Genomic DNA, 71,612 nt, shown 5'->3' with positions numbered 1-71,612 from the left:
TTTGTTGAGCCGCTATAAATCCTCGGCCACAGGTATCATCTATCGCCAACTACTAGCCTCACCCGCCTCACAGGGTGTCTGTTGTGGGGAGAGGAAAGAGAAGGCGAATGTAAGCCGCTTTGAGACTCCTTCAGGTAGAGAAAAAGCAGCATATAAGAACCAACTCTTTGAGCCTCCTTTGGGTAGAGAAAAGCGGCATATAAAAACACCAATTCTTTTTCTTCTTCTTCTTCTTCTTCTTCTTCTTCTTCTTCTTCTTCTTCTTCTTCTTCTTCTTCTTCTTCTTCTTCTTCTTCTTCTTCTTCTTCTGTGTCATTCCCTCTGCTTTATTTGAAAGGAGACACAGGGACAGGCTCAACCCCCATCCAGTCGGCCAGATTCAAATGGGATATATCCGTGCACCTGGTGCCTGAAGATTCTTTGAGATCACATAGAGTCCAGTGAGACTGGGAAGGGCACTCCCCTCCAATCCTCAACATTTAGGACATGCACAAAACTCTTCTTCGAGCTCATTGCATACGGATAATACGGGTGACCAGCAGGGGGCTACAAACGCTCCGCTCTCAACCCAATACCCTTTTTAAAGATATAGCAGAACGTTTTAATCCCCAGACATATACAGGAGCTTATACAAATCCTTTTGGAAAGGAAAGACTTCCACTGTTTTGTGCCTGTCATCTCCTAGCGCTGGTAACTGTTTAAACAGCTCCAAGGCTAAGTGGGTTCAAACGTGCACACAAGTTGTCATTCCCAAGCTTGTCAGCAGAGCACGTGGCCTTCCTTGGCATTGTTTTTGCATCGGAGGTGACGTAACAGGACGAGAAAGTCCGGCCTACGTTGTGTAATATAACGGTGGTCCCTTTCGTTAGGTCCAGTTCTGTTCCTATAGGCCAGCCTTTCTCAACTGTTTTAGAATCACAGAATCCTAGAGTTGGAAGGGACCTCATGGGTCATCTAGTCCAACCCCCTGCACTATGCAGGACACTCACAACCCTGTTGCTCATCCACTGTAACCTGCCACCCCCTTGAGCCTTCACAGAATCTCAACAGAATTTACTGTTGAGAAACCTTCTTCAGGCTTTGAGAAACCCCAGAAGTGGCATCGTCGTGCAGAATACAGTTGGGAAGCAAAGCTGAGTCCATTCCCACCCCTTCCAGGCCTATCACTGGCCATTTTTGTCTGTGTGTTTGTGTGTGTGTGTGTGTGGGGGGGTTGACATGGCCCTATATGTCCACATCACCCAGAAATGTTGAACAAATGTTAAGAAACACATCAAAAATGAATTCACTCCCTCCCTTTCAGGAAACTCTTCCAGGGTCATCAAGAAACCCCAGGGTTTCACAAAAATCTGGCTGAGGAAGCCTGGTATAAGCCATGAAGAAACCGAGTCTCAATTTGAGATTCTGTGCTTAGTGCTTGGTGCTGCTGCACCCAAGGGTGCCAAAGCCAAACAGGGCACCCGATGGCTGCCACCAATGGGCCAGAAATGATCTCATGTCAGCATGGCACCTAACCATGTGCTGATTTAATGTCAACGATTGCTTTAAAAGATCACACAGAGCTGAGCAAGGGAGGAAAGACAAGGAGAAAACTTGCTGTCCCTTTTCCCTCTCCTACATCCTGCCCTTCTAGTGATGCTAGCATTATGTTAAGTTGCAGTCCTTTAGAGTTCATTCTGACTTTAGGTTTCCTGTTGAGACTTCTCCGCATTATCCCTTGCTGCTGTATGGACAAAATGGACCCCCAGGTTTCAGGTAGACATGCATGGCATGTGGTTCTGTGTTCAGAAGCAGAGAGAGAGAGAGAGAGAGAGAGAGAGAGAGAGAGAGATTGTTCTTCATGTCCAAAGCTTTCTATAATCGATTTAAGGAGTCCATCCAACCCAGGCGAAATGCTGATCCTGCGAACTTAGGCCGATTGTGAGTGAGTGGCACGACAGAAGGGGTTGTGTCAGTGCTTGGCTTTTATGGCCCTTTCTTGCAGGCACAGGGAATTGCCGATCACCACTTTGGGGTCGGGAGGCGAATTTCCTCCCGGCCGGACTGGCCAGGGACTCTGATTCTGGGAAGGGTATTGTCTGGGTATGGAATTGGGGTCTCTGTGGGTGGGCAGGTAGTTGCTAACTTAGAGCCTTTTGCAGGGGGTTGGACTAGATGACTAGATGACCCTGGTGCGGTTTTCAAGGCAAGAGACATTCAGAGATGATTTATCCTTCTGCCAAATGACCCTGGCAGTCCTTGTTGGTCTCCCACCCAAATACTGACCAGGGCTGGCCTTGCTTAGCTTGCAAGAGATGACGAGATAGGCTAGCCTGGGCTATTTGAGCCATGTGGCATATTTGTGGCTACACAACCATCATACCCACACAGATTTCTTTGTTTGAACTTGGTGGGGACTGACATGTCCACAACCTTTTGCTTTTGTAACTAAAAATCTGGGGCGACAGATGCCAACGCCATTCCAGAGAATGGGAATAGATGTCCCTGCCAAGGCTTTCAAGTTTGCTCAATGTGGACTTGGTTGCAAAACTACCAGGGCACGTGGCTCATGTGGCTCGCTGTCCGTTTCGGGGAGTTGAGCGCCTTCCTCCCGGCCCTTTGGAAGCCCGAATGTTTTTGATCGCGAGCGAGACTCGTTCCCCTTTGTGTGTTTTTGCCTATGACACAGATCTCTTGATAAGGGGGCAAAGGAGGACTTGCGTCAGGAGGAAACAAAAAGTAGCCGAAAGTAACCCGTGTGAGATATTGAACTGTATGAAGGACCCCTGCCCCGCTCTGGCTTTGGCCGGGATGTGGCAACAGAGTCTGACAGCAGGGTGCCAGGAAGTTCACTGGATGATGTGTGTGTTCAAATCCCATTAGAGTCTAATATAGGACAGACTGTTGTAGCTGTTCTAGAAGGTCTTCTCTGAAATAAAGTGCACTGAGCTGCACACATTTATTAATTATTATTATTATTATTATTATTATTATTTTATTTTATTTTATTTTATTTTATTTTATTTATTTTATTTTATTTTATTTTTTTAGTTATATACCGCCCTTCCCGGGGGACTCTATTATCATTATCATTATCATTATCATTATCATTATCATTATCATTATCATTATCATTATCATTATCATTATCATTATCATTGGATTTCTAGCCCACCACTCCCCTGAGGCTCGTGGCGGGTAACAACATGTAAAAACCCCATAAAACCCCTAATACATAAAAGACCTAAAACCAATCCCCAGCCTACCCAACCCACCCCACCTGATGGTGGGGAAACTATCCGGGAAACCAGGGGTCACTGCTGATGTAGATGTAGAGGGGGGGGGGGCGATCTAAAAAGGGGAGGTGCCGGCCTCAACCATAAGCCTGGTGGAAGAGCTCCATTTAGCAGGCCCTGCGAAAGGATGGCAAATCCCGCACAACAACACCGGAGAGGGACAGATAAGCATTTTTTAGAAGAATTCCCTCTTGAATGGTTCCTTTTGGCTAATTCTATAGAAAAGACAACACAGAAATGGTTAGGAGGGTGTTCTTGTAAAGATGCCAACGCTGCAGTGTCACATAAGAGGCAATAAGTCTGCTGCAATGTTGATAGCACATCCTTTTACTGTGGTTCAAAGTTTCCCTATGTTTGTAGCCCTGCCTAGCTGACCTTGTCAGATCTCAGAAGCTAAGCAGGGTTGGTCCTGGTCAGTGGTTGGATGGGTTATTAAAGGGAAACCAGGATCGCTAAGTAGAAGCAAGCAATGCTTAAACCAACTCTGGTGAGAGCCAGGGGTGTGTGTGGTTAAGAGTGCTGGCCTCTAATCTGGCAAGTGGGTTTGATTCCTGGCTCCTTCACATGCAGCCAGCTGGGTGACCTTGGGCTCCTCACAGTCTTGTTAGTGCTGTTCTCACAGAGCAGTTCTGTCAGGGTTCTCTCAGCCCCACCTAACTCACAGGGTGTCTGTTGCGGGGAGAGGAATGGGAAGGCAACTGTAAGCCGCTTTGAGCCTCCTTTGGGGTGGCAAAGTGGGGCATAAAAAATCAACTCTTCTTCTTCTAAACAGTATAATGTATAAACCACTCCCCCACAGTACAGAATCTCAAGACAGCTAAGTTGCCTTCAACCTAGTCCTTTGCCTACATTGACTTTTTTCTTGGCAGAGCTACTGTTTTGCTTCTGTTGGTTTCCAGCTCTTCAGGATTTCTCCTAGCTCCATTGCATTGGCTCGTCCATCAGACCTCTTGGTTGCTGATTGTCTTTAATCAGAATGCGTAAGCCGCCAGATGTTTGATTAGATGATTTCTTATCATATTTTGTCATCTCTGAGTGGCAGCAGTGGGGGGGGGGGGGAAATAGCCAGTTCCTAACTGTTTGCCTTTCCACCCTCACTGCTGCCTCACACTGATCAAGCATTTTCATTGAGCTATCTTGATTTGCCAGTTCAAGACCCATCAGCATACATCAGTGAAGACTAAGAGGCTGCTGTCAGCCTATATTAGCATGAGGTTGTAGACCTGAGTTGTGGACCTGCTCCTTCTGATGAAGCCCTTGGACAGCCTGAATGAACCCTTGGCCCGCTGGACTGAGTTAAGACGTTCATTGCATTCTGTCTGTCCCATGGTATCCTGTTTTTGAAATACTGATTCTCTCTGCCTTCCTGTGTCAGGTCATCCGTGCTTCTTTCCAGCAGATAGCTGAAACCTGAGACCAAATCAGGAGGCAAAGGAAACAGCTGGCTTTCCTCCCTTACCTGGGGGAGATGGAGAGTAGGAAGAGGCTGAGAATGGGGCAACTTACCAGCAGCAGGGCCTTTCAGAGAGGCCTGCACCTCTTCCACTCAGCAATCAGCAGGAAGAGTAAGAGGAGGACAGATATGCCCCATGATTGGCCCTAATTGGGAGAGTGCTCTCTCCCTATTGGTGGCACACCCCCAGGTAGGGCCAATCAGGCAGGGAGTGTGTTGTCTGCATGCAATTTGAACTTATTAGCCCTCATTGGGAAAGTGCTCTCTCCCTATCTGCATGCAATTTTACCTGATTAGCTCTCATTGGGACAGTGCTGTTTCCCTATCTCAATGCAATTTGAACAGATTGGCCCTCATTGGGACAGTGCTCTCTCCCTATTGGCAGCACACCCCCAAGGAGGGCCAATCTGGTAAGGAGCGAGTTGTCAACTTGTCAGCTTTATTATGTATAGTGATAGTGATAGGTGATAATAGCCCCCATCAAGTCACAATTGATTTATGGTGACTCTGTGCTGGTTTTCCAGGGAAGAGCCAAACAGAGATGGCTGGCTTGCCATTGCCTGCCTCTGCTTCACAGCCTGGGAGTACAGCCTCAAGGTGGAGGCTCTTCCTCCCATTCCATCGTCTCCCAGTACCTTGGTCATTACAAAACAGAAAGTCAAGCTACCCCTACACTCCCTCCAGCGGTCTTCCATCACCCCTTAGTTTGTCCCAAGGCCTTTCAACCATGGAGGAGCTCCTGAAATAATTTTTTCAGGCTTCGAGGAGACCTAGAAGTGATATCAACTGGCCACACCTCCCAGCCACACCCCTCCAGAAGTGATATGTCATTGGAAGTGACATCATCACCCATGCTACCTGGCAGGCTTGAGAAGGACTGAGGGGGAAGAGACAGGAGGCCATTTAAGGTAGGTGCTGCCTGCTGGTGCTGCCCTCTCCGAGGCACACAAACCACAAGAGAACTGACTCATGATTGGGAGGGGGAGCAATGGAAGTGACCGATTCCATTAAGACAGGAAAGAATGTGGACCACCTATGGAGCTCCCACAGATCCCCAGAGGTCCATGGTCCCCTGGTTGGGAATCCCTGGCCTAAGGTGTCCAGGGACAACCCCTAAGAGCTGTCTGGGAATAGCAGGGTGTCTTAACCCAAGCCTGGGGACGAGAGACACCAAAACAAAAGGCACTGGGTTGGTAGTTCCTGGAATGCATTTAAGAATCAGACACAGGTTTTTAAAATTAATTCGTATTTATTTAAAGTGCATAAGACAAATTATACTAGTGAGAAAATAATAAAGGTTTTTAATATATCCGGCTACAATACTCAATACTCATGAGCAGGAGGATTTGGAATCAATAATCAAGAGACCCTAGAGAACAAACACAAGAAGTCTGACCCACAGAGAATCTGGTGTCCAGGAAGGTCAGGCATAGCACAGAATGCTCAAATTACACACGCAAAACAAGGGTAAGAAGAAAAGGGAATACTTGTGGATAATTTCCTACGTGAGGTCCAACAAAACATCCAATCCAATGTTATATTAATTTTGCTGAAACCAATCAACTCCCTGGTAACAAGATGGCATGTCATTTTTTAATACCCAATCAGGGATCAGGGTTCAGGGGCTAGCAATGTGACATCACTTGACCTCCAGTAATGGGAAGGTCAGGCTCTCACGGTGTTAGTTGGGAAAACTTCTTATCTTCAGACCTTCATTCCAGAGACAGGCTGAGCTGTGCTCACAGTGCAGGTGCACTCCAAGCACAAACCGATATCACATTAATTGGAAGGCATAGTTTTAAAGGCACATCAGAAAATAGAATCATAGAGTCATAGAATAATAGAGTTGGAAGGGACCTCATGGGCCATCTAGTCCAACCCCCTGCACTGTGCAGGACACTCACATCCCTATCGCTCATCTACTGTAACCTGCCACCCCCTTGAACCTTTACGGAATTAGCCTCTCCGTCAGATGGCTATCCAGCCTGTTTAAAAATCTCCAAAGATGGAGAACCCACCACCTCCCAAGGAAGCCTGTTCCACTGAGGAACCAGTCTAACTGTCAGGAACTTCTTCTGGAGGTTTAGATGAAATTGCTTTTGCATTAATATCATCCTATTGGTTCTGGTCTGTCCCTCCGGAGAGAGAACAATTCTGCTCCATCCTCGATATGGTACCCTTTTAAATACTTGAAGATGGCTATCAGATCTCCTCTCCTCTCCTCTCCTCTCCTCTCCTCTCCTCTCCTCTCCTCTCCTCTCCTCTCCTCTCCTCTCCTCTCCTCTCCTCTCCCTCTCCCTCTCCCCCTCCCCCTCCCTCTCCTCTTCGTCGTCTCCAGGCTAAACAGACCAAGCTCCCCCAACCCAACCATTGTTCATACGTCTTGGTCCCCAAACCCCTCACCACCTTTGTTGCCCAGCCAATCACTTTCCATCCCACACCCTGACGGCTCCCTCCTCTTCCACTTCCCTCTGAGGCTTGGAGGCTGCAGTGAGAGCTGCCCCTGCCAGTGAATTCCCTTCCCAGGGCCCTCCAACCTTCAGCCTTTCCAGGCCTCCCCACCCACAATCTAGCACCCGTTGTATTCCTGAATGCAATGGGCTTGGCCCCTAGTAAATACATACATTTCTGCTCAGCCCTTTTATTTCTCCCCACACTTATTTGATTTAAAATATTTAAAAACAATTTTTTAGACCTACAAAGCATGTCCTATAAATGACATAGAAATGGATGTCACATTAATACTAAAAATAATGTTAAAAAGCAGTTTTTCCTTTCAAACTACATTTGTATGTCAAAGCAAAAATCTGATGAAACAGGGTAATAGCAATCTCCTTTCCACTAGGCAGCAGACCCCCTTACCAAATGTTTCTGTGCGAACCACAATAAGGTGCTAAACGGCTGTCTGCATCCAACCATCAGGAGAACAGAACAGTCTGTTTCTCCCAAAGACATATTCTGCACCCAGAAGACAAAGATGTGGCTTTTTCAAACCCTTTATGGAAAGGTCAAGATGATGTTTCTGGTTTAGAGAGACACAGCTGTCCAGAAAAAAACCCTTTGAGATTGCAAGTTCTAGAGTTCCTTTTGTGATCAGACCGTCAAGAGAAATGGGCACCTCTGTATAAATCAGGCCAAGACGAAAAGCCTGAAATGACACATATGTCCAAGAGGGAAGAAATGGTAGTTTGGGAAATATATTATTTCCTACTATGGCGGTGGGACGTGCTGTCCAGTCACAGCTGATTTATGGCGATGCCTGGCGAGGTTTCCAAGGCAAGAGATGTTCAGAGATGCCACTCTGCTGCCTTCTTGCATGTTACAACTTTCCTTTTCCTTGGGGGTCCCCCATCCAAATACTGGCCAGGGCCAACCCAGTTGAGCTTCCGAAATCTGATTAAATTGAGTTAATCTGGGCTGTCCAAATCAGGACATTTCCTTTATTCCGTAAACCCATCTTTCTTTTTTCTCCATTTTAATTTCTGGTCCAACAGGTTGGGCAGGTTTTGGAAAGAATACAATTGGCACTAAGAAAGAGGACAGAGAGAGACCCCCCCCACTCCAATATTAGCACTTAACAGATTTAATTTTAGGGTGGATTCAAAAGATCTTGAATTTATGTCTCCGATTTCTTTCTTTCTTTCTTTCTTTCTTTCTTTCTTTCTTTCTTTCTTTCTTTCTTTCTTTCTTTCTTTCTTTCTTTCTTTCTTCCTTCCTTCCTTCCTTCCTTCCTTCCTTCCTTTCCTTTCCTTTCCTTTCCTTTCCTTTCCTTCCTTCCTTCCTTCTCTTTCTCCCTCTCCCTCCCCCTTTTCTTTCTTTCTTTCTTTCTTTCTTTCTTTCTTTCTTTCTTTCTTTCTTTCTTTCTTTCTTTCTTTCTTTCCCTCCCTCCCTCCCTCCCTCCCTCCCTCCCTCTCTCTCTCTCTCTCTCTCTCTCTCTCTCTCTCTCTCTCTCTTAGTGGTCCCTCTAATTCCTTCTGGCTTGAGGATGAACTTCCCTTCTTTTCTCCAACCACAAACTGGTCTCATAAAAGATGTCTTTTTAACCTCCTCTAGAACATTTGTGGTCCACTGATGTTTTGAAATTATTCCTCCATTTTTTTTCCACCCTGAAAGCAAATGGAGCACTACCCCCTAATTATGTTTGAGGAGGCTTGCCACAAAATATTGTTTGTACAAAATGATTGCAAGGTATTTGGGGAGTGAGACATATTTCAGAGGTGACAGATCATAAACTGCCCTGCATGTTATAGGGCTTAACCGCAAAATCTATTTTCCCCCCTTCCAGAAATTCAGGAACATCACTTCTTTCTAAAAGAGGGACATACAGTCATTGGGGAAGGGGATCCGAGCAAGCTCTGCTGTGAGGCAAACTGAGGCACCCCGTCCAAACAGTGGAATTTGGTGCCACCAAGAGATCAGGAGACAAGCAAGACAATGAATTAGACACAATCCATTTACCATAGAAACTTGTGCTAAAATTGATCAGTAGGAGGATCATTAGGAACATAAGGGGACCTGTGTTGGATCAGACCAGTGGTCCATCTAGTGCAGCACTCTGTATCACAGAATGACTAACCAGTTCTCCTGGAGGGCCACCAACAGGGCACAGAGGCTGAGGCCCTCATTAAAATGTAAGAAGAGCCCTGCTGGATCTGAACAATGGTACATCTAGTGCAGCACCCTGTTGCACACAGTTGCCAGTCAGTTCCTCTGGAATGCCGACAACAGGACATAGAAGATGAGGCCTTCCCCAGATGTTGCCCCTTGGCTCTGGGATTCAGAAATTGATTGCCTCTGAGTATGGAGGTTCCCTTAAGTACTACTATGGCTATTAGCCACTGATAGACCTTTCCTCCTATTTGCAAAGCTATCCTAATTCAATTTTAAAGCAGTCTATGAAATGAAATGAATGAAATCCACAAGCCATGCTTGTGGACTCTCTTCCATTTACCCCCCCCCCCATTAAGTTCTCTAAAGGCATGCCCCCAGCTTGGTTCCCACAAGGTGCTACACAAATAATGCAAAAAAAAAACTTTTGGTTCGCCAATACGATAATGGGGAACCTTGGGCCTAATCCGGAAATTGTGTATTGTGTAATTTATATCGTTTTTAAGAGGAATTTTATTGGCGTTTTTATATGTTGTAACCCACCACGAGCCTTTCGGGAGTGGAGGGCTAAACATTGAATAAATAAATAAAAAATAAACAAATAAGAGAAGTTTGATCCATGCTGGTGTTTGGCAGACATTGTGTATGGTCACTGTATGATCCAGCTCTGAATCTTCATTTCCCATCAGTGCTGCTGTTTGCAAAAATCAGAACGCTATTGACTACAGTCCCTCTGTGTGATATTTATTTTATTTTGGTTTGCAAATATTTATATCCCACTGTTAGTGCCCTCACAACGGCCTCTAAAATCACATTTTTAAACCACTAAAATCAGCCTCTCTCTCTCTCTCTCTCAAAAAAAAAAGCATACACATTGTTAAAACAAAAACAGAGCTAAAATAAAACAGCATGAAAACAGCAGTCAAAGCTTTGGTCATTTGTCTAGTTTGATGGAAGAAGGGCATTATGGGAGAGAGGTAAGAGCCACACTTTGCCAAATGTCTTGGGCAAGAAGAAACACAAGGCGGGAAATGGTTGAGATGACTTACTGGAAAGGCTACTGCCGATGGCATTCTTGTGTTTCGGCTTGGCCAGAGATCTTCCATGGGATCCAATTAGCCCTACCAAGAGAAATTCTTTTAAATTCCTCTTTACCCCATTTCTCTCTGAAACAGAACAACTGGTTTCTTCTTTTGGAGTCTGTTTTGATCACAAGAGAAATTTGAAGAGAGGAGGACAATTTCACTCTGCAGATGCTCAGAGGCACAATGTCTTTGCAAACGTTCCTAGCTCTCCACTAGTGCACCACTTTTGAACCAGTTTGGTGTAGTGGTTAGGAGTGCGGACTTCTAATCTGGCATGCCGGGTTCGATTCTGCACTCCCCCACATGCAGCCAGCTGGGTGACCTTGGGCTCGCCACAGCACTGATAAAGCTGTTCTGACCGAGCAGGAATATCAGGGCTCTCTCAGCATCACTCACCTCACAGGGTGTCTGTTGTGGGGAGAGGAATGGGAAGGCGACTGGAAGCCGCTTTGAGCCTCCTTCGGGTAGAGAAAAGTGGCATGTAAGAACCAACTCTTTTTCTTCTTCTTCTTCTTCTTCTTCTTCTTCTTCTTCTTCTTCTTCTTCTTCTTCTTCTTCTTCTTCTTCTTCTTCTACTGTGCAAAATTAAGAACAAAACAAAAAACCTGGGCTGAGTTTACAAGAAGGGTGCATAAAGGTATGATTGAAAACTATCAAGGGAACTCAGAAATTAGAGAAGAAGAAGAATTGTTTATATGCCACTTTTCTCTACCTCAAAGCGGCTTACAGTTGCCTTCCCTTCCTCTCCTCACAACAGACACTCTGTGAGGTAGGTGAGGCTGAGAGAGTGAATTCTGGGAAATGTAATTCCACTCCCCCTAACGATGCTAGATTCAAACCCTTATGTTTATGGTTTATGATCAAGATTCCCACGACCCAAACATGGGTTCTGAAATCTTTGAAAGTGAGCCTTGGCCTTTTGCCATTTTATTGATTTGTACACAATGACTTTCCTTAGTGGGTCGCATGAAGACATGATGCTGAAAGTCTATAAAGGTCAATGCTTTCCCCTCAGACTGTCCATAGCTCTCCAGGGAATTGCCACATCCCATTATTGGGTACAAAGAATAATAATAAAACCCAGTTATATTCGAAGCAGCATGGAACAACATAGTGTTGAAAATAGTAATGTGATACCAATTGTTTGATTTATCATTAGATACCTGACCAAAATTTTCTTTTAATAAGTAGTTTGTAATTTGTGTAGAAGAAGGAACACAAGTCCTTTGTCAGAGCCAAAAACAGGTCATAAGAAGGCTTCTAAGGGGCAAAGAGACAATTACTCAAGATGTAAAGTAGAGTCATGAGGCAATTGGATTATTTAGCAAAAGAAGAAAATATACTGTAAGAATATCTGTATACCTGTTCTACTTGTATAATTAATTTGATATTTGCCATTCCATTGTGGGGAGCTTATTTATTTCTTGTTCCTGTTCCTGTTCCTGTTCCTTTTGTTACATCCCTTTATTAGCTTTATTAGTGTCCTGACCTGGATGGTCCAAGATTTTGGAAGAACTGTCCCTGCTTAGCCTTTGGATGGGAGACCCCCAAGGGTTGCTGGACAGACGCAAACCACCTCTGAATGTCTCTTGCCTTGACAATCCTATAGGGTTTCCATTTTGCCTGGATGGCAAAATGTGTCCCCTTTCTGTGTCCACTTACAGATCCTGTTTTTAAAGGGAAGATGCTGGTGATTGAACTCTCTCTATGCCAAGCAATGGCCTTATCTTTGACCCACAGCGCCAGGCCATTTTGGACATGGGCCATCGTCCCCCAAAGGTTGCCTATCCAGAAAGTGAATTGTAGGCTTACTTTAATTCAGTCTACAAACTGTACCTAGATTCCTACCCTGGCTTGGCTGCACTGAGATGAACAGTCTGGGCCCATGTTCTCATTACATTTCGATTCCTTCTCGTTATATTTTGGTTCCTGCAACAGTGATGCTTAATACTGAGTGGGACTAGAAGGAATGTGACCCAGTTATCGGGGTGGGAGGTGGGGAATCCAGAACCTTCAGCTCCCTCAACCCCATCTACCTCTGAGGGTGTTTGTTGTGGGGAGAGGAAGGGAAGGGGATTGGAAGCTGCTTTGAGACTTCTTTGAGAAGTAAAAAGCAGAGTATAAAAACCAACTCTCCTTCTTTTTCCTCCCTAATAATGATATGTGATTTGTTGTGCAGTTCTTCCTTTTCTTTTGTGACCCTTTTATATTAATATCTTGTTATTTAAATATATACAATATATTAAAAAGAGACTTTCAGGGCATAAGCTCTGTTCCTCAGCCATGGGTAGAATTCTTTTTTTAAATCCCTGCTGAAAGGTGGGAGGGGTGTTGCAAAGTCAGGACTCAGGATGCTAGGGCACCATGCCTAGTGTTGTCAGCTTGACTGGAGCAGAGGGGCAATGCTTGGGGGAGAACATTAGCACCTCTGGTAAAGAAAAGTCTCCTGTGCCCCTCTTCAGCCTGGGTTGGGGGTTTCCATTGTTCTGAACTTTGTACTCTCTGAAATCTGTTGCTTCCAAATAATCCTTTAACACAGGGCAGGCAGTGAAAGTTTTAAACCAAATGTGCCTTCTAGCCAACAGGGACGATGGATGGATGGATAGATGCACAAAGAGATGTCATGGGAATTAATTGGTTTTGTGTTTGAATAGACCTGATGGACAGGTGTCAACAGCTCTTTGATCTGGGGAGGGGGAATGGCAGAGGTTTTGAACAGGTCCAGGCAGCTATTGGGAGTCAGGATGTGGGTGGGGCCAGGGCTCAGATCATTCATCCAGTCCCAAAGCTCTTTGAGGTGGCCTTGGGCCAATCACTCCGCCTATCCTACCTCGCGGGACTGTTGTGACTCTAAATCGCTGCTCTGGGACCCCTCGAGGGAGGATGCGAAGTGCCTTGCTTTCCGGAGCGACTCTCTGGGTCCCTTTTCCTGCTCGGGGATCGCAGGGATGCTTTGGAAAACATCCCGTCGGCCTTTGCGAGTGGCGGCCGCGGGACTCCCGTACAGGTTCCTTTGACAACCTGGCTGGGCCGGGCAGTGAGGAGCTGCAGAGGGGAGCGGAGAGGGCCAAAGCCCCTGCGTGGACACGAAGCGGAGGTCTCGGAGACTGTCCTTTGGTCCCCGCCAGAAAGCGGGAGGGAAAGGCAGCCAATCTCGGAGATGGCACCGAGCAAACGGCTTGCACGTAGGCAAAACAGTGCGCAAAGGTTTGGGTTTTTTTTTTGGGGGGGGGGGGTTGCGGGGGTGAACCCCCGAACGATTAAATCAAAGAAATAGCACAAACAGCTGAAAAAGTAGGAAAGGACTAATCGAGAAGTTCCACGAAGGTTCTGGAACGGATTGCAAATCTCCCCTCCCCCTTTGAAACTCCTGGGCCGGGTCTGGAGGCAGGACCTGAGAGGAAGAAGATTTCTAGGACCCTCTTCAGCCCTGGGGGGTGGGGTGGGGGTGGGTGAGGCCCGCTCCGTTGCTCAGCTTGTGCACTCTTACAGGGGTAGTCAAACTGCAGCAGATGTCCATGAACATCTGGAGGGCTGCAGTTTGACTATCCCTGCATGATGTTCCTGTTTCGCGCAGGGCAACCCAGCTGGGCCCAGTCTGCACACACTGGATAATGCACTTTCGATGTGCTTCTGCTTCTGCATCTGGATTGTCCTGTGCAGAACAGGAAAATCTATTCTAAAGTGCATTGAAAGTGCACCATCTAATGTGTGTGGAATGGGCCCAGGGCCGATTCTGTACACGTTGGATAATGCACTTTCAATATCCTTTCCCAGGTGGACTTTCCTCTGCTTCTAAAGAAGAAGCAGAGGAAAGAGCAGAGGAAAGAGGAAAGAAGAAGAAGAGCTGGTTCTTATATGCCGCTTTTCTCCACCCGAAGGAGGCTCAAAGCGGCTTACAGTCGCCTTCCCTTTTCTCTCCCCACAACAGACACCCTATGAGGTGGGTGAGGCTGAGAGAGCCCTGATATCACTGCCCGGTCAGAACAGTTTTAACAGTGCCGTGGTGAGCCCAGGGTCACCCAGCTGGCTGCATGTGGGGAAGTGCAGAATCGAACCCGGCATGCCAGGTTAGAAGTCCGCACTCCTAACCACTACACAAAACTGGCTCTCAGTTTGGTGTACTGAAAGTGTAGTGAAAGTGCATTATCTCACGTGTGTGGAGTGGGCGATGCACCAGCACATTAAAGGAGCACTAGCAGAGGCAGGTGGAATTGGAAGCTCCTTCTGGTTCCACCTGGCGTCAGGGGCATGTCCGGTTGATTGTGCACAAAAGATGGATTTTTTTTTAAAGGGGGGGGGGATGTCCTTTCTGCCTGCAGAAACAAAGTCTGGGCTCCCTCCAAACCCGACTCCACTTTTCACAGGAGCCCTTGGCTCTTCCCTCCGTTTGCACTCGGGCGCTTTCTTCAGAAGGAGGTCTCCGCCCCGATCCGCCCTCTCTAGACCACCGGCGCGGAGCGAGGCGCAGAGAAACTCCCCACGGGGCAGGGGGGGGGGAGATCCAGAACTCTGGGGGGCACCAAGGACCCCCCCCCAGCCAAATGGGCCCCGAAAGCTCTCTCCAGTCGCGCGCCCTTCCTCCACCGAGGTTCGAAATCCGAACGCGGGCAGGCTTCCATCGAACCCCGGCCATTGGCTGCGGGCGGATCCCCGCCTCGCCATTGGCCCGCTTTCTTTCTGGGTTCGCTGCGCGGTGCTCCGGCGTTAATCAGCCCGGGGGAAATGCGCAGCGGCGCTTTCCAGACGAGCAGGGCTTGCGGATAGTCTCCGGGGCTCGAACGCGTAACAAAGTTGTTCGTCTGCAAGGGGCCACTGGACTCCCGGCTTAGCTTTGCCGCGGTAGACGGCGGCGCCCCGGGTATTCACTTTCTCGTGGATCCTGCCGCCCCCGCCCCGTCCGACTTACTTCTTCCTGGCCTGCAACCCCCCCCCCCCCCCCAGGCTGCCATCATCGCTGTCCTTGAACTGGGGGCGGGAAAGGGGGATCTGAAGGCTTGCAGGAAGAGCCGCCTGCCCCCAGCCACCGGGGAAGCGCGGGGATCCTTCCTCTTGGACCGACGGCTTTTGCTCACCGGGGGCCAGGGGTTCCTGCCGTCTAACTTCGTTATCTCTGTTTTTCAACAAACTAAAGGCTCACTGTTAAAAAAATAAAAAGCCCTCCACCAAAACAAGGAAACCTGTCCGGGAACAGTCATGCCAAAGGTACCCGTATCCCCCCCCCCCATAGGCAGAAGAGGAAAGGGTCCCTCTCCGATCCATTCAAACGACCCGCTTCCGAAACCCCCTTTTCTAAAGGAGGAAAGTAACCGGCCAGGGAACGTCGCCTAGGGACCCTGACTGCGACTCCCGTCCCCCTCGTCTCAATTCGTTCCGGTCCGTTGTCCTGGTTTTGTTCCCCCGGCTCGCTAGAATCCCGCGCCTGTTTCAGATCCCGCCAGAACATCCGTTTCGAACTGGAAGGCCGTCGGGGCAAGTCCATGGGGTGATCTGCCGCCTGTCCCCCCCCCCCCGCAGGATTCCCTTTCATTTCTCGCTGCCTCCCCCTGCCCCCTCCTTTCCTCCCATCCCTCCCCACGACTTCCCCCGAGTTCTAGTCGGTGGCCTGGCTGGGGGGGGGGGGGGGTAGGCGTTTGGGTGAATCGGAGCGCCGTGGAGCAGGCGGGAGTCGGGGCCGCAAGATAAGGCAGCGATGCCCGCTGACTCAGACGCCTTGGAAAAGGGATCGAGGCACAGCCAAGCAGGATGAGACCTGCAGGACTCATGGACGCTTCAATGGAACCTCCATGTACAAAGGCAGTATACCTCCATGGCGGTTATGGAGGGGGCGCACGCAAAAGGGTTGCTTTCTCGCCTGCTTGCTGGTGGGGCGGCGGCGGGGGGGGGGGAGAGATATTGAGCTGCCCGCTGTGGGGGACGGGATGCTTAGACCGAAGGTCTCTGGTCTAGCAGAGCTCTCCTCCTGGAGCCATCACACCACTCGAATGATCCCAGATCCCCCCCTCCCCCCCACACACACACAAACAATGCTCGCGCCGGTGCTGTTAGCTGCTCAGCCTTCTGAATCAGATTGACTTTGATAAAAGCGATCAAGGCGTCGTGGGGGGAGGGGAGGGAGAACGGGCGAATGCCAACGGGGCTCTTGGCGCTGCCCCTAAGGTGGGTCTCCTCTGGACCAGGCGTCGAGTTCTAGGGCCGCTCATTCGGTCTTTGCCGAAGTGACCCTCGCAACAGAACGGACACCGTTACAGACGTGTGGACGGGAAAGGAGCCATTTCGATGGCCCGCTGCAAGCGTCGGGCAAGATGATGGGAGCGGGCGGAGGAGAGGTCATCCTCTGCGGCCCAGGGCTCAGTCGGTTCCGAGGTCCCACCCTGGCTCCTTGATATTTTCCCCGGAGTTAGGCCCTTGGGTGGGTGAGGGGGGGAGCGTAATTGGAATCGGGGGCGCCTCCTTGATGGACCAGGGACCCAGTCCCGGATGTTTGTTGGAGGGTCCCCTTGGGGTGTGCCTCAGTGATTCCGTGGACCCCTTGGGCTCGCGAGCGTTCGCCCGTTTTCCAGCTAGACAGATCTCTTCGGACCTCGACAGGGATGGCGAGAGGAAACTAGCGGCCGAATTCCCTTCCCCTCCCTGGGACCCGTTCCTCCCCAAAGAGCTCGAAGAAGAGTTCGGGGCAGACGCGGTTCCAGAAAAGGCATCGTTAAGGACCTTCCACACACGTCGGATAAGGCGCTTCCAATGCACTTTAGGGGGAGAGTATTCCTGTTTAAACCAGCTGCAAAAGCACGGGGGAAGTGCCTTATCCGTTGTGTGAAGAACAGCACGCGGGGCTCCGGGGAAAAGCGAACCCAGGGTCACCCGCCCACTTCCTCGGGGCCTCCGGGTTCTGCAACCGTCCCGGCCCAAGTCCGCTTTCCCAGAGAAGCCGTTGAGGGGTTGGGCCACACGGTCATGCTTCGGAGCCGATCCCCCCCTCGCCCAAATTTCCATTCAAACGCCAGGGGGTTGCGCTGAGAAGGGCGACGGGGAAGGCCAACAGAACCAAAGGCGGCGCCCAGCTGTGTCCCCTACCTGCCTGCCTGCCTGCCCCAAAACCCATTTTATGAAATCTCGCCTTGAGCATTGTGGCACCCAGAAACAAGGGGGGGGGGTAACGAAAGGACCGCGATAACCTTCGCAGAGAGGACGGGGCTTCCAAAGGAAGGCAGCCACGAACCCGACTCAGGTTTTACTAGTTTTACAGCAGTTTAAAATAAGGTCCTCTTAATGCAGGGGTAGTCAACCTGTTGTCCTACACATGTTCATGGACTACCATTGCCATGAGCCCCTGCCAGCGTTTGCTGGCAGGGGCTCATGGGAATTGTAGTCCATCTACATCTGGAGGACCACAGGTTGACTACCCCTGCAATCCCGGCCCACGGATCCCCGGACTGCCCACTCCACTTTAACAAGGACCCCCGGCCCCCCACCGAGACGATTTGGCAGCCAAGGCGACCAAGCGCCGCTGCCGCCCGTGTCCCGGGCAGGAGTTCAACCGGAGCAGCCCTGCCGGTCTCGGGCGCGCTGCCAAGGGAGCCGATCCCGTGGCCCGGGGGACAGCATCGGGCCGCTCGGGGGCAAACGGGAAATCCTCCAGGAACGCGCTTGGCATCCCGGGGACAGGTCGAGAGGGCAGATCCGCAAGTGCTGGGCGTTCTCTTCCCAATAACCCACCAGAATGCCTTCGATCCGGCCGCATCCTGGCTCAACGGAGTGCGGGAGTGCCTCTCCCCACTCCCCTCCCCAATGACCCGATCTGAAGAAGGTGAACCCTCAGACGGGGAGGGGGCTCGTCTGCGCAGGAGAACCGGACGGGGGCGACGGGGAAAGGGGAGCGGTGCGTCCCGTTCTCCCTGCGACGTCCACGCAGGGACTGGGAGCCTAGAGCTCTGTTGGCTGCGGGGGGGGGGGAAGGGCTGGTGGCCAGGTGTGTGTGGGGGGGTGAGGTCCCTCCACCCACCCGCCGCTCCTCGCCTTCAGCGAGACGCATCGAGAACCAGAAAAGGGGCGCTGAGCCCCGGAGAAGCGCGAGAGGCGCGGCCAGCGGGCGGAGGCGGGAGCGGCGGCGGCGGAGTCATCCGAGGACACGGGCGCGAACAATCCCGGCAGGCTGCGATCGCTCCTCGCTCCCTTCTTGGCAGCCGGCAGGGGCGGTCGGAGGCCGCCACGCCGGGTCTATTTCCCCTCCCTGCGGAGCCGCCGCCGGGCGGGGGGCGGGAAAGCGCTGCGTGGGCGCCGTCGAGCCTCCTCGAAGCCCCCCCCCCATATTGTGGCCGGTCCTCCTAATCCTCGGGACGGAGGAGGAACCGGCGGCTAAGGGGGCAGCAGGACTTCGCCTCCACCCGCACCTGCCGTCGCCCGAGGAAAGGGGGTGGGGAGTCTCCTGGCTTGCGCGCAAGAACGCCTGAACCGCATAGGGCCCGTAGCGCCCGCTGCACCGCGACGGGAGGAAGCCCCGCTGCACCTAGATGGGCTTACCTCTGTGTCACTTTGCCCAGAATCCCAGTAAGCGCCCCTTGCTGTGGAGTTAGGGGAGGCGATTGTAAACCACTTTGAGACTCCTTCGGGCAGTGAAAAGCGGGGTATAAAAACAATTATTGTATACTTGGCAGAAGATCTGGTGCCCGGCTCAAAGCGGCTTACAATCGCCTGCCTTTTGTCTCCCCACGACACATGCCCTGTGAGACGGGTGGGGCTGAGAGAGCTCGAAACTGTCCCAAGGTCTCCAGCTGGCTGCGTGTGGCGGAAGAGCAGGGAATCAAACCCGGGTCTCCAATTCAGAGGCTTCCGGTGCTATCCGGTCCACCAAGCTGGCTCAGCCAGGGAAGATCAGCCCGACTGGTTCGGAGATAGGGTTTACTCCTGAGTAAAAACCTCTGAGGATTCCTTGCACCTGGACGGGATCCCCATTTTCCCAGCCACAACCTACGCGTGCTTACTTGGCCTATTTGTACGGTCTCTAAGGTTACTTGGACTATGGATTTTCTTCCCAAGCACAAGATCTCGTTGGGTCCAAATGCTTAAGCCACATGCATCTTCCAGAAACCTCCTTCTGTCCCTGAAGCTGGCACGCTCGGGAGGAATGGGGGTAAACTCAGGGCCAGTCATGGGCACGGCCTAACCTTCCTCACAGGGTAGTTGTGGGCAGGAAAGGGAGGAGAGCAGAAGGATGTGAGCTGATATGGGTCGCAGCGGGAAGATAAAGGCAATATTTGGGCATCAGTTGAAGGGGGTGGGAGGAGGGGGGAGAAAGGAAGGAGATTTTATTGTATTCACGGATTTTTGTAAACAGCCCTGAGACATTTGAGAGTGGCGGTATATAAATATAAATAAATAAATAGACATCCCACTATTTTAAAGTTAAAACAATTTTGGGGGGAGGGGAGAAAAGGTCTCAGAAACTCCAATGAGCTCCTCTTGGCTGGACCGGGCCGGCTTTTTGTGCTCCTGGGTCCGTCCCTGCCCGCCCGATCTTCACAGATGGTTTTCTTGTTCCCTCTTTTCTTGGAGGTTGGGATGCGAGAGAGAGAAAAACACAGGCCGCATTGTTCTCTTCCCCTCGCCTCCTGCTGCGTTTTGGTTCAATTTGGAGGTGTCAGAGCTGGCCTTCCCCCTTCTGCCGCCAGCCCTCCCTGGGTGTGGGTGTGAGGGTGGGGGTGTGTGGGGGGAGGGGTGTGGGGAAGGCACTGGCAAACCACCCAGTATTGAGTCTGCCATGAAAATGCTAGAGGGCGTCACCCCAAGGGTCAGACATGACTCAGTGCTTGCACAGGGGATACCTTTACCTTTAACTCCCAGTCTACTGACTCCAAAGTGATCTTACGGTGTCTCTCCCCCCTCCCTGCGAGGGGAGGGGGCGGAATTAGGGAGGAAGAGGCCACGAATGGACAGGCCATTCTCTGAAAGGTGACGCTGGACAGGTGACACAAGGCTCCTTTACGGAATGAGCCAGCACCTGCAAAGATATCCTGTCTGTCTTGCTGTCAGGATTGGTCTCTTCTTCCCCTTGTCTCTGGAGTCCTCCTGAACTTGAAGACTGGAGACTTCTCGGGGCAGAGGCCTGCTTTATCTTGCCTCATTGTTGCAGGGACAACTGACTTCATGGTGGCCCCGGAGGGTTTCCGGGTCGGGTTGCCATCTTTTCCTGGAGGTCCCATGAGGTCCGGCCTAGCCTCATCTCGTTGGATCTCAGAAACTAGAGAGGGCCGGCCCTCGGCAGTCCCTGCATGGAACACCACCAAACAAAGGCTGGCTGTCTCCTGCCCCGGAAACCATAGGGCAGGGGTGGCCAAACAGTGGCTCTCCAGATGTCCATGGACTACAATTCCCATGCGACCCTGTGTTGGCAGGGGCTCAGGGGAACTGTACTCCACAGACATCCTGAGAGCCACTGTTCTGCCACCCCTGCCCTATGGGGTTTCCGTAGATCAGCTGCCAGTTAAAGGCAATGGAATAAAATGTATTATTGCTATTCTGGTGAGAGTAGCAAGGAAAGACAGGTCTGTGCCCCGAGGAGCTTACAATTCGCAGGATCAGCAACAACAATGAACTGCTTATGGGCTGTGCCCTGACTTGGAGGGCCTGATTTCAGATCTGAGCAGCTAAGCAGGGCTGTCTTTGGATGGGAGACCACGAAGGAAGTCCCGGATGTGTCTGCAGGGTCAGGCAGTGCCTCGAAAACCCGTCGGGGTCGCCCTAAGTCAGCTGGGACTTGCGGGCAAAAGGGTGAGGGGTCCGCGGAGAAGGGCTGCAGCTCCGTGGCGGAGCATCGGCTGGGCACGTGGAAAGACCCCGGTACGTCTCCCCCTCCACCCCCACATCTCTCGTTCCGAGGTTCAGGGAGTTGCTGCACAGAAGAGCCCGGGGTGCCGCTGCTAGCCCGAGCAGGCGATACAGGCTCAGCTGACTCAGTCCTGCAGCTCGGTGGGGGGGGGGGGGCAACGGACCGCCTTAACACGGACGCCGGGCCTCTCGGGCGGCCCCCCCCCCTTCGGATCTCGCAACGCCGTCCCCGATCACCCTGGGCTTCCCGCGCGGGGGAGGAAAGCAGGCGGGAGAGCCGTGCCCCGGGGGGGGGGGAGCGAAAGAAAAGCGGCCTCCCCTCCCCTCCCCTCCGCAGGGGCAAGGCCGGCCACTCCCGCCTCCTCCGACGGCTGGGCGCAGCTCCCCCTCCTGGGACGGACGCCCTCGGCCCGTTTCCTCGGGAGTAAGCGCCCTGGAGCTCTCCCCCATCCCAGGCTGGGATGCAAGAGCTGGTGGCGTCCGGGGCCCGGCGACCACATCTTTCCCTTCCGAGCCCCCCCCCCCATCTGTATTTTAATGTTGCTGCCTCTCCCCCCCCCATCTTACCTTGCCAGCCTGTCTCTCTCCCTCTCCCTCCGCGGCTGCTGCCTCCAGCCTCCCTCCCTCCCTCCCTCCCCAAAATGGACGTGTGTGTGTGTGGGGGGGGGGGGAGTGCTGCCTCGGGAGGCTTCGCAGAACGCGCGGCGGGGCTGGGGGGGGGGGGGAGGAGGGAGCGCGCATCCCGCGGCCTCCGCGGCCCGCTCGCCCCACTCTCGGCGGCTGCTTTTCTGGGCGGCGGCGGCGGCGGCGTCAGCCAAGGCGGCGGGGTCAGGCGAGGACAGCGGCGGCGGCGGCGGCGGCTCCCCGGCGGAGGTCGTCTGGCTGCCAAAGCGCGCGGGAGGGAAGCGCAGGGAGGCGGCGGCGGAGGCGGGCCCGGCGCTCCGGCAGCAGCGGCTGATTAGTCGAGCGGCAGCCAGGCCCCGAAGCCCCCACGCCTCCGGTCTCCCCCCTTCTCCTGCAGGAGAGGTGCGCCTCGCTACACAAGCTGCAGTCTTAATGGGGCCCGATCCGAGGCCTGTCGCTAGGGTTGTCCCTGTTAAGATTATTGATTTAGCCATATGCTGCCTCCCCTCCCCCCTCCAGGCTCAACTCTTTCTCTTCTCCTCCACTTTATCCTCACAATCCCCCCCTGAGGTAGGTTCAGCCGAGTGTGATAACCCGGGGTCAGTCCATGGCAAAGTGGGGATTCAAACTGGGGTCTCCCAGGTAGTAGTTCAACACTTTAACCCAGGGGGTCCCACCTAGGGGTCCCAACCAGCTCTAGAGGGGATCTACAGCCTTTCCCTTCCTGCCTTAATGGCCTCTGCCACAAGCTAGGGAAGAAGAAGAAGAAGAGTTGGTTCTTATATGCTGCTTTTCTCTACCCAAAGGACTCTCAAAGTGGCTTACAATCTCCTTCCCTTTCCTCTCCCCACAACAGACACCCTGTGAGGGAGGTGAGGCTGAGAGAGCCCTGAGATTACTGAAGGAGAAGAAGAGTTGGTTCTTATATGCCACTTTTCTCTACCCAAAGGACTCTCAAAGCGGCTTACATTCGTCTTCCCTTTCCTCTCCCCACATCAGACACCCTGTGAGGGACGTGAGGCTGAGAGAGCCCTGATATTCCTGCTCGGTCAGAACATCTTTATCAGTGCCGTGACGAGCCCAAGGTCACCCAGCAGGCTGCATGTGGAGGAGTGCAGAATCGAACCCGGCATGCCAGATTAGCAGTCCGCACTCCTAACCACTACACCAAACTGGCTTCTACGCCAAACTCCCCTCGCTTCCATTGCTCCCCCTCCCAAATGAGAGCTGGCTTCTGTACCTGGGAGGGCTGGAACCTGCCTGCCTACTCCCATCTTAAACCACCTCCTGCCTCCCAACCATGCTAGCCTGATCTTGTCAGATGTTGGAAGCTAAGCAGGAAAGGCGCTGGTTAGTGCTTGGAGGAGAGACCATTATGGAAGTCCAGGGGGGTATTACTAGGCAGAGGCAGGCAATGGCAAACATCTTCTGAATGCCACACCTGCCTTGAAAACCCAGGGGGGGGGGTCACCCTAAGCCAGTTGCAAATTGACAACCAAACAACCCAAGAACCACCAAAGACAATATAAAATAAAACAACTCATTGCTGAGCATTTCCAACACAGTTTTTAAAGTTTGCTCTACAAGCGGACAATGGCAGCACTTTTCTCGATGCACGTGCAGAAGCGTGCTTGGATCGCGCAGGCCCCAGGGCCAAAATCAGAGCCATGGGCATGCATGTGCTGCTTTTGAGCCAGCCCAGCTGGAAACCGGTGTCAGGCAGAGGCACCCATGGAGCTGGCACATGCACCAGCAGGGTCAAAGGACACTTCCCAAGCAGCTGGGTGAGAACACAGGCAATTGGTTCCCTACAAAGGAAGCTCTGCCTACGGGAGTCAGGCAAGATGCAAAATGGACAGGGATGGAGCTGCTGAGCAACAAGCCAGGCAGCTTCTCCCAAACCAAACCCCCAAAAGAAGCCAAGGCTAACCTGTGTAAAAGGTAAAGGTAAAGGTATCCCCTGTGCAAGCACCAGGTCATGTCTGACGCCCTCTAGCGTTTTCTTGGCAGACTCAATACGGGGTGGTTTGCCAGTGCCTTCCCCAGTCATTACCATTTAGCCTGTGTAACAGGTACAAATCAAAGGTATAAACCAACACACAGTCTTATACAATGTACAACTTTGCAATATATTTAAATACAAATGAACAGACAGTGGATGAGCGATAGGGTTGTGAGTGTCCTGCATAGTGCATGGGGTTGGACTAGATGACCCAGGAGGTCCCTTCCAACTCTAGGATTCTATGATTCAGACATAGAATTGCAACAGAATACAAAATGTGTAGGGGTATCATAACTCTAGTGTTAAAAGCAGTCCTACTTAAACCAGAACATCTTCGTATTCAAAGGAGAGAAGCGTAGATGTTCATGATATGGGAAGCTAGCACCAGTTCCGTTTAGCCCTCCGTTCTGGAGTTAGCTTCCTCAAGTCTTGACATTCTTTTAGTTGCAATAGCAGAGTCCAAATTTATTCAGTGCTGATTAAATCATTTTTGTACAATCATTCGGTGTCCGTATGCTCATACTCTGAGAACATCTGAAGGCACGCATAAAGAAGGCACAGCAGGTGCTTAGAATGTGCACTGAAAGTTCCTGTCTTGACCATTTGTAATACTGACCCTCCAAACCATCGGGGTCAAGGCTAACACTTTCTTGTATAGATTTACCTGTTCCTGCGGGATGCAGTAGGGGAATGGATGGAGAAAGAATCATGGCACAATCTTTACACTGTGTGGGAAAGAAGAGTGTTAAATCCGTGAGTTAAGGAGGCATGGGTAATATGGGTTCATTTCAGCTCTTTATTGACCCCAACTCTAAGGTACAAAGAACCAAAACTGAACCGAGAACCTATCCAAGTACTAATCAAGGCTAACCCTGTTTCGCTTCCAGAGCTGATGAGATCAGGCTAACTTGGGCTGTCCAGGGCTGGACACTTTGTTTTTTCCATTGTCAATCCTGTTGAATCAGATCTATTTGAACCCAGGTCTTTCTCCTTCCTTTCCCCGCAATTGAAACAGAAAGTGTTCTGCACTTGATTGGGGAAGCTCAGAGGGGGGTGGGAGGGGAGCGATCATCATAAAGCTGCTCGTTTATTTTTCTTTTCCTGAACAAGCCAGTGGAGATATAATATCCAATCCACGCCAGGTACCCATATTGTTCCTGCCTTTTTACCCTCCTGGAGGGATTGTCAATCAGGGAAATGGTATGAAATAGTTATGCCCCCCTCCCCTCCCTAGCAACATGGCTCAGATTCATATTGTGCCCCCCCAGACACAAATGTACCCACACACAGAGAGATATTTAGAGCAAATTACCACATCTGGAATCCCAGCCATGTAACTTGAGTATCACATCCTATTTGGCCCTGGTTTGACGCCAGTAATAAGTTGAGCATCATTCCAAACACAGAAGGGCATCTGTCATTCTTTTCACCTTCAGTTCACAGCTGCGAACTATTTGGAAATCCATCCTGCGATTCCTCTGGAGAGTCAATGTTGATTTCACCAGGCGGATATTTGGGGTCTCGGTCCCAGACATCTCAGAAACTTATTAACAGTTTTCTATGCTTGGACCTCTCAGACTAGTTTAGCCCTCAAGGGATGCATTTGATGTTTTTTCCAACCTTATTAATTGGCCTTTGCTGACAAGGATATGTTTATACCAGAACTGGAAAGTACGTTGCTGTTGGCCAGGTGCTGATAGCCAGGCTAGCTCGATCTGGTCAGTTCTTGGATCTGGATCCATCTGGCTTGGATGAGAGACCACCAAGGAATATCCGGGGTGCTGAGCAGAGGCTAACAATGGCCAAACCACCTGTAACTCTTGCCTTGAAAGCCCCCTGGAATCCCCATGAGTCAAGTGTGGTTTGAAAGCTAAACAAAGCAAAAAATCCCCGTGTGACAGTAGAACCTATCTGGAACCCAGTGCTGAGACCGGGAAGACTTTGGAGGGGGATAGGAGGGCAAATAGCAGGAAAGGCCTTAAGCACCTCCCAAGATGTCCCATAGCTTAAAGAAAACCAGAACTGACCTGGGAGATCCATGGTTAGAGTTCCTTATCACTTTTTTCCAGGCCTGCCTATAAGTTCTTTCAGGACAATCACATTTGTATTATGGGAAACAACATCTACACCCTCCAAGGTATCCACATGCATTTTGCACCACAAAAAAAGAAGCCAAACAGAACCAGAACTTGGGGGATTCAAACAGTAGACCGGTTTGTTCGCCTTGCAGTCCAAGAGCAAAATTTACCAAATAAGTAGTAGCTCATAACAGTCACCACTTGTCAAATTTAAGTAAGCAATTTTCTGAGAAAGATACTGAATATAATAAAACACATAGCCCTACATGTATATTAATGAGCAAGAGAAAACTAAGAAATGGGGGGATCTTAGCATTGATTATAGTATATTATTTTATTTAGTACTAGAAATTAAGCGCGCTGTAGAAGAAATACAGCGGGCCCTAGCGGAGGGGGAGGCAGACTGTAGGCAAAGAAGGAAGAAGAGGAAAGGAGGTATGGGAGGGAGGAAAAAGGGCAAGGGGTGGTTGAAGGGATGGGTAGAAGGGAGAAAGAAAGGAAGTAAAGGAGAAAGACAGGAAGCAAGTGAGAGGGAGAGACAGAGAGACAGGAAGGAGATGGAGAAATAGAGGAAGTCAGCAAGTCAGAAGGAAGAAAGGAAGGCAGGCAGAGAAGTAGGTGAAAGGGGAGGGGACAGGGAGGTGAAGTTTGGGAGGAATCGCGGGGGGGGCGAATCAGGAGGGGGATGTGGGGAGGAAAGAGGGGGTAGAGAGGAGTGTGGGTGTGGGTGTGTGGGGTGGGGGAAGGGGTGGGAGAGCGCAGTGGGTGGCTGTGTGTGCATGCGTGTGCGTGTCTCCGGAGGCGGGGAAGTGGCGGTGGCACGATGGGGGAGGGCGGCCAGGGGGTTTTGTGTGTGTGTGTGTCTCTGTGGGAGCGGGGAAGCGGCGGCGATCTCGGGGGGGGTGGCCAGGGGGGGTTGGTTGGTGTGTGAGTGTGTGTTTGTGTGTCTGGGCACGGGGAAGCAGCGGCAGTGCGATGGGGGGTGGCCAGGTGTGTGTGTGTGTGTGTGTGTGTGTGTCTGGGCGAGGGGAAGCCAGGGGGAGGGGACTCGCCGTCGGGGAAGGCTGCTTCTCCTTGTGTGCGGTGAGTCCCCAGCTGGGCAAAGCGAGGCTGAGCCAAGCGGCCAATGGGGAGCCGGGCTTTGCGCGGCTCCCCATTGGCCGCTTGGCCCTGGATTGACACTTGGAGGGCCCAATCAGGAGCCGTTTTACGGCTCCTGATTGGGCCCTCCGAGTTTTTATCCCGGACAGAGCCTGCCCTTTCTCCTCCCCCTTAGGGCTTACTCTTTCATTTATTCTGCTCCACAGGAGCGGTTAAAGATTGTGGCCACTGTCCTTAACATCCTGCAATAAATGAAATGAAATAAAAAAACATTGTAAAACAATTGTAAAATACAGCGTTGGGTTAATAATAAATACAACATTCCTGGTATAAATTGGTTCTTTAATCAATAAAAAAGATAAAAGAGGCCACCTTAAATGTTATGCATGGATCTGTATCTGCCAGTAAAAAACTCATACAATTCTCTGCTGTTCCATTGGAATGTGGTGCAGCCTGAAATAATCTAGTGCAAATAGTATCATATAGTGGACAGTAAAAGAGGTCATGGGGGGAAATCTTGAATATGCTTGGAGGCACATGGGCAGAAACGTTGGTCTAAGGCAGGGGTAGTCAAACTGCGGCCCTCCAGATGTCCACGGACTACAATTCCCATGAGCCCCTGCCAGCAAATGCTGGCAGGGGCTCATGGGAATTGTAGTCCGTGGACATCTGGAGGGCCGCAGTTTGACTACCCCTGGTTTAAGGGAATATTGTTATATTTTCCCTGTAAATAGGCAGAAAGCATTGTTTGAAAACAGGCTTCTTGATCATATGTGATTCAAGTTGTGATTAATTTTGAAATTTATTAATAACAAGAGATTTACACCGTAAAACAGATTGCATTACATTCTTTATTGAGGACACTGGATCCCAAGTTTTGGACATTCTTTCTACCCAAGTTTTGGACATTCCTTTGGCTTTATCTGTGTACCTCCCCCCCCCCTTTGGGGGTGTATTTCATTCATTCATTCATGAAATTTCTAGGCCTCCCCTCTCTAAAATGGTCTCAGCTTACAACAGTATATAAAACAAGACGGAATACACGTTTGTATCAAATAGCAGAAATTCATACGAAAAGCCAGGTACTACCATTCACATTAAAACTTCATCCCCCAAAACATCCCAGTAGGTTGGAAGGAGAAACATACCAGGGAGAACTCCATTGACTTCATGCAGTGCTTATGGTCTTTATAGGGACACATGACTGGACCCTGAACTAGATAATATAGCAGGCCGCTGGACTAGATGGCCATTGGTTCTCATTCAGAACAGACCCCCCCTCAGTTTTGTATGTTCTCCTCTTTGTAGATTGAATGGTTCCCTTCCTAAGCAACCTTTTCCTAGAAGCAGCAGTCCTTGGGGCTTTCAAGCATGCCTGTGTTTCTCATCTATAGTTCGGCACCTTCTTGATTGCTCAAAAGAGCAGAGCCCTGATGCCAAGAGCAGCAATAAAACAGACCAGTTCCCGGTTCCCCCCCTGACAGCCAAGAAGCTGATTACCCTGTTACTGGATAACATCAGCTTTTGGGAATTAAGGCAAGTCAGCGAGGTGATGGACTTTATTATACAGCGGTTAGTTCTCACTCGATGGTTCACAGCGTCAGCATTTTCTCTTGGATGTTGGCCCTACGGATCTAACGTTTCTCCCAACTCTGATTCTCAAGGGCTTGTGATTCAGACATCAGAATGAACATCGGGTTGCAACCCTGGAGATCTGGTATTCCCCCACGAGTGCTGCTTGGGTTTTAACATATTTTAGATGCATAGTCTCAGCTGGCTTGCACAATCCATGTGGCAATGAAAACAGCCCAGACTTTTTCAATCAGCTTGGAAATACGTCCAACAGGGGCCTTTTCAGAGCTGCCGATCTATTAAAATGCACATTTTCTGTCGGATGTGACTGTATTCTTAGTTTTGTGGTGGCCTGGTTGGCGGGGGATGCCTTAGACCTATTCCAGACTCCTTCCCCTAAATCAGGGGTAGTCAAACAGTGGCCCTCCAGATGTCCATGGACTACAATTTCCATGAGCCCTTGCCAGCGAATGCTGGCAGGGGCTCATGGGAATTGTAGTCCATGGACATCTGGAGGGCTGCAGTTTGACTACCTCTGCCCTAAATGTTCAATTTCCTCAGACAGGGAGAGTGGGGGGGGGGGGGAGCAGCCTGTGCACAGATGGAAGACATTTCAAACCTTCTAGTGCAGCAAGCTGAACATCCGTGAGCCGATTTCGCCAAGTGATTGGCTGCTGTGAAGCTCCAAGTAGGAGGGGCAGTTGAAGGAAATTTACAAGCTCTACCTCCTGAGTGCTGTGACCTGGGTTGAGTCTGCACAGGGCTTTTAATCCTCTCCCAGCCTGAATAAACCCCTCCCCTCTGCACCGTATTCAAGTTCCATTTTGGGCACCTTAAATTATCCCTCTGCAACATCCATCATTGATCCGCAGTGACCCTACCTTTCCCCCACGATATCCAGGAGCAGATATGTCTCTATATTTGAAGAACCCGCTTTGAGACCCCCCAGCATAAAGTGTAGATCTCTGCATTTTGCCGGATTAACTGCCTGACCGTTGCTTTCAACACTGATGTAGTGAAGCAGTCTGTTGCTGATTGGTCAGGGTGTCTGTTCAAAGACTGCCTGGTTCCCAGTTGTAAGACTTCCTCTGCAAGACTAATTTTTGCCCTCATTTTTTGGGATCTGTTTTCAAGTGACTGTGCTCCAGAAGCCCACACTTCTCTCAGCAGAGATTGGCCTCTTGGATTTATTTTTTTCTGTGAGGTTGCTGCTGCCACCTCTCCCCTCCCCCCTCCCCCCATTTCTGGAAAAGAAAGAGAAACAAGCAGCCTTGTGCTGTACTTGCCCTGGCTGTAGAAAGGGGGGGGGGTACCCTTGGCAGTTAGATGTTGAGCCTCTTTGGCTCTTACTTGCCTTCTATGTTTCATTTTATATAGGACCTAATTTCTTCTCTTATTTACCTGGACTTTGAGCTTTAGCAAGTTAAGCTTTTTGAAGCACATCTGTTCACAATAAATGAAATGTACCTACACAAATATGCCTTGTAAGATAAGCTTCTGTTTTTGTAAGTAAAATTTCTTTCTCTTGTTACCACTGGAGTCGGATCATCTTTGTTACTTGTTTGAGCAGCATTTCCCCACTAACTGGGATACATGGAGGATTGGGGATACTGCATAAACCTTCCGTTCTTCCAATGCAAAAGTTAAAAAAACCTGCAACCCAACAGGGAACTGGTGTGGAGTAATGGATTGTGTCTGACTAGGATGTGAGAGACATGGGTTCAGATCTCTACTCTCTCTTGTAGTTTGATTGTGATCCTGGGCTGGTCATTCTTTCTCATCCTAGAAGAAGAAGAAGAGTTGGTTTTTATATCCCACTTTTCACTGCCCAAAGGAGTCTCAAAGCAGGTAATCGCCTCCTCTTCCTGTTCCCACAACAGGCACACTGTAAGGTAGGTCAGTCTGAGAGAGCCCTGATGTGTGAGAGCAGCGCTATCAGGGCTGTGACTGGTTCCTCCATCTTCCCCAAAGGAGAAAGTCAAGCTGCTGCTTCAAGACGAAGTCAGGCAAATAACTCTCTGCACAGCTAAATTTTGCACTGCTGCCATGAAATTGCGTACTATGTATGTGGATCAGAAAATTTCTCTCTGATCCAATTTCAAAAGTACAAAGAGCCATTTGTCACTGGCAACTTAAACTATATTTTAAATATTGAATGTAACAGCTTAAAGTTTTTATGTTGTCAGATTTTAAAAAAATTTTATAATACTATTACTGTTTTTTCTCTTTTTTAATTGTCTTAGTTTTGATTTGCATGTATTTTAATTTTGGTCTGAATGACCGTAAATAAATATTGATTGATTGACTGGTTCCTCCACAGCTGGCTGCATGTGGAGGAGTGAGGAATCAAACCCAGCTCACCAAATTAGAAGCTGCTGCTCTGAAGAAGAAGAAGAAGAAGAAGAAGAAGAAGAAGAAGAAGAAGAAGAAGAAGAAGAAGAAGAAGAAGAAGAAGAGTTGGTTCTTATATGCCGCTTTTCCCTACCCGAAGAAGGCTCAAAGCGGCTTACAGTTGCCTTCCCTTTCCTCTCTCCACAACAGACACCCTGTGAGGGAGATGAGGCTGAGAGAGCCCTGATATTACTGCTCGGTCAGAACAGCTCTATCAGTGCTGTGGGGTGCCCAAGGTCACCCAGCTGGCTGCATGTGGGGGAGTGCAGAATCAAACCTGGCATGCCAGATTAGAAGTCCGCACTCCTAACCACTACACCAAACTGGCTCCCTGAACCATGACACCGTGCTGGCCACCTCCCAGGGTTGTTGTGAAGATAACACGGAAGAAGAGAGAATGAAGTTCTGAAATGCTTTGACTTCCCACTAGGGAGAAAAGTGAGGGCAATCTAAATCAATAGATATCTCTTATGCTTTCCAGGGCTTTAAGTAGTCTAACTGGGAAACTGATACAGTGGAGTTAGAAATCTCCTCTTTTCCGTGTTCCTAAGTCGTGATCAAGGTCAACCCTGACCCACCCTCTGGGGGATGCTTTTGGCATTCAAGGGGCCCACCTGGGGTTCCAACCTCAGGCCTCCCATCTCATGCTTAGCTTGGCCCTTAGCTTTGCAGCAAGTTGTAAATGACGACTGGGGCATTCAGATGAGTGAATTGGATTCCTTGCCAGCCTTTTCATAGCGACTTTTCCAAAGAGAAGTTCCAGAGTATTCCTGTTCCAATTGAACCAAGAGAGTCTGTTGACATTTCTCGAAAGCCCTACCTTCTGATTTCTCTGTGCATGCCAAGGTCAGCTGAACAGAGAACCACTGGCTGGCGTGTTATCTCTTGATGTAGGCCAAAGCCATTACAGTGACTTCTTTGTGCAGGAGACCTACCGGGCGATCCTCTTTTAAACATGAGTCGGACCTGAGGCATCGTGAAATGAGTCACATGCACTCGTCCAAGGAAACTCTGAAGTGGGTGTTGTCAGAAAGGCACCACTTTCAACAACTTGGAACAGTGACTGGCATCGTTGCTGCCAAGGCGTCTGAGAACAAATCCGTTCACTAGACCAAGCTATAGGCGACTCTTCCCCCCCCCCCCTTTAATGGAGATGAATTAAGGAATTATATTCATTTCTGGATGTGGAAAAAAATCAATGATGTAGCACCTTCTTCACTGTAGCATCTTCTTCACTGGCAGTCTTCAAGCAAAGGCTGGATACACACTTTTCTTGGATGCTTTAGGATGCTTTGGGCTGATCCTGCGTTGAGCAGGGGATTGGACTAGATGGCCTGTATGGCCCCTTCCAACTCTATGATTCTATGGTTCTATGATTCTATGGTTCTTGAAAGAAGAAGAAGAAGAGTTGGTTCTTATATGCCACTTTTCTCTACCTGAAGGAGTCTCAAAGCAGCTTACATTTGCCTTCCCTTTCCTCTCCCCACAACAGACACCCTGGGAAGGAGGTAAGGCTGAGAGAGCCCTGATATCACTGCTCGGTCAGAACAGCTTTATCAGTGCTGTGGTCAGCCCAAGGTCACCCAGCTGGCTGCATGTGGGGGAGCAGGGAATCGAACCCGGCTCGCCAGATTAGAAGTCTGCACTCCTAACCACTACACCAAGATGGAATTGTTCAGTCTGGCTGCTTCTTTGCGGAGGCACTCAAAACTGGTGTTTCCTCTGGTGATTACATATGTCAAGCCTCAAAACTGAAAACCAGATATGAGCGGGCTGCAGTTTTTGTCAGTAAATCAGCAGCATAGGATTCTTGTAGTTACACTGACCACGTGAGTTACCCAAACATCTGTTGCAAATCGAAGGGATTAAAATGACAGGCCTGAACGCAGGGACTAAATAAATGATGCACTTTGCTGTTCATGGACGGAACATTTTATATATTGGTGCAAGGGTGTGCTTTGGATATGCACGACAACTTCCTCCCTAGGCTATCGTACAATTTGAGAGCTGTTTCTATGGCATTCATATGATAACCAATCACATTTACAGTCTTTTTGCTTATTCTAAAACTCCGCACTCAGCATTCCAAATTCCTGATTTTACTTATGGGAATTTTGCATATTTTACTTCATTTTGCATAATTTATTTTGTGTTTTCTATTTTGCATCATTTATTTCAGTAAAGAACTTCTTAGAGCAGGGGTAGTTGACCTGTGGTCCTCCAGATGTTCATCGACTACAAGTCCCATGAGCCCCTGCTGGCAAATGCCGGCAGGGGCTCACGGGACTTGTAATCCATGAACATCTGGAGGACCACAGGTCGACTACCCCTGTCTTAGAGACTTGTAGTCCATGAACATCTGGAGGACCACAGGTCGACTACCCCTGTCTTAGAGACTTGTAGTCCATGAACATCTGGAGGACCACAGGTCGACTACCCCTGTCTTAGAGACTTGTAGTCCATGAACATCTGGAGGACCACAGGTCGACTACCCCTGTCTTAGAGAACCAACATTCTGCCCCTGATCAAGTACCTGAGATAGTTCTAAATGGTTTTGTACGTATGATTTCTCATGCTGCTTCCTCATGGTGGTTCCTGCCTTCTTTGACGAGGGGTGGCCAAACTGTGGCTCTCCAGATGTCTGTGGTCTACAGTTCCCATGAGCCCCTGCTTTCAGCCTTCAGCTTCTTGACCTGATTAAGACCTCACTTGGAGCACTGTGTTCAGTTTTGGGCACCACAGCTGAAGAAAGATGTAGAGGAACTGGAGTGTGTCCAGAGGAGGACTATGAAGATGGTGAGGAGTTTGGAGACCAAGTCGTATGAGGAAAGGTTGGGTGAGCTTGGTCTGTATAACCTGGAGAGAAGACAACTAAGAGGTGATATGATAACCATCTTCAAATATTTAAAGGGCTATCAGAGGGGCAGACCAGAACCAATGACTTGAAAATAATTCAAAAGAATTTTTGGCTAAACATTCTGAAGATGTTCGTGACAGTTGGAGCAGGTTTCCTCAGAAGGTGATGGCTTATCCTTATTTGGAAGTTTTAAAGCAGAAGCTAGATAGTCATCTGACAGAAATGTCGATTTTATTAACCTAGGCCTATTGTGAGTGGATGGTCAGGGAGGGATGTGCCAGTGTTAGTCTCTTTTGGCCTTTCCTTGCTTACCCAGGGAATTGCTGATCACCACTGTGGGAGGGTAAGTAAATTTCCTCCAGTCCAGGCTGAATTCTGTAGATTTTTGGTGGAAATGGGCGGAATCACTTGGGCATAAAATGAGGGTCACTATGGATAGGCATTGTGCACGGGGTTGGACTAGATGACCCTGGAAGCCCCAGCCAACTCTATGATTCTATGAGGGCAGTAATCTCCAGAAGCGAAATATTCCTTAGCCAGGAATATTCCTTAGTTGACTTGGCATTCCTTCTCAGTGGTAATGATAGGAAACAAAAACCCTGTGCCCCCACACCTGAACTCTCCCTGTCAGCTAAAACGACTAAACTGAAGGTATTGGACTTTGGTCACATTGGGGGAAGACAAGATTCCCTGAGAAAAACAACAACTCAAGGAAAAGTTGAAAGGCAACAGGAAAAGAGAAAAACCCAATAGGAGATGGACTGACTCAATCAAGGAAGCCACGGCCTCAGCAAGGGTTGGATATTGTTGTTTCTGCTTGCAAGGGGATCTGGGAGGGAAAAGATTAAGAGAATTCTCTCGCTAGGGTACTCTTGGTGGTTGGCCTCAACCTCTTTTGGGTTAGACATGAAGCCTCTTTGTCCCTTGCTCGCCTTCTGTGTTTCTTCTTCTATAGGACATCCCTTTTTTCTTTCTCTTACCTGGGCTTGGAGCCGTAGCAAGTTAACTTTTTTGAAGTTCAGCTGTTTACAATTAGTGAAAGGTACCTACATGAATATGAGCCTCTTGTGGCGCAGAGTGGTAAGGCAGCCATCTGAAAGCTTTGCCCATGAGGCTGGGAGTTCAATCCCAGCAGCCGGCTCAAGGTTGACTCAGCCTTCCATCCTTCCGAGGTCGGTAAAATGAGTACCCAGCTTGCTTGCTGGGGGGTAAAACGGTAATGACTGGGGAAGGCACTGGCAAACCACCCCGTATTGAGTCTGCCATGAAAACGCTGGAGGGCGTCACCCCAAGGGTCAGACATGACCCGGTGCTTGCACAGGGGATACCTTTACCTACATGAATATACCATGTAAGATGTGCTTCTATTCTTGTAAGTAAAATGTCTTTCTCTTGTTACCATTGGAGTTGGATTACCTTTGTAATTTGTTTGAACTGCATTTCCCCATTAACTGGAAAACATGGAAAATCAGGGATATTGTAACGCTTCTGTGCTTCCAAGAAAAATGAATTTTTAAAAACATTTAACCCAGTAGCTTTGGAGGTCACTTATTCATAGGGTCAACATAGTTTGGAAGTATACAAACACACTTTATGCCAAATTTCTGCCTACTCCTTCTGTCTACTTGTAACAGAATTGTATTCTATTATTCTTTCATTTCCATCAGACTCCACCCTGGTGTGAGAAGGCGCATGGGAGATTAACATCATTCAAAGGTATTCATTTGAAACTAAATGCTGTTTTGGAGGATTAGGTGCTATCAGAAATAATGGAACGAGAAATGGAAAGGGGATTTCCAAAATCCTTTATTTTAAAGACTTCTTTCCTCCCAACAAGATGTCTGCAAAAGGGACCCAAAACACTCATTAAAACCCACCACAAAGGGAAGGCTTTTTAAACAAAGTTTTCCTTCTGTCAGTCTGTGGCAGAGATCTGCCCCCAACAGGAATCTATTAAGGGCTAGCAGATTTATTGAATCATAATCTTTTATGTGCTGGAGCCCACTTCAATTGATGTTTGCACTGGATTCTCAGTCAGCAGAAATATTCTCCCCTGCTGCGTATATATTTTGCTGACCAAGGGTCCGTTTCATGCATCTGACGAAGCAGGCTTGGGCTTGCAAAAGTTTATGCTTCAATAAATATATAATTTTAGACGCTCTTTGCTGAAAAATGGAAGATGATGTTGTTTTTTACAGACTAGACAAGCTTGGCCAGACGATTCAAAAAGGTTTCCAGGACAACAATATAGCAATGCCTCTTTGGACATTGTGATGAATGCAGCCTGGTCCTGGTCCTGAGCAGGGGGTTAAACAATAAAATAAATAAATATTTATTTGTATCATCATCCTTCCTATATAACTCAGGGCCAGTGACAACATGGTTAAAACAATCAGTTCAAAACAGACAATCACACCGCCAACTAAGTAAATAATTCTCTATCTTTGGAAATATTTAAACAGAGGCTAGATAGACATCTGACGGAGAGGCTGATTCTGTGAAGGCTCAAGGGGGGGGGCAGGTGACAGTGGATGAGCGATTGGGATGTGAGTGTCCTGCATAGTGCAGGAGGTTGGACTAGATGACCCATGAGGTCCCTTACAGCTCTATGATTATATGATTCTATGATTCTAGGCAGACAGGGGAGGTTCAAAATTTTTCAAGCGGATGTTCCCCCAGCATTTCCTGATGTCTTTCTCGGCCCTGACCATAGGCCTGGCAGAACAGGTCTGTCTTACAGGACAGGTTCCTGTCTTACAGGAATTGGTTAAGGTTCTTCAGAGCCTTGATCTCTCTCAGCAGAGTGTTCCACCATGCTGAGGCCAGGGCCGCAAAAGCCCTGGCCCTGGTTGAGGCCAAATTCACCTCCTTTGGGCCGAGGATCCTAAGCAGGTGTTGGTCTGATGATCTTAATGTACTTTGGGGGGTGTGAGGAAAAAGGCATTCCTGTAGATATGCCAGTATCAAACCGTTTAGGGCTTTAAAGATTACTACCAAAATCTTAAATCTGATCCGATCACCAATCTGGAACCAATGAAGCTGGGAGAGAACTGGGTCGAGTGTGCACTTTGCTTTTTATCTCTCCCAGCCCGAATAAACCACTCCCCTTTGCACTGTATTTGATTTCCATTTTGACTTTGGGCCTTTTAAATTTCCCCTCTGCAACATCCGTGATTGATCCACAGTGACCCTACCTTTTCCCCATGATATCCAGGAGCGGATATAAGTTGCTATATTTGAAAAACAGGCTTTGAAAGCCCACAGTATAAATGTAGATCTTCTTAATTTTGCTGGATTAACTTCCTGCCCCATGCCTCCAATGCTGACGTAGTCTTCCCTGATTGGCCAGGGCATCGGTTCAAAGACTTCCTGGTTCCTGGTTGCAGGACTTCCCTCCCAAGACTGATTTTTGCCTCCATTTTGGGCTCTTTTAAAGTGACTGTACTCCAGAAGCCCACATTTTTCTCAGCAGAGATTTGCCTCATTCTCTCTGAGGCTGCCACCCCTCCCCTCTCCCCTTGTTCAGGAACAGATCACTAAGTGACATAGTACCATAAGAGGTACGGCGGATGCAGTTTCTCGAGGAGACATGTTCTTATGTGAGGCAGCCGCCAACAGCTGACTGCCTCTGCTAGGCTCCTTTGCTGGAGTGTCCCAGGAAGGTTCTCTGGGTTGTCTTTTAGAAGAAGAAAAAGAGCTGGGTTTTTTATACCTCACTTCCCACCACCTGAAAGAGTTCCAAAGCAGCTTATAAACACCTTTCTCTTAATCTCCCCACTCCAGACACCCTGTGAAATAGGTGGGGCTGAGAGCGAATCAATCAATCAATCAATCAATCAATCAATCAATCAATCAATCAATCAATCAATCAATCAATCAATCAATCAATCAATCAATCAATCAATCAATCAATCAATCAATCGATATTTATTTATGGTGAATTGCTTTGTGGGGACAGCCCTAAGAGGATTGTGACTAGCCCAAGGTCTCCCAGCAGGCTACAAGTGGAGGAGTGAGGAATCAAACCCAGTTCTCCAGATTAGAGCCCACCTCTCTTTAACCAGTATACCATGCTGACTCACCATGCCGCTCTTGGGCGCTTTGGTGTCCGAAACGGCCGTTCGTGCCCAAAGCAGCCAGGGCCGCGGCGCAGGGGGGAGGGCCGCTGACTGCGCCTCCCCTCCCCCCATGTCGCGGCACTGGCTGCTTCAGGCACAACCCTAGGTCCCCCCCACCCCCCATAGCAGCAGCACCTCTTTTCGGTCTGGCTGGATTTATTTCAGTCTAGCATACTTAAGAGAAATTCTCTTAATCCCTTTTTATGTGGTTTCTCCCAACAATCCAGCAACCCAGCTCTTTGGCACTCTCTTTTTTTTTTAGGTATGTAAAGTCACTTTCTTATTTTGTTTTGATCAGTGAGAAATCTAAATAAAGGAGGGGCAGGAAGTTTTGCAAAATTTCAGAATTTTACTCTGCAGATGCTCAGAGGGAAACTCTCTCTTCCCAAACCTCCCTGCCCTCCTCCTACAGCACCACCTTGTGGTTTATAACGCAAGACAACAGCATGGGCTGGAGTTGCAAAAGGGCACCTTGGTTTCTCTTCAAAGAGAAATCAAAAAGAAAGGAAAGAGAAATTCCTCTTTTAAAAGACAGAGAGAGAAAAAAAGAAAGAAATGGCTATATTTTTTAAAAGGTGAACTTTGGAATAAGAAACTCCCCCCACCCTCTCCATGCTATCCAACTGCTTCTCAGCCCCTCTCCCCCAAATTTTATTTTAAAATTTTTACTTAGAACAAAGAATGCCTTAGTGATAAAGCTTGATAGGAAACAGCTTTATACCCTAGGTGGCTGTCATGTAGGTATTAAGCATACTTGGAGTACTTGCAGACTGACTTAAAAACACAGGCAGGATGAAATTATGGGATATGAAATATATAAGAAACTGGCATGCTAACAATCATTTCTGAAGCAAGAAACTTGTGCTCTGTGTCAAACACACTAATTTGTAAGGCCATGGCAACAAAGAGAAGGGCTTCAAAGGAATTATATAACCAGCCCAGACTCCTCTGATACATCTTAAAAATAGCTCACCCAAATGAGGTATTGTGAGATGAATCTGCACAAAGCAGGGAGAAATTGACTGCGCTAAGACCAGCAAAGCAGTGCTTGGTTGCCTATATTTTAATATGTATATGCTGGACCGGTAGTGCTTCTAATTGCAACAGAAAAAAACACAATCCTGGATGGTCTCATTATGTGCAGTTGGGTTCACAGAAAACTTAGCTTGTCTGCTAAGGCAAAGGAAGTCTGAGACATTACCGACTCCACAAAATTAACTTCCCTTTCTGCCCAACCTTGCCTTCCATCTGATTACAGGATCACCAATGTCCAGTTGGCCAGCAGAGTTGGGTCTGGGTATCCTACCCTTGCATGATCTTCCGTTTACTAAAGCTCTGTAAGAATGAGCACCACATGGTGCAAGCAGAGAAGAGTTGTATTGCTGGAGTGGCTGAGGAGCCAATTCTACTAGTAAGAATTAAACAATTTTTGTTTGCATTTAATAATACAGCCAGCTTGGTGTGTTGGTTAGGAGTGTGGACTTCTAATCTGGCGAGCCAGGCTTGATTCCCTGCTCCTCCTCCACATGCAGTCACTTGGGCTCGCCATGGCACTTATAAAGCTGTTCTGACTGAGCAGCAATATCAGGGCTCTCTCAGCCTCACCCACCCCACAGGGTGTCTGTTGTGGGGAGAGGAAAGGGAAGGCAACTGTAAGCCACTTTGAGCCTCCTTCGGGTAGGGGAAAGCGGCATATAAGAACCAACTCTTCTTCTTCAGTAATATCAGGGCTCTCTCAGCCTCACCTCCCTCACAGGACGTCTGTTGTGGGGAGAGGAAAGGGAAGGCCACTGTAAGCCACTTTGAGACTCCTGGTAGAGAAAAGCAGTATATAATTTCTTCTTCTTCTTCTTCTTCTTCTTCTTCTTCTTCTTCTTCTTCTTCTTCTTCTTCTTCTTCTTCTTCTTCTTCTTCTGACTAGGGATGGGATGACCAAGCATGAAAGCTTGCTAAGTGCCCTTGGATGAGTCACTCTCTCCTAGACTGTTTCCGCACTGGGAACTTCACTGCCCCAGCTTCTGTGCAAGAGCACAAATCCTGGGCAGATGAGGCGCACCAGGCCAAATGCTCCCCCGTGTGGGTGCAGAAAGAAGTGGGGCAACCTGCCATGACTAAAACTCTAGCCTGCAGCTCGGCATGAAACCTCCAGCGCATAAACAGTCCTAGTGACACCGTCCCCATAGGTTAGTTGCTGCGAGCATAAAAAGAAGGTGGGGAGAAAGCCACACCCCAATACATGGCACTACTGTCTGCTGAGTGAGAGCACAGGTCTGTTAAGGTTGGTGTTGTCTACTCTGACCGACAACAGCCCTCCAAGGTTTTGGGCAGGGGTCTTGATCGTCATCTACAAAGTTATCCTTTTGACTGGAAATGCTGCGGGTTGAACCTTGGATGTTCTGCACGCATTGCAGATGCCAGCTCAGTGTAGTGGTCAAAAGTGGTGGCTTTTAATCTCCTCCATATGCAGCTGACCTTGCACTTGTCACAGCACTGATAGTGCTGTTCTCACACAGCAGTCTTGTCAGAACTCTCTCAGCCCTACCTACCTCACAGGGTGTCTTTTGTGGGGAGAGGAAGGGAAAGCAATTGTAAGCCTCTTTGAGACTCCTTCAGGCAGTGAAAAGTGGGGTATAAAAACCAACTTTTCTTCTTCTTCTGGGTGTAAACTGCACGGAGCTTTTATTCCAATCCCAGGTCAATTCAGTCCCTGTTGTCTACACAGAATGCGATTTCCATTTTGATTTTGGATGATTTAAATTATCCTTCTGCAACAAGCAGGATTGATCTGGAGTGACCCTACCTTTATTGTGCAATATTTTAGAGTGCTTTTAAACTTCAATATTTTAAGATTCGGATTGAGAAAGCAGGCTGTTTTGAACCTGGGCTCTGCTCCGGTAGAGAACCCCTGATTGGCCAAAGCTCCTCATGTGACAAGCTTGCCTTAAAGGAGAAGCCCCTAATGTCTTGGATTTTTTTCTCCCTCCTCTGCTGTTTTCCAGTTCTCTCCCCCACCCTTCAAGAAAATAAAGAAAGAGGCTGTGCTTGGCTCCCCCTTCTTCTGAACTACCCTAACCACATGCAGAACACGTTTCAGTGTCAATGGGGAGGGGGGGGGAGAGGAAGACCCGAGTTCAAATCAATCTGAATTCAACAGGATTGACAATGGAATAAACAAAGTAAGTGCAGACTCTGTCCTAGTCACAGTCCTGCTAGAGCTGTTCTCACAGAGCAATTCTCTCAGAGCTCTCTCAGACCCATCTGCCTCACAGGTTGCCTGTTGTGGGGAGAGGAAGGGAAGGAGATTGTAAGCCACTTTGAGACTCATTTGGGTAGTGAAAAGTGTCAGGATCATTGGAATCTCTGCCATAAATTAGCCTGGGTTCCTCCATGACAGTTATATTGCTTGGCGCCTGGTAGTTTCAGGTCCTGTATTCATGCTTGTTAGTTAAAGTGAAATATATGTTGTGGTAACTCCTATCTTTTGTTGAGGCCTCTCGGCTGGGCCCAGTTTCGTTATCACCCAGCCAAAGCCATGAGAATGTATCGCTGTTTTAATTGCCTGTGTCTCTTCCCTCCTGCCCCCCTCCCTTGGGAACTTTCAAGTTTTGGGCGGGAGAAATGTATTGATAAGAAGAAGCAAATCTGTCCTCTAGTCAGATTTGTCTTCGCCAGTCTTGAGTTTGCAGTACTTCTCAATAAAAGCTTTCTTTAATTAAGAAGCTAGTTGTGAGTCCTTTCAACGCTTGACAAAAAGCAAGGTCTAAAAACCAACTCTTCTTCTTCAAGTCAAAGCCTCAGTCCTTAATGCGAAGTGGTGGTTCTTGGGAAGTGGCTGAAGACATCAGGGGAGAGTTTAAAAGAACGCTTATGAGGCAGGAGACAAGAATCAGAGTGAAGCAGAATAGAGAGAGCAAGACCAGAGAGAAATGCTGCTCATATAAAAGACACTTCAGAGCTGAATAAAAACAGAGTGCTTGCACTCGAAAGCTCACGCCCTGAATTTGTTGCTCTTAAAGGTGCTACTGGACTCTGGTTTTATTGTGCTGCTTCAGGCCAACATGGCTACTCATTTGAATCTATCACTTCAGAGCTGTTTGAAATAACCCGCCAAATCTTGGCTAGATGGATTTTCATTTGGATAATAGCTACCTGGCGGTGCCTTCAGATATTGTGGAACAGAATGACCTGCCTGCTAACTTCATTGCATGCGGATGATGGAAGGGTTAAAAAGAACATTTTTGCTGCTATTAAAAACATTATTTTGAAAAATAATTCTGGCACTTTCTTGTTGCAGGGTTTGAGAAGACAGCTGTGTTTGCTCACACTTGTCTCTCCTAAAATCCGTATTTCAGCACTAAAATCTATTTTTTTTCCCGCCAACAGCTTGAGCTTGGTTCCCACGGGAGACAGAAGATCCATGGGCTGATTGCCTCAGATTACAAGGAGAAGCCCACATTTCTTAAAAACCAGGTAGGGGCTGAAATTTCAAACAGAAGAAGAGTTGGTTCCTATATGCCGCTTTTCTCTACCCGAAGGAGGCTCAAAGCAGCTTATAGTCACCTTCCCTTTCCTCTCCCCACAACAGAAACCCTATGGGGTAGGTGAGGCCTAGAGAGCCCTGATATTCTTGCTCGGTCAGAGCAGTTTTATGCCCAAGATCAGCGGTCCCAACCTTTCTGAGGTCAGGGACCGCCACCGGGGGTGAGGGGAGAACTGATGGCCCGGATGCCGCACAAACGCACACGCACAGTTGTTGTGCATGCACGTTTTTGCCACCAGGTGGCGCTAACACGCATGCACGGCAACTGCGTGCATGCGCATTTTTGCCACCAGGGGCGCTAATGCACATGCGCGGCAACTGCGCGCATGTGCGTTTGGGTCACCGGCGTGCCGGCGGCTGCGCCTGCCTCTTCCCTTCCTTCTCGCTGGGGGGGGGGGAGGCAGGCGTGGCTGTCGGTGGTCCAGTACCATGGCCTTAGCGGCCCGTTACCGGGCTGCGGACCGGGGGTTGATGACCCCCGCCCAAGGTCACCCAGCTGGCTGCATGTGGGGGAGCGCAGATTCAATCCCGGCTCACCAGATTAGAACTAGAAGTTTGCACTCCTAACCACTACACCAAGCTGGGATATATAGTGCCTGAGAAATACGTTTCAGTGGTTTTCTGATCTGCTTTCTCTTTTTACACTTTTATATATGCCTTTTATCATAGATTCAAATAGGTAGCCGTATTGGTCTGAGGAAGAGTGCTTGCACTCGAAAGCTCACGCCTTGAAGAAATCTTTGTTGGTCTTAAAGGTGCTATTGGACTCTGGTTTTATTGTGCCTTTTATCATGTTTTACGATTTTAAGGTTGTCAGAAGAGGGCCCATAGTGAGATGTGTGTTTCGAAATCAGAATGCAGCAGTGCAGGTCCTCACAAGAACACCTTGTAGGGTCCATATGTGGCCTGTTCTTAGGCAACTGCACCGGCTCCCAGTTGACTTCTGGAACAAGTTCTGGAACAAGTTCTTGGCTTTGACCTTCAAGGCCATATGCAATCTGGGCCTTGTGTCTCCGACGGACCGCCTAACTGACTGTACCCCTTGAAGAACACTTTGTTTGGCCAATTCAAACCAGCTGGTGATCCCTAGCCCTAGAGAAGTACATCTAGTCTTGACCAGGGCCAGGGCCTTTTCTGTCCTGGCCCCTGCCTGGTGGAATGAGGTCCTGAAAGAGGACCTTTTAGGAACCTCCCTAGTTCTGTAGAGCCTGCAAAACGGAGCTCTTCTGCCAGGCTTTTGGTTGGGGGTCAGCAAATGACTAATGCCACGACCTAAATGGGCCCTCCCTAAAAACAGCCCACCCCTGTAGGATGGGAGGGGGTACAGAAATCAAGATATGTACCTGATGTGGGTTCGATGTAATTGTAACTGTTTTAAAATGTTTTAGGTATTTAGACTATTATGTGTTTAAATTTTTTAAACCACCCGAGCAAGTAAATACCGGGAGTGGCAGTATAGAAATGTATTTATAAATAAATAAAAAATTTTAAAACTCCATAAATGTGGCTTTGAAGAAGAAGAAGAAGAAGAAGAAGAAGAAGAAGAAGAAGAAGAAGAAGAAGAGTTGGTTCTTATATGCCGCTTTTCCCTACCCCAAGAAGGCTCAAAGCGGCTTACAGTCACCTTCCCATTCCTCTCCCCACAACAGACACCCTGTGAGGTGGTTGAGGCTGAGAGAGCTCTGATATCACTGCTTGGTCAGAACAGTTTTATCAGTACTGTGGCGAGCCCAAGGTCACCCAGCTGGCTGCATGTGGGGGAGTGCAGAATCGAACCTGGCATTCCAGATTAGAAGTCCGCACTCCTAACCACTACACCAAACTGGCTTTCTTTGCTGGATTGTATCAAAATGGACTATCAGGTTCAGGTGAAGGGAAGATTAGATTTGTTGGGGTGGAGCCTAGGGAAGGTGGGGTTTGGGAAAGGGAGGGATATCAGCAGGGTATAATTCCATTGAGTCCACCCTTAGAATCATATAATCATAGAATAACAGAAGGGACCTCCTGGGTCATCTAGTCCAGCCCCCTGCACTGTGCAGGGCACTCAGAAACCTACTGCTCATCCACTGCAACCTGCCACCCCCTTGAACCTTCGCAGAATCAGCTTCTCCATCAGATGGCTATCCAGCCTGTTTAAAAGTCTCCAGAGAAGGAAGCCTGTTCCACTGAGAAACCGCTCTAACTGTCAGGAACTTCTTCCGGATGTTTAGATGGAATTTCTTTTGAATTAATTTCATCCCATTGGTTCTGGTCCATCCCTCTGGGGCAAAAGGGACAGACCAGAACTAATGAGATGAATTTAATTCAAAAGAAATTCCTTGAAAGCAGTCATTTGTTCCAGAGGTCAATTGAAGGTTCATTTGTAATAGTGGGAGATCTCCAGGAGCTACTGCAGGTTGGCAACCTTAGGTCTGAGTCAGTATATGGCAGCTTCATGTGATCATAAATGTGGGCTCCAGGTTTTGAGGGGATCACATCTCTCACTTCAAGAAGGACGTAGATAAAATTGAAAGGGTACAGAGGAGAGCGACGAAGATGATCTGGGGCCAAGGGACCAAGCCCTATGAAGATAGGTTGAGGGACTTGGGAATGTTCAGCCTGGAGAAAAGGAGAGGGGACATGATAGCCCTCTTTAAGTATCTGAAAGGTTGTCATTTGGAGGAGGGCAAGATGCTGTTCCCACTGGCTGCAGAGGAAAGGACACGCAGTAATGGGTTTAAACTACAAGTACAACGATATAGGCTAGATGTCAGGAAAAATTTTTCACAGTCAGAGTAGTTCAGCAGTGGAATAGGCTGCCTAAGGAGGTGGTGAGCTACCCCTCACTGGCAGTCTTCAAGCAAAGGTTGGATACACACTTTTCTTGGATGCTTTAGGATGGTTAGGGCTGATCCTGCGTTGAGCAGGGGGTTGGACTAGATGGCCTGTATGGCTCCTTCCAACTCTATGATTCTATGATTCAGTGGGCCAGGGTCAGGAGGGGGCCTGAACGACAATGGCATTATGCATAAGCGGGGATTAGCCCTGCTGGAATGCAGGTGCCTGCCTGCCTTTCCTGGCCCATGCATATTGGGTTGGTGATCACCAACTTGCACTTAAGAGGCGATGGATGTTTCTTGTTGTTTGTTCCCATAAACTGATATTTAGAGGCATGCTGCCTCTTTAGGAACTTCCACTTACTTCTGATAGCAAATGGCCACTGAAAGCCCTACTTGTTAGGCATTTGTCTAATCCTCTTTGAACATTATCTAAGATAGTGGCCACAAATACATAAGGGTTTTAAAAGTTCCCTTTGTAGACTTTCTGTATCAAAGCTATGGAGAGTGGGATGTGATTTTTGGCCTTAGACCCCTTAATGGGGAAAGAAAGGGATATTTGTGCACAAAAAGAGAGATCAATTTACAATTACATGCTCATCTTTGTGGATGTTTTCACACCTCTCAGAAAGTCAGGGGTGAGCATCTGCTGCATTTCCAAGGCTTGGATTACTCATGCATTCACATGACAAATCCCAGAAAGAGTCAGTTGATGTAGCGAGACAATGTGCACTAGTTTTATGCAGTGGTTAATGGGTAAAGGTTGATGTGCAGATATTCCCCAATAAATATAGGGGCACATAGTGGTTACATGCCAGGGAGCTGCAACTTATTAATTTCTTCTGTTACCCAAGGTGCTTGAGTTATGGAAGAGAAGCTAATGAAAATCAAAAGGCCCATCTCTTGACTCCCCTCCATTACAGCCCCCTTCATTGTCTCCCTGAAACTAGATGCACAGCTCTTTTCCACCAGGTTTAAAAAAATATTTTTGAGCAGACCAGAATTTCTGCAGTCCTGAGCAGCATGTGGATCAAAAAATCAACATAATGGGGCCATGTAAAAAGAGGGGAGATATTTCTTCAGAAAAAAAGAAAGAAAAAGTATTTGAAGAAGAATTTGGAAAATCTCAAGTTAAAGAAAAAAAAGATGAAGATAAGCCTGTCGTACTTCATGAGATCTCTTCTGCCACATTTGATGTTATCTATCAACCACAGTAAACAATGCTAAAGTTTATATGAATCAGAAAAGTTTACAGAGGTAGTAGGAGAAGGAGAAGAACGCAGAAACAAATGTGTGTGAGAAAGTGGCAGTGATTGCAAGAGAGGAGGTGGCTGTAGGGGAGAAAGAAAAGAGAGCCATGGGGTGGAGATGAAAAGACATACAGAAGGAAGAGATGTTGGTGTCTCAGGAGGCAGCAAGAGGCTGGGGGAGGGCAGAAGAAGATGCGGCTGTGAAACAGGGGAAGAAGGGGCCTGCAGATTGCTACAGTCTTGAAAACTCCGGCAGCCTCACGTGGACAATCAGCATCGCTTCCGGTCCCATTTGAAGTAGGACAGTAACCTCTTTGGCCAAAGCCAGTGAAGAGTCAGGACTGTCCAAGGAGAAGGGGAAAATGTCTGCTGTAGTAGTCATTTGGAAGATTGTGTCCAGTTCTGGGCACCGCAGTTCAAGAAGGATATTGACAGGTTGGAACATTTATTTATTTAATTTATACACCGCCCTCCCCAGAGGCTCAGAGAAGGGTGACTAGGATGGCCGAGGAATCCCTGCCTTACGAGGAGAGGTTGAGAGAGCTGGGTATGTGTAGCTCTGAGAAGAGGAGGGCAAGAAGTGATAGGATAGCTGTGTTTATAACTCCATAAAAGGAAGACATGTTGAGGAGGAGGCCAACTTGTTTACTGGAGCTTTAGAGACAAGGACTAGGAGGTTTCATATTACAGGAAAAGGGGTTTCACTTAAATATTATAAAGCCTTTTATGATGCCGAGGCCTGTTCGTAACAGAATAGGCTGCCTCAGAGGGGGATGGAGTCTCCTTTGTTGGAAGTTTTAAGGAAGAGATTAGATGAGCACCTGTCAATGGTGTGTGATTTTTAAGTTCCTTAGGTGGCGTGGGCGGGCTGGACTGGATGACCTTTTGTGGTCTCTTGCAGCTTTGTGTGATTCTGATTCATTCCTGCTCTGTGTCTCCAGTACTAGGGGTGAGTGAGGTCAGCATTGCCCGGGAAATGGAAGACCATCTGTGATGTGAGACATCGGTTCTGGCAGCCCCTACTTTGAGAAACAAACCACAAGCCCTCCGTGTCTACAGTTAGAACATCTTGATCCTAAATACGTTTACTCACTTGAAAGCAAGTCGCTTTGAAGTGAAGGGGGCTTACTTCCAAGTAAATGTACTTAAAATTGGGATGCCAATCTTCTGGTTGGAAAGCAATGTTTGCAGGACACTTCATGGCCCCTGGCAAATAGCACCTACAGGACACCCCAAGCAGTCAGCTATGTGCAACGCAGCAATCACACAGGCCCATAAATTAGCCTTTTCAAATGTTGTAGGGTGGGCACTTTGATGACATTCCATGTTAGCCTAATGGATTGTGGGTTACGGTGGCTTTTGGCATATGCTGGTAATAAGTGTCTCCTACAGTTTTCCGTAGCAGTGGGGGCACCTATTAGCATATCCATTCATACATCACTGACTGGTGTTTCCTAAAATTCTTTCTGGAGGTCATCTCAATCCTGGCATGGGCGCTCTAAAACAGGACCTGAGAAACCTAAATGCCAATAGTACTGACTAATGAGAACCACAATGTAAACTGTGGTTGAGTGGAGTAAGAGAACTGCAGAGAACAGCCGCTGTTGACACACCCTTCTTGTCTCTGGCGGAACAGTGTGTTTGTGATGGATTAAATACAAGAGCAGCTAAGCTGTGTTTGATTTGCCACTGTTTTGTGTCCCTCTTCCTCTAATGAGTCCAGGGGAAAAGCTGTGGGTTTTCTCCGTTCAACGACGACAGCAAGCTCGTGAAGTAGATTAGGTGGAGAGAAGGTGTCTTGGCCAGGACCACCTAAAGTGGCTCTAGGGCTGAACAGGGACTAGAGCCAAGATCTCTCCTGTCCAAGTCTAACACCCTTTCCGACACACCACACGCTGGGTCTTAACAGAACGCTGGAGAAGGCCTACAGCCCAGTACTTATACTGTTAGTGACGGCCACTAAAAGAGATGGCTTTCAAAGGGGATGAGACAGATTCATGGAGAATAGATGCACCAGTGTCTGCTAGCCAAGATCAATAAAAGGAATCTCAATATCTACAGTCAGTAAAACTCTGCTAGGAAGCAACATCAGTGGTAGGACTTGGCCTTGGCTCTTGGACCGTTTCTGCACCGGAGGTTTCGTGCTAGGCTGCAGGCTGGAGTTTGAGCAGGGGCTGGTTGCTCCGCATATGCCTGCCTGTGCACAAGGGGAGCATTTGGCCTGATGCATCTCATCTGCCCTGGAGCGACTAGGTCAGGGCCCCCTCCCTCACTTGCAAACACAGAGAGACATACTTTCCTCCCCACATTTCCCTCCTTACCTGTTGGTTTCCCAGCTCCTCCTTGCTTCCTCTCCCCTCCCTCACTTGCTAACACACACAGACAGAAAATCCCTCCCCTTCCCCCCATTTCCCCCTTTACCTATTGGTTTCCCAACTTCCCTCCCTCCAAGCAAGCGAGCAAAAGTGCTTGTGCGCCCATGTGCACTTGCACATACACAGTTCCTTCCCCCTTCCTTCTTACTTGTTCTTTCGCCATTGCCTTGAACCCCATGGGTAGCTCAGTGGCTGCCTAGGCTCCTGGGCCTGGTGTGGCCTCTGCGAAAGCCTTGTGGGCAGAGCAACCACTGCCTTGGACCCTGTGGGTCATGCAGCAGCTGCTTAGGCCCCAGGGGCTGGTGTGGCTGCTGGTTGAGCACTCTTCATCTTCTGGCACAACTTGTGGGTGGGATGACGGACATCATGTCTGTCTACATTTCCATTTGATGGGGCGCACCAGAAGATGTGTCCCACATCAAAAATGTATTCATTGTCTGAGATGTATTCATAACCCTTCACAGCCATTTCAGAGAACAGAGAAAGAATCTGTAACCTATAGGGAGGGACCCTGGCTCAGTGGCAGAGAATCAGCTTGGCATGTAGAAGGTCCCAGGTTGAACCCTTGGTAACTCCAGTTAAAGGATCTTGCAAGAGGTTATGTGGAAGACCTTGGTCGGAGATGCTGGAGAGCCACGGAAAGTCTAAGAAGACATTATTGGTTTGGGTAGACTGATGGTTTAACTGAGTATGGCAGCTTCATGTGTTTATTAAAAAAATCACAAAAGAAGTCACCCAGCTAACAGGTTCAGAAAAAAAAAAGTGTTTTTCAAATGTCATGGGTGGGTGGGGAATATTTTGGCCATTGAAAAACTATTTTCAGACTACAAATTGAAATGGGAAAATACTGCACACTTTTCACCTTTGCTTTTCCTTTAGAGCAAAAAGCCATTTATTTCACACTGTTACAGAAATACCACTATTTTACTCTAGGCTTACCACCTTGTAGCTTTATTTTAAAGCAAGAAGTTTTGAAAATGATGCATCTGAGTGGCAACAGGATCTAGGTTGAGCACTGAGTTCAGTACAAGATTTAAATTTGTGCTTTCATGACAATCTGATTCTCACAACTTTTCTTTTGATTTTGTTATGGGATTTATATTCCATCCTCTTTCGGAAATCATTGGATCCAAGCCAAGATTAGAAGGCAATGTGGGGCGATTTAATAATGATAAACAACTGTAATTTATACATTACCATTAGTGTTAAAATGTTACTGATCACACTGTAGGATGGGGTTGTTTCCTTCTTCTGGTGACACCGCCTCAAGGACAAGATCATAAAAAAAAGTCCTAAACTTTGAAGCAGATAAACATAATTTGATAGGAAAGCAAAACAAAAATGATCTGAAAAACCAATCAGGAAGGAAAGGTCATGACACAATCCATGTTTTGTTGCATGCATATTTTTCACAGGTGCAGCTTGTATCCTGGCAGTCACGAACGCTTGGCGAGTTCTCTTTCCCTGATCCGAATGTTCTATCATTTTATAGCTGTTTTGTGAAGCAGTGATTGACTCCCCCAGAGCACTATTTGTAACACATGTTGACCATCTCTGATCACAGTTTGCCAAAGTGGAAATGGACAAGTAGCTTTCCGGCTCCCTCCTCTCTTCCCCAGCACCGAATGTGAAGTGCAAATAATAATAAGAGCTGGTTTTTATACCCTGCTTTCACTACCAGAAGGAATCTCAAAGTGGCTCTCCCCACAACAGGCATGCAGTGAGCTAGGTGGGGCTGAGAGAGCTCTAAGAGAACTGCTCTGTGAGCACAGCACAGCTCTAACAGGACTGCATGTGGAGGAGTGCAGAATCAGACCTAGGTCCCCAGATTGCTGCTGCTCATAACCCCTTCACCAAGATGGTTCTACAGAGAGCAGTCCCAAGGAGGTCTACTCAGAATCTACTGAGGTCTATTCAGTAAGGCTTACTCTTAATGAAGTGTTCTTAGGATTGGTTTTCTGATAAAACTTTGGAAGAAACAACTACCTTACTGATGATGCTTCAGTGTCTGAGAAGTCTGATGAAACAGTAAACCAGACAGTAAAATCAGGGATGCCCTACCTGATCTTGTCAGATCTCAGAAGCTAAGCGGGGTCAGCCCCTGTCACTATCTCTTTGTTTAAGTTGGGCCACAACCCATTTCCTCCTTCTTCAGGAACAAAAGGATGTCTGCTTGCAGGGAGGAAGGAATCCTCCATTAAGCTCTCAGCTCTTTCCATCTGCTGATGTGTGGGCATGTATTCCTGCCTGCAGCCCAGCCATTGGGGCTTGCAATGTGTTTCAGTAAGGAGACTAAAGCAGATTAATATGATATATATTTTGTATAATCTTTTCAGTAAATTTGGTGAAGTGGTTAGGAGTGCGGACTTCTAATCTGGCATGCCAGGTTCCATTCTGCGCTCCCCCACGTGCAGCCAGCTGAGTGACCTTGGGCTCGCCACAGCGCTGATAAAATTGTTCTGACCGAGCAGTGATATCCGGGCTCTCTCAGCCTCACCCACCCCACAGCATGTCTGTTGTGGGGAGAGGAATGGGAAGGTGATTGTAAGCCAGTTTGAGCCTCCTTCGGGTAGGGAAAAGCGGCATATAAGAACCAACTCTTCTGCTTCTTCTTCTTTTAAATCTCAGGGCCATTCCACACGACTTTAATATAGCACTAATCTTACATTTTGTTTTCGCCACTAAAACTACGTTCCGCATGACATCGTGAGCAATCTGCCATACTCCTGCAACCCTAGCGCCAAAATCGCTTCGTTGTAGCGATTTCTGGGGAATCGGGAAAAGTGGATTCACTCTCAGAAAATCGCTACACTCTTGCCAACAACCTGCAACACTTGCAAAAAAGACATGTGCATTCTCAATGTAGCAGTTGCAACAAAGTCCCTCCCCCTGGCTCTCTCATCAGAACTTCCGGCAAAGCGATCGCCATTTTTTCCCCCTCGAAGCGGGGAAAGCAACGAACCAGCAAGGCTTCATTCACCCAGCGAGGCTTCTCCGGCTACAGTCCCTCCACAGAAGTGCTTCAAAGCTCCCCTAAGTCCCCAAGCACAACACAGCCCCCTGTTCACCAGTTCCCTTTAATTTCGGCCAAAAATTGCGCCCATGGGGGGGGGGATTTTTTTCTACTCGGGGGAGTGTAGTAATGATGAATCGCCAGCTCACATGCCAATCAACGCATATTCGTTGCAACTATTTGCTTAAAAAAAACAACTGTGCTTAAAGGGAAAGGGGCTTTTCAGAAGCATGATAACAACCGCCCATTGGCTGTTCTGTTTGATTGACGGCCAGGGGCGGGAACAAGCACAGAAAAAAATAGTTTCCTTTCTAGCAATTCCTACGAGACCGGAAACCTGTAGGGAACAAATGAAACGCTACTGGATTCCACTACAAATGAAGGTATGTGGAACGCCGAGATTCCACTATTTAAAATAGCGTTTCCGCTTTGTGAAAGCAATTGGCAACATTGGTCCTTGTGCGGAATGGCCCTCAAAGTACTGTGAGTCTGGCTCTGCACCTCATCTACAGCAGGTAACCAATAGCTTCATATGTTCTGTTGCTCTGCAGCTGTATTTTTCTGAAGGGACCAAGCCTAGTCCAAAAGTCACAACACAGAGAACAAGGGTACACATCTCACAGGCATTGCTGCCGTTTGTACTGTTCTGTTCTGTACTGTTTAAATACGAGAACAGCAATGCGTCAAACAGCTTCTGGCTGCTCGCAGACAACATAACAGCTCAGTAAAAAAAAAAGGTCCCTGGTCTTACTGGTGGTGAGCCAAACCAGTGGTCCTTCCATGAAACTGATGTTAAGTCACCGTTGACTTTTTGGAGACCCTGTGGAATTTTCTGGGCAAGAGACGTGCAGGGATAGTTTGCTGTTGCCTGCCTCTGTGTCATGACCCTGGTATTCCTCATTGGTCTCCATTCCACATATTGACCAGGGCTGACCCTGCTTAGCTTCTGAGATCTGAAAATACCAGGCTAGCCTGGGCTAATGCTTAGTTAAAACATTAACCCATGAAGTTCAGTGCAATCTATCCTAGTTTGTAGTGGCTCAAGCCAAGTAGTCTCAAGCCAAGAAAGGTCTTACCCAATCCCTGCTATCACCTATCTATTTAACCGGAAATATCAGGGACCCAATATGGGACATTTTGCACGCACTCCACTGAGCCATAGCTCCTCCCAAGATGTGCCATCTGGGAACGTTTTTGAGTAAAGCTCTGTAAACTGGGCCAAAGGTGGTGCTACCCGAAGTAATAACGTGGAGTCACTGAAAATGTACTGAAAAGCGGTGGGCTTGGTCACGTTGTGTCCCACACGATCCTTGAACTTCCCAGCTGAACTCTCCAACTCTATATGACTAACTTATCTTAAATAAGCACACCCGCCATTCCGGACTTCAGCAAATGTGTATGTAGCCGATTACAGTAAGTACAGTAAGTGACCTGTTTGACATTGGATGATACATAAAAACACAGCCGGAAATTCATTCCCTTGGGTTGTCCCATTAGGACTGAGCACCAGATCCTAGGCACATTGATCTGTCAGGTGATTCTGTTGGAAATGGAGTTGTTGATTGAACTAATAGCCTGGGTGGCTCAGGTTAGCCCAGTCTTGGCAGTTCCTGGGAACTGACTGCTTGGTGTAGTGCAGAGGTTCAAGCATTTGGTTGGGAGCAGAACCCAAGTTCAAAGGCACACTGGGTGATAGGGCTGCCAGGTTGGGGGAAGGGTCTTCCTCTGCTGTAATTGATCTTCAGACAATTGAGATCAGGTGAGAGCCAGCTTGGTGTAGTGATTAGGAGTGTGGACTTCTAATCTGGCATGCTGGGTTTGATTCTGCACTCCCTCACATGCAGCCAGCTGGGTGACCTTGGGTTCACCACAGCACTGATAAAACTGTTCTGACCAAGCAGGAATATCAGGGCTCTCTTAGCCTTACCTACCTCACAGGGTGTTGTGGGGAGAGAAAAGAGAAGAGAAGGCAATCATAAGCCACTCTGAGACTCCTTCGGGAAGAGAAAAGTGGCATATAAGAACCAACCAACCAACCAACCAACCAACCAACCAACCAACCAACCAACCAACCAACCAACTCTTCTTCTTCTTCTTCTTCTTCTTCTTCTTCTTCTTCTTCTTCTTCTTCTTCTTCTTCTTCTTCTTCTTCTTGAGAAAATGGCTGCCCTATGAGTGGACTCGATGGACTTGTTCTCTGCTGAGGTCCCTACCCTCCTTAAACCTTGCCCTCTCCAGGCTACCTGCCCCCCCAGTCTCCAGGTATTTCCTAACTCTGGCCTGTAAACCCTACTGGGTGACCATATGCCAGTCAACCTATTGTCTGTCACAGGTTTGTTATGGTGATAAAATGTAGGAGTGGAGTCTGGATAGAAATGTACTGGATAAGTCCAGTGACTGAGGACTTGGGCCAGCCATGATTCCCTTATTCTACCTATTTATTTATTTATTTATTTATTTATTTATTTATTTATTTATTTATTTATTTATTTATTTATTTCTATACCGCCCTTCCATATGGCTCAGCGCAGTTTACATACAACATCATAGGGGGATACATGGAATGAATCAACATACAACATACTCAATTCCAACAACGACAATCCAACAGTGGTTCTAAACAACACAACAACAATAGTTGAGCTAAGATTGAGAGTGAGCTAAGATTGGCCAGGGAAGCCCATTGTAACAAGAAAAGATTTTTCAGTTATGTGAGGAGCAAACGTAAAGTCAAGGAGGCAATAGGCCCACTGTTGGGTGCAGATGGACAAACTCTAACGAAAGATGCAGAGAAAGCAGAAAGGCTTAGTGCCTATTTTACATCTGTTTTTTCCCACAGGTCAAAGTGTTTAGGCACATCTAGAGATGGCTGTAGCCAAAGGATAGTGTCTGGGTGGCAGGTTAACATTTATTTATTTTATTTATTTATTTATCATACTTCTATACCGCCCTCCCCGGAGGCTCAGGGCGGTTTACATTATAACAGAGAACAATACATAAAACAGTCTGTAGAACATGTATAACTGATAACTAATAATTGTAACCAAATAACAACACAGTATAACAGTAAACAATATAGTAATACAAACAGGTCCAGGGCTTATTGATGGGATTCTGAGGTGGGGGGGGAGCAGGGGCCCTTGGTCGCTGATTGATTACGTCTGGTCTCGGCCAAATGCCTGGTGGAGGAGCTCCTTTTTGCAGGCCCTGCGGAACTGTTTAAGCTCCGTCAGGGCCCTGATCTCCTCTGGGAGCTCGTTCCACCAGGTAGGGGCTAGGACAGAGAATGCTCTGGCCCTGGTCGAGACCAGGCAGACTTCTTTAGGGCCAGGGATCCTTAGCTGATTGGAGGCAGTAGAGCGCAGAGCTCTTTTGGGGGCATAGGTGGGGAGGCGGTCCCTCAGGTACACTGGGCCCTGACCGCGTATGGCCTTGAAGGTAATTACCAGAAAATTTAGTCTGATCCGGAATTCAACTGGTAACCATTGCAGCTGATGGAGAATAGGCCGGATATGAGACCTCCACGGTGTTGCTGTGAGGATCCTGGCTGCTGCATTTTGAACTAGTTGTAGTTTCCGGGTCAGGGCTAAGGGCAGGCCTGCGTAGAGCGAGTTACAAAGGTCCAGTCTAGAGGTGACCGTCGCATGGATCACTGTGGCTAGGTGTTCCGGGGCCAGGTAGGGCGCTAGTAGTTTGGCTTGGCGGAGATGGTAGAATGCCAGCCGCGCTACCTTTGTGATCTGGGCCTCCATTGTGAGGGAGGCGTCCAGAATCACACCTAGATTCCTGGCGGAGTGAGCCGTAGAGAGCTGCACGCCATCCAGGGTGGGCAGGCGCGCTTCCTCGCAAGGACCCTTCCTACCTAGCCACAGGACCTCCGTCTTTGAAGGATTGAGCTTCAGACAACTCTGCTTGAGCCATCTCGTCACTGCTTCCAGGCAGCTGGCTAATGCTTCTGGGGGAGAGTCAGGGCGGCCATCCATCAGGAGGAAGAGCTGGGTGTCATCTGCATATTGATGGCAACCCAGCCCAAACTTCCGTACCAGTTGTGCGAGAGGGCGCATGAAGATGTTGAATAGGATAGGAGAGAGGACCGCTCCTTGTGGGACTCCACAAGTAAGTTGCTGGCGGTCTGATGTTTTCTCTCCTATTGCAACCCTCTGTCCACGATCCTGGAGGAAGGAGATCAGCCATTGAAGGGCTGTCCCTCGTATTCCAGCATCGATGAGGCAGCGAGCTAAAAGCTCATGATCGACTGTGTCGAACGCTGCTGAGAGGTCTAATAATATCAGCAGTGCCGACCCACCTCGATCCAACTGGCGACGGAGGTCGTCCGTCAGGGTGACTAGCGCTGTCTCTACCCCATGGCCAGGCCGGAAGCCTGACTGGGATGGGTCTAGGACCGAAGCTTCTTCCAGGTATTCCGTCAATTGGTTTGCGACTGCCCTTTCTATCATCTTGCCCAGAAACGCTAAGTGAGACACGGGCCTGTAGTTGTTAGGCTCTTGTGGGTTTAGAGATGTTTTTTTCAACAGTGGACGTACCACAGCCTCTTTCAAACCCTCCGGGAATTCTCCTGTTGTGAGAGATAGGTTGATTATCTCCCGGAGGGGGCCCTTTATCTTTATGCTGGCTGTTTTTAGGAGCCAGGATGGGCAAGGATCTAGTGGGCATGTAGTTGGTCTTGTTGTCGCTAGAATCCTGTCCACTTCGGTCAGCGTGAGTCGTCTGAAGTTACTCATAGTTTTCTCCAAAGACGGCCAAGGGGCCTCTAGTTCACTTTTTGTATCTAAGGTTGGAGGGTGTGTGGCGGAGTGTCAAGATTTTGTCCGCAAAATGACTCGCAAATGCCTCACAGCTGATGTCCAATTGGCTACTGTTTTGTTGCCCTTCAATCAGGGCAGTGAGAGATCGAACTACCTTAAACAATTGAGCTGGGCGTAAGTCTGCAGATGCGATGGTAGCCGAGTAAAAATTGCGTTTTACTGACTTCACCGCCATCTCATAGGCTTTCATCTGCATTCTATAAGATGTTCTCGAGGCTTCGTCACGAGTCTTCCTCCAAACTCGCTCTAGCCGTCTCAGTTCCTGTTTCTTGTCGCGAAGCTCCTCGGTGTACCAGGGGGCTCGCTTGAGACGGGGCCGGAGAGGGCGTCGGGGAGCTATCTCGTCAATGGCAGTCAGCAGTCTGTTATGCCAGTCACTGACCAGGCCATTGAGAGAAGTGCCGGGAGGCATTGGTTCCCGCAGAGCATTCAGGAATCCTATTGGATCCATAAGTCTCCGCGGGCGAGCTAAAATTTGCTCGGCGCCCAACTGAGGAGGTGGTGGGAGCCTTAGCCGAGCCTTTAGAGCATAGTGGTCTGACCATGGCACGGCTGTTGTTGTGACCAGATCCACATCCAAACATGGATAGAGAGGTTGTCGAGAGGCATTTAGCTGCACTGGATGAGTTCAAATCCCCTGGTCCAGATGAAATGCACCCGAGAGTACTCAAAGAACTTTCCAGAGAACTTGCACAGCCCTTGTCCATCATCTTCGGAACCTCTTTAAGGACTGGAGATGTCCCGGAGGACTGGAAAAGAGCAAACGTTATTCCGATCTTCAAAAAAGGGAGGAAGGATGACCCGGGAAACTACAGACCAGTGAGTCTGACCTCTGTTGTGGGAAAGATAATGGAGCAGATATTAAAGGGAGCGATCTGCAAACATCTGGAGGACAATTTGGTGATCCAAGGAAGTCAGCATGGATTTGTCTCCAACAGGTCCTGCCAGACCAACCTAGTTTCTTTTTTTGACCAAGTAACAGGTTTGCTGGATCGGGGAAATTCGGTTGATGTCATTTACTTGGATTTTAGTAAAGCTTTTGACAAGGTTCCCCATGATGTTCTGATGGATAAGTTGAAGGACTGCAATCTGAATTTTCAGATAGTTAGGTGGATAGGGAATTGGTTAGAGAACCGCACTCAAAGAGTTGTTGTCAATGGTGTTTCATCAGACTGGAGAGAGGTGAGTAGCGGGGTACCTCAGGGCTCGGTGCTCGGCCCGGTACTTTTTAACATATTTATTTATGATCTAGATGAGGGGGTGGAGGGACTACTCATCAAGTTTGCAGATGACACCAAATTGGAAGGACTGGCAAATACTCCGGAAGATAGAGACAGAGTTCAACGAGATCTGAACACAATGGAAAAATGGGCAAATGAGAACAAGATGCAATTTAATAAAGATAAGTGTAAAGTTCTGCATCTGGGTCAGAAAAATGAAAAGCATGCCTACTGGATGGGGGATACGCTTCTAGGTAGCACTGTGTGTGAATGAGACCTTGGGGTACTTGTGGATTGTAAACTAAACATGAGCAGGCAGTGTGATGCAGCGGTAAAAAAGGCAAATGCCATTTTGGGCTGTATCAACAGAGGCATCACATCAAAATCACAAGATGTCATAGTCCCATTGTATACGGCACTGGTCAGACCACACCTGGAGTACTGTGTGCAGTTCTGGAGGCCTCACTTCAAGATGGACGTAGATAAAATTGAAAGGGTACAGAGGAGAGCGACGAAGATGATCTGGGGCCAAGGGACCAAGCCCTATGAAGATAGGTTGAGGGACTTGGGAATGTTCAGCCTGGAGAAAAGGAGGTTGAGAGGGGACATGATAGCCCTCTTTAAGTATTTGAAAGGTTGTCACTTGGAGGAGGGCAGGATGCTGTTTCTGTTGGCTGCAGAGGAGAGGACACGCAGTAATGGGTTTAAACTTCAAGTACAACGATATAGGGTAGATATCAGGAAAAAGTTTTTCACAGTCAGAGTAGTTCAGCAGTGGAATAGGCTGCCTAAGGAGGTGGTGAGCTCCCCCTCACTGGCAGTCTTCAAGCAAAGGTTGGATACACACTTTTCTTGGATGCTTTAGGATGCTTAGGGCTAATCCTGCGTTGAGCAGGGGGTTGGACTAGATGGCCTGTATGGCCCCTTCCAACTCTATGATTCTATGATTCTATGATTCTATGATTCTATGATTCTATGAATATAGCAGGAACAGAAACTTAGCTAAGGCCCCTAGAGAGGTCAAACTGGTGGAGTTTTTGTGAGAATAATATGAAGAAGGTTGATTTTTATACCCTGCATTTCCCTGCCCAAAGGAGTTTTAAAGCGGTTCATAATTGCCTTCCCTTTACTCTCCCCACAACAGACACCCTGTGAGGTAGGTGGGGCTGAGAGAGCTCTGACAGGACTTTTCTGTGAGAACAGCTCTATCGGGGCTGTGACTAACCCAAGATCACCCAGCTGACTGCATGTGCAGGAGCAGGGGATCAAACCCAGCTTGCCAGATTAGAAGCTGCTGCTCTTAATCTGTACTCCAAATTGAAGTGAAAGGAACCTTGATGATAGATTCAAGTGGGTAGCCATGTTGGTCTGAAGCAGCAGAACGAAATTTGAGTCTGTTGTATCTGAAGACGTATGCCTGCACATGAAAGCTCATATATCTTGAATAAGACTTGGTTGGTCTCAAGAGTGCTACTGGACTCAAAATTCGTTCTTGTGTGTTGTCTGTGGTCCTTGGAGGAATGGTAGGACAAAGAATGATAGACAAATTTATTAATCTTATGAGTTAATGCCACGTAATATTTAGCACGCCATTTAACTCATTGCCTGGCTATTGTAATGAGCCAAGAGCCAAGAACATGCAGCCTCTGTATTCAGCAAAGGCCGTGTATTTCTCCCCCTGCTGACTCAGAACATATAATTCCTAGACACAGCTGTTCAAAATCTTATGGCCAGTCCCTTTTGGGACTACTCTGAAGTAAGTTTCGTAACAGAAGCAGTTGGGTAGGCAATTTCTCCAAAACTGCTGGGTTTCACAGGCCCCTGGGGGAACTTCAATGCACACCTGAAGAGACCTAATATAGAGAGCTACTGTAATTCTGCTATCTGTGCCAGACATCTGTAGAGTCAGAAGGTAAACACAATCCCGCCCCCTTCCACCAGGAACCTTGGGAACAACAGGAGAGGGCCTTGGGAACTGCAGGTAGCAGGCTTTGATACTCAAAGGTCACTAGGCCAGCCAGAAATTTCACTGTTTAAATACCTGTGAGGCAAAGAGGCAAAGCCTGACCTGGGCTTTTGAAGCACTGCCCCCCACACAGTGCTTTATTTGAACAGGCACTCAGCTCCAGAACCTGTTTGCAAGCCCAGGACTCTGGGTGTGTATCAGTATCCAGCCCTCCAGTAAAGTTTGGCCTTTCAAGCTCTACTCTTTGGATCCTCAGCTTCAGGGGTTAAGTGGGTGGCGACTAGAGACAGGACAGTTTTTGAGGTGGCGCCTCACCTCACGGATACTCTCTCCCTTGAGGCTCATCTGGCACCTGTTTTACTTTCTTTTGGCACCAGACTAAAACTTCCTTCCTTCCTTAAGATAAATGGTGGCTAAGCTATGAATACATGTGCTGAGAGGTTGCATCAGGTGTAGCTATCATGGTGTAGCGGTTAAATACAGCGGCTTCTGCTCTGGAGAGCTGAGTTTGATTTCCTACTCCTCCACATGCAGTTAGCTGGGTGACCCTGGGCTTGTCACAGCCCTGATAATGCTGTACTTGCAGAGCAGTTTGGTCAGAGGTCTCTCAGTCCCACCTACCTCTCAGCCCCACCTACCTCAGCCCCACCTACCTCAGCCCCACCTGGGAGAGGAAGGGAAGGCGATTGGAAGCCACTTTGAGATTCCAACCAAGTAGTGAAAAGCGAGGTATAAAAAACAGTTCTTCTTCTTCTTCTTCTTCTTCTTCTTCTTCTTCTTCTTCTTCTTCTTCTTCTTCTTCTTCTTCTTCTTCTTCTTCTTCTTCTTCACCCTGTTTATTGGCCATCCAGCACAACTGGTTGACCTCTGACTGGACTAGATGTTCCACTGACCTGATCCAGCAGGTTCTTCTTATGTTCTTAATAGCTCAGGGGTCTTTGGCTGAGGAGCCACGTACACATCCTTTAAACAGATGTATAAATCAGTTCCCAGGAACTTCGTAAAATGAAGTAGGTCTTTTACTTGGCATCTTAATGAGGTTAAAACATGCCCATCACAAATGAGTCTATGAAAGATGTTGGAAGGGCCTCTAGGGTCCAACCCCCTGCACAATGAAGGGACTCACAGCTACCTGCCTACACACAGTGACCCCAGATTCCTGCCCAAATCATCCTCCCCAATCCAGCCTGTCCTGGAGGAAATTCATCTACTTTCCCACAGTAAAGATAAAGGTATCCCCTGTGCAAGCACCGAGTCATGTCTGACCCTTGGGGTGACACCCTCTAGTGTTTTCCCTGGACATGCAAGGAAGGGCCACAAGAGACCAGCACTGGCACATCCCTTCCTGCCCTCCCACTCACAATCTGCCTACGTCCATAAAATTCAACACCTTGCTTAGAGCAAGTTTCTCATTTACACCCAATATATATTTCTTGAAATGGTTGAAGAGGGGCTGGCGATATTTGGAGAATTTGACACAGTCAAATAGTATGTGGGCCAGAGTATTTAGCACTCTATATCCATGAAAAGAGCCTCTTGTGGCGCAGAGTGGTAAGGCAGCCGTCTGACAGCTTTGCCCATGAGGCTGGGAGTTCGATCCCAGCAGCCGGCTCAAGGTTGACTCAGCCTTCCATCCTTCCGAGGTCGGTAAAATGAGTACCCAGCTTGCTGGGGGGTAAACGGTAATGACTGGAGAAGGCACTGGCAAACCACCCCGTATTGAGTCTGCCATGAAAACGCTGGAGGGCGTCACCCCAAGGGTCAGACATGACTCGGTGCTTGCACAGGGGATACCTTTACCTTTTACCTTATCCATGAAAACACCATCTTTCCTACAGGGGAATTTGTAAGAATCACTACATTCGAGGGAAAGATGTTAAATCATGCCTTAAAGTAGGCTCTTTTAGTTGATGGATCATCTAATAGTTGTAAATACAGAGGAATACATTTGTATTTTAGGTTCTATGGCACTATACCCGCTGAAACACCTTCCATTCCTAAACCCTGTCACTCCCAAATCTCCAGAAATTTCCTCCCTCTGAGCTGGCAACCACAGAATATGTGCAAGGCTGTGGACGGCCATTTTGATTCAGCACTTAGGCTGTCTCAGACACAGAGTTTTACGTTTCAAGGGGTGTTTCTTTGACGGCAGATTTCAACACAACACCAAGCAAGGGAAATCCCACTTGGCTTTGGTCCTAAAGGAATTTACATCTATGTAGCCTCAGTGAAGACAACGGGGCTCCTCAAAAGTAGATTCAGGATCATAGCCATGTGATTTAATAAAGCGCAAATAATTGCTTACTTGTACCTCCTGTGAACAATTTTTTTTTGCATTGAGGGAGGGAAAAAAAAAAAGATTTTCCGAAAATAATCCTTTTGGCAAGGCATCAAGATTATTTTACAAAGGCCAAGTCTGCTCAACTATGATAAGTATCTTGGCTTATTTTGTTTTCTGTAGAGATTTTGAAGTTAAGTAGTTTTAAGATGGTTCATTTAGTTTTTGACCCAGATTTAATAGCGATTATTGTGACATGAGTCATAATAATATCGAGTTTAGCTAACACAGATTGCATTCAGCAGAGCTGGGATTGTGGATGTATGATGGGAAATGTCACTCCAAATTAGAACTTCAGAATGCATGTCTTAAATGTCGGAGAAAACCATTTCCCCCCTACTGTGATGTGTTATCAGGGGAAAAGATGTTGCCTAAGGCAGGGGTAGTCAACCTGTGGTCCTCCAGATGTTCATGGACTACAATTCCCATGAGCCCCTGCCAGCAAAAGCATTTGCTGGCAGGGGCTCATGGGAATTGTAGTCCATGAACATCTGGAGGACCACAGGTTGACTATCCCTGGCCTAAGGCCCCTATGCTACCTTCAGGGAGTTTTTCCTTTCTGTAAACCCGATTTAACACAACAATGGCAAACTGAGACCAAAGCCTTTCACTCCATTAACTGAATATCACAGGCAGACTGCCTTACAGAATCATAGAATCATGGAGTTGGAAGGGACCTCCTGGGTCATCTAGTCCAACCCCCTGCAGAATGCAGGAAATGCACAACTAGTTATGCTATAGTCAAGGATGCTGAGACTTCACTATTCCAACCTTTCTGGTAGAGCTGAACGAGAATTTGGAGAGATTATGCCGCCACCGGTCTTTTGGCTTCTATTTCTATTTTACTGTATAATTAAGAGGGTTTATTTATGGGTGTTTACAGTATTGATTTTATTTATTGATTTTATATTGTGAACCACCCTGAGACAATTTGTTGTAAGGGGTGGTATAAAAATTTAAATAAATAAATTAATTAATTAATTAAATTGCCAACTCTGGGTTGGGACCACCCCCCCCATACCATGCCACACCCAACTTCCCCTTCCTTTGATTTTTGCACCCATGGCCTACCCATCAAGCCTTCTGTGGGGGAGGTGGCCAGTTCCCTAGATGTACCAAGTCCATTTAGTTAAGAGGAGAAAGGCTGTGGACCTCCTTCAGAGATCCTGTGGACGCCCCGGGGTCCGTGGAAGTCACAGGCCTCGAAGCTGGCAACCCTACATGCAAAGGAGGGCTACAAGTCTGCAAGACAAACGGCAAAGGAAGCAAACCAGCAAAGCAAACCCCATGACGACTCTTAAAACAGGAAGCCCGGTGCTTCCAAATTAACATTCCAAGTCCAAGATCGTTCAGTTCCATTTGGGATGATTACAGATCGCTGTGCTTCCCGGACGTGTTTATTAATACTCCGGACAGTCTCCTCACAGCAGCAAGGCCCCTGGTCGAAGCGTCAAAGCTGCCGGGCACATTGATTTGACAGGGGAATTTTTAAAAAATCACATGGGCCTGGCTGGACGCCAGCACTCTTTCCAAAGGATGAAACCGAAGACCGGTTTGCAACATCCTCTCGACGTGCTCGAAGCCAAAGCGTGGACAGACTCTCGCAGGGAGCTCCGTTACGTGCAACAGCAAAGTATTCCGGGGACATGACCGGCTGCCTCTCCGGTCCCCTTCAGCGGCTGCGCATGGAGTGGCTCTGATGTCATGTTTTCCACATGCTTATGTCGATGGGATGGAGTCCAAATGCAGTCCGGGTGAGGAAACGATTGCATCAGAATGGGACCACAAGTACCAATGTTATGGAAAGAAGACCTTGTGAAAGGCGGAGTTGCTGCATTCCTCTCGGCCAGATGAGTGACTTTGGGCAACTGGGTGCCAATCTTGTGGCTCAGTGGTAGAGCAACTTCTGCTTTGTATACAAAAGGTTGTGGGTTTGTTCCCTGGCACCTGCAGCTGAAAGGACTGGGCAGGAGGTGATGTGACTGTGAAGGTCTTCCATGGGCAATGGGCAGGGGTGGACAGGGTTAAAGGAGCCCCCCTCACTTCATGCCACTCTCCTTTGCCCATTCCCCATACATTGCATAATGCACTTTCAATGCACTTTAGAAGTAGGTCTCCCTGTGCGGTACAGGAAAATACAGCTGTAAAAGCACACTGAAAGGGCATTATCCAATAATTGGATGAGGGATTAGAGGGGATACTAATTAAATTTGCAGATGATACTAAACTGGGAGGGGTAGCAAACACAACTGAAGACAGCAACAGAATACAGGATGATCTTGGTAGGCTCGAGAAGTGGGCTAAACTGAATAAAATGAAATTCAATAGGGCCAAATGTAAAGTTTTGCATTTAGGTAGGAAAAACCAAATACACCAATATAAGATGGGGGAGACTTGTCTTGGCAGTAGCATGTGCGAAAAAGATCTAGGAGTCTTAGTAGATCATACATTGAACATGAGTCAGCAGTGTGACTCAGTGGCTAAAAAGGCAAATGGGATTTTGGGCTGTATCAAATGGAGTATCGTGTACAGATCACGGGAGGTGATGGTGCGGCTTTACTCTGCTCTGGTTCGGCCTCACTTGGAGTACTGTGTTCAGTTTTTGGTACCCCAGTTGAAGAGGGATGTTGACAAACTGGAATGTGTCCAGAGGAGGGCAACAAAGATGGTGAGGGGGTTGGTTGAAGAAAGGTTGGGGGAGCTTGGTCTGTTTAGCCTAGAGAGGAGACGACTGAGAGGGGATCTGATAACCATCTTCAAGTATTTAAAAGGGTGCCATATGGAGGGTGGAGCAGAATTGTTCTCTCTTGCCCCAGAGGGACAGACCAGAATGAATGGGGTGAAATTAATTCAAAAGAAATTCCATCTAAACATCCGGAAGAAGTTCCTGACAGAGCGGTTTCTCAGTGGAACAGGCTTGCTCGGGAGGTGTTGGGTTCTCCATCTTTGGAAATTTGTAAACAGACGCTAGATAGCCATCTGATGATGAGGCTGATTCTGTGAAGGCTCAAGGGGGTGGCAGGTTACAGTAGATGAGCAATTGGGATGTGAGTGTCCTGCATAGTGCAGCAGGTTGGACTAGATGACGCAGGAGGTCCCTTCCAACTCTATGATTCTATGATTCTAGGTGTGGAATGGGTGTCAAAAACTGCTTTTGGAAATGAAATTTAAAAAGGTCACAGAAAGAAACTTAGCATTGTAGTGTTCAGTGTCAGTATTCATAGAATCATAGAATCATAGAGTTGGAAGGGACCTCCTGGGTCATCTTGTCTAACCCCTTGCAGTATGCAGGACACTCACAACCCTATCGCTCATGTGTGTGATGTTGTTTCATTTGGGGGGGGGGGATAGTATTGCATTGTATCCAGCGTGGTGTACTAGATTAGGATTTGGGAAACCCATTTTCAAATTCCCTTTCTGCTATGGAAGCTTGTTGGTTGACCTCGGTCCAGGGCTTTGGTGTTCAATTGAAGGCTCCTAGAGGGAGCAACACAGATCAAAGCTCTCTATTAAAGTGGGATCTGTCGTTGTGTGTTTTGCTGTTTGGCATGGCTTCATAAAAGATTTTGCAACCGGCTGGGAAAGGCATCGTTTCAGATTTGGGGGGATTTCAGGTGAGGAGCAAGATTCCCAGCAAGGTGCAAAGGTTGAACTGCAAAAAGAGTGGTGCATTTTGAGAGCATATTTCGTAGCTTCATGGACTGGTATGCCTGAGCCAGAGGAATGATGCCGCATAGGCTCAATAGCACCGTGGGCAACAATTTGGGGGAAGCAGCAAGTTTATGCTGTGGTTCTGAGGGCACGGATAGGGCTGCGAGGAGAAGTAATGCCTGTGGAAGAACGGCAGACCGCTCCCTCCTGCTTTGGGGGTGGTAAATCCATTAATATATTGCCAAAGCAACACGTCTCCAGAATTCTCTCTCATGAGGACCTTGTAAAACCCTGAGCCCTCGGGGAAGGGCACCTGAGAAATGTGAAAAATAAATAAATAACTGGAACTTCCCAACTTTTGGGAAGGGGAGAGTGTAAAGCACATGCTGGCAGGGGTTCATGGGAATTGTAGTCCATAGATATGTGGAGAGCTACAGTTCGGCTGCGCCTGGTAGAGATTCAGATTCAGAAAACCTTTATTGGCATATATTGAAATTATTATTATTATTATTATTATTATTATTATTATTATTATTATTATTATTATTATTATTAAGATTTATTTCCCGCCTCTCCCGACAGGCTCGAGGCGGGTCACAACAACTAACCCCATTAAAATTCCCATTAAAACATCAATCTATTAACATGACGGCTAAAGATCCCATCCCTCCCCCAATTATCAAAGAGGTGAAGAGGAAAGGATAGGGGAGTAGCGTACACTCCAACTCCTAGGGGGGGGAGCAATGTCTCTGATTCGCTGACCCCAGCCTCAACCATAGACCTGGTGGAAGACCTCCATTTTACAGGCCCTGCAGAAAGCTGACAAATCCCGCAGGGCCCGCAGATCACCCAGGAGCTCATTCCACCGGGTAGGGGCCAGGACCGAAAAGGCCCTGGCCCTGGTCGAGGCTAGGCGTACTTCCTTCGGCCCGGGAACGACCAACAGGTTCTCACCTGCAGAGCGTAAGGCCCTGCGGGGGGCATAGAGCGGTAGGCGGTCCCTCAGGTATCTGGGTCCCAACCCGCATTTGGCCTTGAAGGTTAAAACCAAAACCTTGAACCGGATCCGGGCAGCAATTGGCAGCCAATGCAGCTGCCTCAGCACCGGCTGGATGTGGGTCCTCCAAGATGTTCCAGTGAGGACCCTGGCAGCTGCATTTTGCACCAGCTGTAGTTTCCGGGTCAGGGACAAGGGTAGGCCTGTGTAGAGCGAGTTACAGAAATCTATTCTGGAGGTGACTGTCGCATGGATCACTGTGGCCAAGTGGTCAGGGGACAGGTAGGGCGCTAGTAGCTGGACCTGGCGAAGATAGAAAAATGCCTGGCCCGCTACTCTCTTGATCTGATCCTCCATAGTCAGGGAGGCATCAATGGTCACACCCAAATTCCTAGCTTGGATTGACCTCCAGCCAGTAGATGGTGCCATTCTACTTGACGCTCCCGTTGTCATCCGGAGGAGGATCTAGAAGTTCAGCCACGTGATAATGTGTGTCTTTCTGGGGGTCGTGGACAGTGCAATCCTAAACAGAGTGATTAGGATTGCCAGGTCTCTCCTAACCTCCAGGTTTACCTCAAGAAAGGCCCAGGCCTTGTCACTGGCAATTCACAGGAAGTGATATCATTATGCTGCGACACTGCTGTGACACTGCAGTATTTGGGCAAAAAAATGCTATGTTAAAACCAGCTTCTACCATACAGGTTTCCCACAAATCCCAGGGCATTGCTGGGTCATTGCTGGTATGATGATGTCACTTCCTGTGTGACACTAACAATTAGGTATAGACTTTCCCCCTCTCTCTATGTAGGTCCCCCCACTGGCCAGCTGATTGGTGGGCTGGAGAGCAGGACCTAGCAGTGGGGGCTCCCCATCTCAGAAGTGTGTGAGGTGGGGAGGTCTGGAAACCCTAAGAATGACTCTATTTTGAGCCCACTGCTTAAAAGGGTGCAAGTCTGCTTAGGACTGCACTGTTTAAGCCATATAATAAGATTATTTCCACCAACAGGTGTTATGGCTGGTGGCCGGGTCTTCAAGATGGCAGGCCGGAGCAGTGTCATCTGAGGAGAAATTGCTGACCACTCAGATGAACTCAGCGTCACCGAATATTTGGCAGGCGTTGAGCTTTTGGTCTCTCTGAATGAGTGGTGTGATGAAATGTCAGCACAGAACATAGCAGTGTTCCTGCCAGGCATCATACGCCTCTCCGAGAGCCAGGAGTTGCCACTCTGCCTGTGACACAGAACTGGCTCAAGCGCCACCCTCCCCCCCCCTCTTCAGGGAATCCGGGGGGGGGGCAATTCACATCTCTAGGCCGCCACTAAGGCAAGTGCTCTCAGTGACAGATTTCCGCTCTGCCTCGAGTGAGGGCAATTTAGGCTAAGTCAGTTGCCGTGGCCTTGAATCGCTTGCTCAAACTGTCACCTCAGCCCTTGATGATCTCGCTCATCCTCGTTTGAACTACGATATAGACTCAGCGCTAAGGGCAGCTGCTCCGGAAGAAGAGGACACTGCCGAAAGCTGATTTAGGAGGAGCAAACGCTACCCTGAATCTTTTGGGACGGTTTCAAACACCTGTGCCCCTTTTCAGGACTGCAGAGGGCAACAGGCTGAGAACGCGGCACGCCACTACTAAATATCTCCCAGTGTTTGCAGAAACAGCGAAGTCACCCAGTGATGCCAGAAGAAATCGCTTCCAGGGCCTCTTGGCCTTATAGTCCCACTGTCCTTGCTTTAACCACAGCGATTTAACCGCTCTAGAGAGCCAGCATGGTGTAGCACTTGAGCAGCAAACTCTGATCTGGAGAACTGGGTATGACTCCCCACTCCTCCACCTGATTCCTGCTGGGTGACCTTGGGCTGGCTACAGTTCTCTCAGAACTCTTTCAGCCCCACTAGCTACCTCACAAAGTGCTTGCTATGGGGAGAGGAAGGGAAGGCAATTATAAGCTGCTTAGGATAGAGGCTGCTAAGCTGATAAGGATGCTTTAGGATGGAGAAAAGTGGGTATTAAACTTTTTTTCTTCTTCTATCACCCGTCTAATTTTTGATTTGCTGCTTCTTTAAACAAGGAGGGAGGAAATAAGGAAAGGACACTGAAATCAAGAACAGAGTTACTTTCCCTCCCATTGAGCAACTGAATCCTGTTCCTTTCCCAGGTATTTCTTTCAGGCTTCCCATAAAGGTTTCTTGTAGGGTTTCTAGACCAGCCTTGGCACCTAGCAGGAGACTGGGCAGGAGAGACTGGACTGATCTATCATGGGGACGCAATGATGATGCTCCTCGCATGAATCAGAAGTGAAGTTGTGTAGTATTCACCAATGACATCACTTCTGGTTCATACAGGAAGTGATGTTGTGGCAATGGCGTTACACTGAATAGTCCCCCCTACCGCATTTCCCCGCAGCCACCACGGCAGGAGATCTCATCCCTCCCAGGCCCTACTGCTAGGTCCACCTTCCTGATGTGACCAAGTAAGGGGCAGCCTTTCCCTAGTATGAGGTGGGCTCAAAACACTGCCACACACCTTCCAAAGTCAAGCTTCAGGTGGGGTGGGTGCACACAATGGTGTAAGTCTTCTTTTCCCTTTCTGTTGGGGGTGGGAGGGTGATCAACCCTAAGGAGGGCCTCGGGCAGCTGCCCCAGAAGCCCATTGGCTGACTGCCCCTGACAAAGAAGAGGAACAAGAAGAAGAAGAGTTGGTTCTTATATGCCGCTTTTCCCTACCCGAAGGAGGCTCAAAGCGGCTTACAGTCGTCTTCCCATTCCTCTCCCCACAACAGACACCCTGTGGGGTAGGTGAGGCTGAGAGAGCCCTGATATCACTGCCCGGTCAGAACAGTTTTATCAGTGCTGTGGCCAGCCCAAGGTCACCCAGCTGGCTGCATGTGGGGGAGTGCAGAATCGAACCCAGCATGCCAGATTAGAAGTCCGCACTCCTAACCACTACACCAGACTGGCAGGGTTCAAGATACGAATCCCATCTTGATTCAGGCATGGCACCTACCAACTACGTGTCTTGATCTCTCCCCGTTTCCCTCCTTGCTGCAGCTCCAGCCCAGCCATGTGGTTTTTATCCTACAGGTCCCACAGGGCCTTCATCTTTTCATTGGTCAAAAGTGGTCCCCCTTTCACCATTATCACCAATGGAAAGATCCAACGGTCGGATTCCAACTCGTTATCTCTCCCACTGAAACCAATAGGCCGTAAAAGGGCTACCTCTGAAAAATGCTGAATAAAAATTGCAAGGAGATATGAAGAGTGGAACAAGAGTTGCGTAAACAAGAACTGCTTTTAAAAAGGCAACATATTTTATATTCTAAGGCCGGGTTTCCAGTATGTAACCTAGATCTTTCAATATAAATTAGGAAGATTCTCTCTCTCTCTCTCTCTCTCTCTCTCTCTCTCTCTGGCTCTTTTCGGTATCAGTTTTTCCTAATCACAGTTGTTGCATAAACTCAGCCTTACCCCAGATTTCTTGTTATTTATTTTGTCTAAATATTCATCTTAAACTTTAGTTTAACAGTCTGCTAGATCTTTAAAAAGAACTATTTTTTTCTTTCTTCCAACCATGCCATCTTCTTCTTCTTTCAACCTTCTGTTATTCTGTCCTGATTCGACTGGCTAATTCCTTATTTAATTCCTCCCCCCCCCCTCCGTTTGTTTGGGGGCTTTTTTTTTTTGTTTCTTGTGAACAAAGGAGCTCTGGGAGAAGAGAAAAGCTTTTAATCCTCCCAGCAATAGCCTTATGTGACCTTCAAATCAGGGCTGTTAACTCAAATATTATTAGCAATATTTGCGGCAGCCTGAAAGGAAAGCTTACAGCATAGAGAGAGAGAGAGAGAGAGAGAGAGAGAGAGAGAGAGAGAGAGAGAGAGAGAGAGAGACCCCCGACGATGAACTATTCTTGGCCCCTGAGGAAAACCCTTTAAAACACCATTACATGTGTTTTAGGTGCAGGCAGAAGAATGTTGCAAGGAAGGAGTATTGCCTGATGGTTATATGATGATCAGAAACATATTTCGAAATGGTTCCTGGAGGATGCCATGCAGGGCAGAGGTGGTTTATCCGAGTGGCAACCCAGTTCCAAGCTGGTGCTCCAGGCCCCGCAAATCCGTAAACCAGGGTTGGTATAAGGCCCCATCAAGAATTTCTCTCCGTTTTTTTAAAATTCCAGGAAGACTGACAAAGTGAACTGATTTCACAGGCTGGAGTTCATTTTATCAGAAGCATCTGCTTTTTTTTTTTTTATCAGGGCCGGTGTGGTGGAGTGGTTTAGAGCACCAGCTTCTAATCTGGCAAGTTGGGTTTGGTTCCCCCTCCTCCACATACCGCCAACTGGGCGACCATGGACTAGTCATAGCCCTGATAGTGCTGTTCTCTACAAGCAGTCCTGTCAGGTTCAGTCTCATCTACCTCACAAGATGTCTGTTGTGGGGAGAAGGGAAGGTGATGGTAAGCTGCATTGAAACTCCTGGTAGAGAAAAGCAGTATATAAAAAACAACCGATGGGGACCAAACCAGGGCTCTTGGCAGGCTGGTTTGACAGTATAGAGCTTGTGCTTTTCCTATGTTCAGTGTTCGGTGTTCCTGGTTGGAGTTGGAGTTCATAAAGAGACGATTGTTTTCAAAGAA

At 48.3% G+C, this 71,612-nt stretch overlaps 1 long non-coding RNA gene across 1 annotated transcript; it reads left to right on the top strand.

Moving 5' to 3' along the window:
* Nucleotides 1–34,545: 34,545 nt before the first annotated feature.
* On the top strand, nt 34,546–48,265 carry LOC143828842 (uncharacterized). The gene is made up of 3 exons (XR_013227928.1): nt 34,546–34,666; nt 35,538–35,586; nt 47,536–48,265. It is a non-coding gene; the product is annotated as an uncharacterized LOC143828842 (long non-coding RNA).
* Nucleotides 48,266–71,612: the final 23,347 nt, after the last annotated feature.

This window comes from Paroedura picta, chromosome 2 (assembly GCF_049243985.1).
Source record: "Paroedura picta isolate Pp20150507F chromosome 2, Ppicta_v3.0, whole genome shotgun sequence".
Classification (NCBI taxonomy): domain Eukaryota; kingdom Metazoa; phylum Chordata; class Lepidosauria; order Squamata; family Gekkonidae; genus Paroedura; species Paroedura picta.
This window is presented reverse-complemented; position numbering and strand designations above follow the sequence as displayed.